General features: G+C 38.6%; 1 protein-coding gene across 1 annotated transcript; it reads left to right on the top strand.

Moving 5' to 3' along the window:
* The first annotated feature begins 44,475 nt into the window (after positions 1-44,475).
* On the top strand, positions 44,476-62,571 carry LOC145045860 (wall-associated receptor kinase 3-like). The gene is made up of 8 exons (XM_078994160.1): positions 44,476-44,558; positions 55,410-55,421; positions 55,563-55,638; positions 56,877-57,241; positions 57,295-57,374; positions 57,575-57,919; positions 60,280-60,453; positions 61,495-62,571. The coding sequence occupies exons 1-8, from the start codon at positions 44,476-44,478 to the stop codon at positions 62,163-62,165; spliced, it is 1,806 nt and encodes a 601-aa protein (XP_078850286.1). The 3' UTR covers positions 62,166-62,571.
* Positions 62,572-72,089: the final 9,518 nt, after the last annotated feature.

Below are 72,089 nucleotides of genomic sequence, written 5' to 3'. Positions count from 1 at the left end.
TGCGATTGCATGGGGTTCCGATGTCCACTATCTCCGATAGAGATAGTAGATTTACATCAAGGTTCTGGAAGTCACTACAAAGTTCCCTAGGGACAAGACTAGATATGAGTACAACCTACCATCCACAAACAGAAGGGAAAAGTTAGAGAACGATACAAAATTTGGAAGTTATGCTGAGATCATGTGTGATTGACTTTGGAAAGGCATCGGATATCCATTTACCTCTTGTCAAATTTTCATACAACAATAGTTATCATACGAGCATAAAGGCTGCTCCATTTGAATCCCTCTATGGCCGCAAGTGCAGATCCCCTCTGTGTTGGATCGAAGTTGGCGACACACAACTAGCTAAAGGACGAGATACTGAAAACACTCTCACCGGTCCGGAAATCATACGAGAAACAACAGAGAAGATTGTTCAGATTTATGAATGGTTGAAAGCATCTAGAGACCGACAGAAAAGCTATGCTGACCAACGGATAAAACCTTTTGTAACAGCCCAAAATCTCAAGTATTGTTAAATTGCATTTTGGGGTGTTTTAAAGGAGAGACTCGGCGAGTTGGAGCCAGACTCGCCGAGTAGGGTCGCAGACTTGGTCGCGGGTTCGCGACTAGACTCGACGAGTCCAGATATGGACTCGGCGAGTCGACGCTATTCAGCGGAAACCCTAGCCGTTCAGTTTTGGGTCGTATATAAGGGATCTTATGCCATCATTGCTCGTCTTTTGGTCGATTGAGAAGAACCCTAAGCGGCTGTGGCATCTAGAGCAAGCTTGAAGGCCATTGGTGACCTTGAAGGAATTGTTGTGCAAGAAGGAGAAGGGTTTTGGCTAAAGGAACTGCAAGGAATTCGATTTCTGAAGTTTGGGGACACAGAAGGTACATCATTCAGGTAATAGTTCGGATTACATTCTTCTGTGATTGATGTGTATATGGATTTACGGTTTTTGGAACCCATTTGATGATTAGATGGATTATTACCTTGTTACCCAAACGAATATAACCCTGTATTAGTACCCATAGAGGTCCAGAAGATCCCAGGTCTGTGCATTTCGGGAATTGGTGAAGGTTTTGGATTGAAATCCTTATGCCTTAGGTTAACATGGGAATTATGAGTCTTGGGGTGTAGCATGAGCACCTAAATGAAGGCCTTTTGTGATGGACCGGCTTAGGAGGACCAGACCTATGATTGGTCGGGACGATTCTGATCTTAGGAAGCAGTTTGATCGACTGCATGGCATGGACTCGCCGAGTCGGATGAGCAGACTCGGCGAGTAGCTTGAAGAATAGCTGGGACTCGCCGAGTTGTTCTTCAGACTCGGCAAGTGGAGTTAGGGTGGCCCCGCGATTCTTCCACGAGGAACTCGTCGAGTCAAGAGAGATACTCGACGAGTAGAAAGGGAACATCCAGGAATTTGTGAGGACGACTAGACTCGCCGAGTTGCCAGGGCACTCGCCGAGTCCAGTTGAGATGACCGTTGACCAGAGTTGACCTGTGTGTGATTTCTTAGGTTCAGTTAACGTGGAAGATAAAAGTATTAATAAGAGATATATTGTTATAAGGAGCTTGTAGCTCGGCGGATCAGGTGCAAGTGATTTCAGGAGTTGCTAACTTCCAGCATCCACGAGGTGAGTCTTCTCATTATACTGTACCCGGAAGGGTTTGATTGTGTGACCGGAAGGTCAAATATGTTATGTGTTATTTATGTATGCTATAAATGGAAAGTTAGTTGCTACGCATGATATGCATGTTTATATGGGCCGGAAGGCAACGGGTTATGTGACAGAAAGGTCAGGTATGATATATGATATATGTGCTTTATGTGTTAGAGTAAATGTATTATGTGCTGTATATGTTTTTGGGCCGGAAGGCAATATGTTATGGGCCGGAAGGCAATATGTTATGGGCCGGAAGGCAATATGTTATGGGCCGGAAGGCAATATGTTATGGGCCGGAAGGCAATATACTAAGGGCCGGAAGGCAACACGTTATGGGCCAGAAGGCGATTATCTCATGGGCCGGAAGGCATTGTGCAGCGGACCGGAAGGTCAAGGCCTGGAAAGGCGTATGTGCGTAAGGTGTATATTGTGGAACTCACTAAGCTTTGTGCTTACAGTGTTTTATGTATGTTGTTTCAGGTTCTTTCAGTAACGCGGGATGGCATCGGCTCGATTGTACACACCAAAGAAAGAGTTGTATACGGGAGGATCCTGGTTTTCTACTAAGTGAAAATGGAACTATGTTTTTTTTGTAATTCAAATGTGTATGAGATTTTAAACAAGTGATTTAATATTAATTTGATTAATTAAATGAAAATTTTGCCTTGAAAATCACGGTGTTACAAATTGGTATCAGAGCATTGGTTTGAGGGATTCGGATGCGCCTTCGGGTAAATCTGGACTCAAACTGAGGAAATAAGAAAAAGTTTTCAAATAAATAGTTTTCTAAAAGTGGATAAGAGTTCAAAGAGAAAGCAAGAAAGAGCAGTGTGTACAATCAGCCAGAGCCAAACGGTGATTTCCCAAAATACCCTTACTTTTGTGTTATGAAATATCTATTATGCACTTTATGAGATATTATTGCATGCTAGAGACAGGCTAGGTATTTCATATCTTAGGACTAGAGTGGCCTGATTTGTGATGCCTTAGCCTAGGGTATGTTGTTATATATGCGTTATGCTTTTGTGTATGTGATGAGCGAGAATATCCAATTAAGACGCACGAGGGGTAGAGCTACAGAGTTCAGTGGTACTTCCGAGGATGAGCCGAGAAGGTGGAACTATCACAGATAGGGAGTCCTATGTAATCTTCGATGCTTAAATGCTGCTTGCTTTGTGCTTTGTGGAATTCTCGATGATGGGGGTCAGCTATTAAGTGAGTATGACGATATTCAGGAGGTAGATGGCTGGCATCATTAGGAGCTCTTCAGCAGCTGATAGCAAAGAAGTGGGAGAACGGCAGAAGGGGCTAGGGAGTAAACCTAGCCAGATGAGTGCGCTGGTAGAGTAGAGGATTTCGCTGGGGAGCAAGCATGCACGATGAGATGGGTGAAAGAGCAGGTCGATCAGCTACTTATGAACTCTGGGATGGTCCGTGTGGAAAGTATGGGTAGATGTGGCAGGTAGTATGGGCCCGTACTACTGAAAGTAGAGGACCCATACTTGATACAGGGAGCATTCTGAAGGTCCTAAGGAACGGGATGAGGAGTGATGTTATGGTTCGAGTACCATACATCGGAGCGGAGTGCGGAGTGATGTTATGGTCAGGGTACCATACATCGAAACAGATTGAGGATAGATGTTGTGGTTCGAGTACCATACATCGGAGTGGAGTGCGGAGTGATGTTATGGTCAGGGTACCATACATCGGAACAGCTTGAGGATAGATGTTATGGTTCGGGTACCATGCATCGGAACAGATTGAGGATAGATACTGTGGTTCGAGTACCATACATCGGAGCGGAGTACGGAGTGATGTTATGGTCAGGGTACCATACATCGGAACAGCTTGAGGATAGATGTTATGGTTCGAGTATCATACATCGGAGCAGATTGAGGAGTGATGTTATGGTTCGGGTACCATACACCGGAACAGATTGAGAAGGGACGTCATGGGATGAGTACCAGGGTTCGTAGCGGATGATGCTTGTGACTATCTTGCTATCGGGTCATGATCGATGAGGTAGAGATCGGATGCTATGGGTTTTAGGCCTGTAGACCATGATTGAGTATGGGGAGGCGTTCCCCGAGAGGAAAGGCGAGTGCCCATCAGAGTATTTTGGTAAGGGGTTAAAGACAGAGGAAAATTTCGGTTGAGACAAACAATCAGGCGATAAGGGAGAGGCCATCTTCTAGGTGGGTGGTTCTATTTATGTTCGTGAGCACGACGCGAGAGGTCTGATGTTTCAGTTTTGGATTTGGGAGTACACCCTGCAGGTAGTTATCGATAGTGATTTCCCTCAGAGTATCAGGTAGCAGGTGTGCCACGAGGTAGTGACTTATCGAGAGCAGACAGTCAGTTGGGGATTGAGGTAGTCGAGCACCACACCACACCTAATTGGGAATAGTAGGTTGTGTTATTATGGTAGCAGCGGGGAGTTCGGTCGAGCTTTGCAGTGCAGAGAGTTTTCGTCTATGTTGGGAGTGGGTCCTTGTCCTTGGGACAATTCCGGTGTTGGGACATTGGTTGATGAGTCGAGGTGAGAGGAACGATAATTGCGGTGCAGTCTATGAGCCAGGGATGTTATTGAATAGTTTAGATGCTTAGTGCTAGATTGGCATGGGATTTGGATTGATTAGAGGCGGTTGTGATGAGAAGTTCTTGGAGAGTTAATCAGAGGTTCAGAGTATGGAAGGTTGATTGATTTCCTTAAGGGGGAATTACCGGGCGTTGCGTAGCACTTTCCTGGAGCAGGTGCGATTTCGCTGGTGAAAAATAGTTGTGGCTGGGTGTGTGCTAATCGGTGATGGTTCGAACCCTAGTGGGGGAGAACCGGGTGCAGTATGTAGGAAAGCAAGGATTTTCCAAGAGTGGTTATAAGTGAAGTATAGAGATATGCTATAAGAAATCATGAGACCAGAGGTGTCGGTGATTGAGGAAGAGGGTCAGAGTGAGTTAATGCGGGAAGTACTCGAGGAGGAGAACGAATGTATCCATGGCAGGTGTCTGGTGTCGTTACAAGTAGATAGAGAATGTTTGGGTCGGTATGCGCATTCTTGGTTGGATTTTGAGCGTCGGAAGAAGGATTTCGGAGAATTTTCAGCATATTTCGTAGCGTCAGCGTTTTCTCGTATTCCAATCGGGAAATTATATGCGTCAGAGTTGTAATGTGGGAAAATGTAGATCTATTTATGGGATTCCGAGGAGATGTATTATTATATCTACATGATACTTGGGGCAGGAGATCAGTGGTTGTGGCAGTATTCTGGGCTATTCGGGTATGATATCTCTATTTCGGAGTTACTCGTGAATCCTGAATTGAATCGACGTGTGGCATATCAAGTATCTGTGGATCTAGTGGGAGCCCTTCGGGTATGGGTATCCAGGGAGATTATTTGAGGGAGTGGATATTCGCAGAGATGGGCATTTGTTATGTTGATTGTCTCCATAATCTGTGGTGGATATTCGAGTCGCAATACTCACTATTCAGAAGATGTTGTGATACCGCGTGGAGTCGCAGTACTCATTAAATGGCAAGAGAATACGATGTTGGAATGTTTTCCGATCAGTTTATGGTGTGGAAGAGTTTTGGGTTTGAGTAATCCTATTATTGAGTTTTGGAGCCTAGATGTTGAGTCGGGGGCAAGACAGGGGTATCCGTCCCTGTCGGGAGATGCGGGGAGATACACGACGAGTATGCGCAGCAGAACCCAGAGATTAGAGTTGAGACGATCCTCGGTTGGATTGTATTGCTCGCACGAGGAAAAGAGAATTTTGTGACTTGCGTGTCACTGGGTCGGGATAGTAGTCACGGGGAGAAAGTTAGTGGAATATTTGGGTCATGAGGTGGGTGACAGTTGGGGGCTCAGATGTGGAGCCAAAAGCTGATCCAGTACTCAGTCTTGAGGAGGAATATGGGAAAGGAGCTTAGCATGATGATGTCTGAGGACACTTTAGAGAGAGTAAACGATCCAGACGCTCGAAGTCATGATTCGGGCATGTGCATTAGATTTCTGAGGAAGCCGCGGTACGTGTTGATCCTTGGTTGAGTTGTCCCATATCAACAGCCATCATTAGTGCATTAGTATGCCGCCCTTTGAGCTGTTGCATAGGAGGTGGTGTCGGATCCTCATTTGCTGAGGAAAGGTAACGCATGGACCCGAGAGTCTTTGCGAGCAGATCCAGAGCATGTGCGATACATGGAGTAGTGACAAGGTCGTCAAGCGGATTTCCCTAAGTAAGGGAAGAGGAAGGTTATGCAGACAGACGCCGTTACAAGCATGTGTTTCAGGTCGGCGAATTCGTACTTCTAACGGTCTCTCCTTGGGAAGGGGTGATTCGGTTCAGGAAGAGGGGCAAGTTGGGGCCCCGATATGTTGGGCCTTTTCGTGAGAATGCGAGGGTAGGACGGGTGGCCTACCGTTTGGAGCTGCCAACGGAATTGGGATGGATCCATGACACTTTTTATGTGTTGCAATTGAAGAAGTGTATAGCAGATGAGTCAGCAGTGGTTCCACTAGAGAACGATTAGGTGGATGCGAGCCTGTGTTACGCCGAGAGGCCAGTGGCCATCAGGGATCGGGAGATCAAGGTTCTGAGGAACAAGGAGGTACCTCTGGTATTGATTCAGTGGCAACCTCGGAAGAGATCGGAAGTGTCTAGGGAAGCCGAAACGTGAGATACGGGAGCAGTATTCAAAACTATTTTCAGAGTGAGACTTCGAGGGCGAAGTCTGATTCTAGTGGGGGAGAATTGTAACAGCCCAAAATCTCAAGTATTGTTAAATTGCATTTTGGGGTGTTTTAAAGGAGATACTCGGCGATTTGGAGCCAGACTCGCCGAGTAGGGTCGCAGACTTGGTCGCGGGTTCGCGACTGGACTCGGCGAGTCGACGCTGTTCAGCGGAAACCCTAGCCGTTCAGTTTTGGGTCGTATATAAGGGATCTTATGCCGTCATTGCTCGTCTTTTGGTCGATTGAGAAGAACCCTAAGCGGCTGTGGCATCTAGAGCAAGCTTGAAGGCCATTGGTGACCTTGAAGGAATTGTTGTGCAAGAAGGAGAAGGGTTTTGGCTAAAGGAACGGCAAGGAATTCGAGTTCTGAAGTTTGGGGACACAGAAGGTACATCATTCAGGTAATAGTTCGGATTACATTCTTCTGTGATTGATGTGTATATGGATTTAGGGTTTTTGGAACCCATTTGATGACCAGAGTTGACCTGTGTGTGATTTCTTAGGGTCAGCTAACGTGGAAGATAAAAGTATTAATAAGAGACATATTGTTATAAGGAGCTTGTAGCTCGGCGGATCAGGTGCAAGTGATTTCAGGAGTTGCTAACTTCCAGCATCCACGAGGTGAGTCTTCTCATTATACTGTACCCGGAAGGGTTTGATTGTGTGACCGGAAGGTCGAATATGTTATGTGTTATGTATGTATGCTATAAATGGAAAGTTAGTTGCTACGCGTGATATGCATGTTTATATGGGCCAGAAGGCAACGGGTTATGTGACAAAAAGGTCAGGTATGATATATGATATATGTGCTTTATGTGTTAGAGTAAATGTATTATGTGTTGTATATGTTTTTGGGCCGGAAGGCAATATGTTATGGGCCGGAAGGCAATATACTAAGGGCCGGAAGGCAACACGTTATGGGCCGGAAGGCGATTATCTCATGGGCCGGAAGGCATTGTGCAGCGGACCGGAAGGTCAGGGCCTGGAAAGGCGTATGTGCGTAAGGTGTATATTGGGGAACTCACTAAGCTTTGTGCTTACAGTGTTTTATGTATGTTGTTTCAGGTTCTTTCAGTAACACGGGATGGCATCGGCTCGATTGTACACACCAAAGAAAGAGTTGTATACGGGAGGATCCTGGTTTTCTACTAAGTGAAAATGGAACTATGTTTTTTTTGTAATTCAAATGTGTATGAGATTTTAAACAAGTGATTTAATATTAATTTGATTAATTAAATGAAAATTTTGCCTTGAAAGTCACGGTGTTACACCTTTAGAATCCCAAGTAAGAGACTGTGTTCTATTGAAAGTCTCACCGTGGAAAGGCTTAATACGCTTTGGAAAGCTAAATCCAAGGTACATAGGGCCTTTCGAGATTCTCGCCAGAATCGGCCATGTAGCTTACAAACTTAATCTACCACGGGAACTTAGTAACATACACCCAACCTTCCACGTATCGAATTTGAAAAATTGTCTGTCCGGTGAGACTCTTGTTATCCCACTCGAAGAGATCGAGATTAACGAGAGCCTCAACTTCATGGAATAACCTGTAGAAATCATGGACCGAGAGGTCAAACAAACGAAACAAAGTCGCATACCCATCGTGAAAGTCCGTTGGAATGCCAAGCGAGGACCTGAATTTACATAGGAACGTGAAGATCAGATGGAACATACGTACCCACATCTTTTTCTCTGATTCACTTGTATCTTTCTTACCTTAAATTTCGGGACGAAATTCCCTCTAACAGGGGATAATGTGACAACCCGATATTTCAACTATATGTAAACGACCTAAAAAGTCAAATATTGTAAACACGTTCGTTATAATGAAATCAACTTCGAAAATAAAATATCCAAAAATCACTAATTAAATTACCTATTATCTTAGATATCAATAAATCGTGATCGTACGTAAAAAGAACGCCCAAATCCGACTTCGTATAAGAAAGTTAGAAATTTTCCAAGTTCGGCTTAGCAACGGACAGCTAAAAACTCGAAACAGAGATTGAACAACTTTTGACCAGAATGACCTAAATGAGAATCGAAGGTCTCGACGATGGTTTTTCAATGATAAAAACTCTAGCAAAAACAGACGTCAGATAATGAAGTTGTGAATTTTTAAAGAAATTTTCTTACCGCGACCTTTTAAAATCAAATAATAAAAATAATTTCAAAATTTGCCGACGGAATCTAAACAAAAGTTGTAGATTATAGTCTCACCTACATGTGGATATAAAGAACGTCGAAAACGGAGTTCGTATGAAGAAGATATGAATTTTTGAAGTTTATTAAATATTATATATATATATATATATATATATATATATATATATATATATATATATATATATATATATATATATATTTTTTTATGAAAACTTCGGTATTATCCAAAGACTCAGTCACGCGAGTACGCCCAGCATACTCGAGACCTTGGCCTCGGATCATCCACGTCGCGCCCTATGCGAGGCTATGCCCCATCCCATATGGAGTCCGAAGCAATCGAGGATGCGCTCATGCGTGACGCACGGGTACGCCCAGCGTACACCCATACGCCGCGTACGAGGGCAATTCACACCCCCTATAAAAAGGATGCGAGGGTTCCGAAGAGAAGGGCCTTTCTCTCTCATTTCTTTTGTGTTTTTGCCTCGTTTTTCGTGCCCGTGCTATCCCGAAGTCCCGGTCACATTGCTCACATCCCGAGGGTCATTTGTGCTCCCGAGAATCCCGAGAAAATCCGCTTTCTCGAGTCGAAATTCTGTCCAGTTTTCATCCCGCCTCCTCCGATCTTTCAAGTGAGTTGATACCCCTATAATTCACACTTTTAAATGTTTTATGAGTACTTTTATATGATTTTAAAGGGGGGAATACAAGTAAAACACTCGATTATTATTGTGTGTTATATAAACTTTCACTACACATTTTATCAACGGAATCATATGTGATTTATAACTATTATTGGGAAACTCTCATATGTAAATTATACCACGAAAACATTTTATCTTTTGAAATAAGAAATTGATTTATGTATTTATACAAATCAGACACTTTGCTTATACTATATTTATGTGTGTCGGTTTTGGCACTAGAAAAACTACACCTTTCATAACAAGTGAGCATTTTCACTAAGGGTTTATTATACAAACGAAACACACTTTTAGGAAACTATAATAGGTATAGTTTTATGAGAATACTACGAAATTTTACATACATGGAAATACTATTTCAAGAAGCTACTTTCATATACAATAACAAACGAACATTTTCACATGTAAATCTGTTTTATACTAAGCTTTGTGAGACATCAACTTCACGTACGTTCTCGAGTACACATTTCAAGTCCTATATTATATACCAGAATCCCTTGGAGGGGGAGCATTGTGTTTGTGTATAGATCTATACAGGATTGACAACCCCGCACCCTGACTGTTAGCTACAGTACACCATTTGGGGTGACACACGTCAGAACATTCCAACGCCTGAAGAACGTTGTGTATAGGCATTCCTTGTCAAGAGCATGGTTATAAAACTCACATAGAGTATTAAAAACACATTGATTTACGGGGGTTTTCAGATATAATGGAGGTTTTATACATACATAAGTTCATTTATTTTATGCATGAAAAACCCAATTGTGATATAAGTTTGGAACTTCTAATCACTACTCATAGATGGAAAAACATCAACTTTTTAACAGATATTGTTCTTGATTTAAAGTTACGTATATACCAGTAGGAAATATGGCATTTTCTAGAGACTAACAAACAAAAACGAACCATTTCATTTTCATACAAATACTATCATTAAATTCTTATGAAACTCACCAGCTTAAATGTTGATCTACTCTTTCAAAACTACTTGTATATCCCAGGGACTCAGTAATTACAGGTACTAAATAGCGTTTGAAGAAGGAACGTTGCGGCACTATTTTAAATTCATATTTTGGCATCGTATTATAATTGGTTTTGAACATGTACTCTTTTAAACAATGTAAACTTATAATTATATATATGATGGTTGTATTACTTTCTTTACTATTTATTCATTTGTTACGTTACCACATGAAGTCATCTGCCCACGAACGTTTCCGCCGTTCCGGTTTGGGGGTGTGACATTCAGACTAGTCAATCGGCTCAACAGGAGTTTCCACCTCAGTTTGATTGCTGGTGTTTGAGGTTCCTTCACCGCTTGACTATTGAAGTTTTTCAAGGTCAATTTGTCTCCCACTGTCTCCTTTGCCTATGAGCTCTCTCGTGAAAGACTCCTCTCCTCACAAGGAAGACAACATTGTCACTTGGTCTGTAGAAGAGTTAACCAAAGGATTTTTGTGGGTAGCTGATGAAAATACACCGCTCTCTTAGAGGTTTGATCTTGTCACGAGTTTCGCATCTCACGAAAGCCTCGTAACCCTAAACCTTGATGTGGTCTAATGTGGGAACCTTCCTGGTCCACATCTCGTGAGGTCTTTTTCCAACCTTTTTAGTTGGGATTAGATTAAGGATATTGGCTATAGTCTCTAAGGCATACCCCCAAAATGAGATAGGTAACGAAGCTCGACTCAGCATGGAACGAACCATGTCCAACAAGGTTCGATTGTACCTTTCAGCCCCACCATTAAGCTCTGGTGTCTTGGGTGGCATCAACTATGAAACAATTCTAGATTTCTTAAGATAGTCTAGGAACTCGATAGTATGATACTCACCACCCCGATCGGATCGGAGCGTCTTTATGTTCTGGCCCAGCTAATTCTACACTTCTTATTTAAACTCTTTGAATTTCTCAAAGGTTTTTGACTTATGCTTGATTAAGTAGACATAGCCATATTTGTTGTAATCATCTGTAAAAGTCACATAGAAGCGGTTAGCATCCCTTGTGGTGATTCTGAAAGGCCCACACACATTGGTGTGTATGAGATCTAACAAACGTTCACCCCTTTCACAAGTAACATTGAAGGGTGACTTGGTCATCTTTCCAAGTAAGCAAGATTCACAAGTGTCATCCGACCTTAAGTCGAATGATTCCAAAACTCCAGCCTTTTGGAGTTGCCCTATGCGCTTCTTGCTGACATGTCCAAGACGATAATGCCACAAGCATGCCTTATCCTATTCATTGGAAGAATCAATGTGCAACACATTATTTCCTAAGTTGTCTACAACCATCACAGTTTCACATACACCATTACAAGGTAATGCTTTAAAATAAAAAACACCATTATACTAAGCATTAATAGCACCAAATTCATTATCAAATGAAAAACTAAACCCTTGCTTGTTCAAACCATGAAAGGAAATAATATTTCTTGCCATGTCAGGCGAGTAGCAACAGTTATTTAAATCTATTCCTAACCCACTACTAAGCAATAAAGAGTAAACTCCAATCTTGGTGATAGGTGCAACCTTCCTATTCCCCATGATCAAGTTTATCTTCCCGTGCTCCACATCCTTACTTACTTTTAGGCCCTACACATCAGGACAAATGTGAAATCCACAACCTGTGTTAAGAACCCAAGAGTTAGAATGTGATGATTTTTTTAGATAGAATGCTAAGTGTGGCCTCCTCCTAGTTCATATGATAGGTCATGCGGAACTGATCATAACATGGAGGTAAGGAGTGTAGAATGATATCTATAGCTAGCTCCTCAGGGAAATTCACATTCAACTTTAGCAACCGGTCCACAAACCTTTACATTTTCTACAAGTGGCCTATGATGGGTTCACCGTCCATCATTCTAGTTGTTATCATGGAAGAGATGATTTCATACCTCTCTTGACGAGCACTCTGATGATATCTTTCCATCAGGTCCTGGTGCATCTCAAAAGGGTAGAAGTCCTGATACGACTTTTGGATTTCACCTGTCATGGTGGCCAACATGATAGAAGACACCTTGGTGGCATCCTTCTCATGAGCCCTAAAGTCAGCAATCTCCTAAAGAGTAGCAGAAGACTCATCGATTTCCTTAAGCTCCTTGTCTATGATATATTCTTTTTCCTCATAATGAGTGATCATCCGGATGTTCCTAATCCAATCATTGAATTTGGAAGCATCAAAGATGACTCTCCCACACAAGTTCATGAGAGAGAAGGAGCCAGTAAGGTTTAATCCAGACGTAGTGTTGGAAGACATTTGAAAAGAAAGAAAGAAAAAGTTTAGATTAGTTGAAGAGTCCTTAATATAACACCCAATATGAGATATTAAGGCTAGGACCCAACACAATATTTTACAAATTGGAAGAAGGATGCCATAATCCAACTTGCAAAATATTTTAAGGTAGGTAATTGACGATTTCCCAATTTCCACCATGAAAAATGAAATTGTTATTAAGTTTTAATTTGATTGAAACTCCTAGATTCTTTCAAATTCATTAAACAGTTCAATGGCATGTTTAAATCTCGATTATGCCCTTTAGGTTTGTGACTGGGATACCAAGGATCACAAACGAGGTGGGAATAACCATGCAAAATGTGCTTGGTACTCTCGACTTTCTCACCCAATCAATGTGCCGGTTAACCATACACACTCCATTGATCTTATGATAAACATCAAGTCACCCTTTACCACCCTTACTAGTCCAAGTTAACTTGTCAGTTAACCACACACGCTCCATCAATGACTTGGTAAGGTGAAAAGTGCAATTTCCATGGATTAGCATCAATTTCACATTTTCCGAAAGTAACTAAGATTGGGAATTTTAATAGAGCATTTAGTTACTTTATTATTATCATTATACTTTTAATGAGAGTTACAGTCCTATCCTACTCGTTCGGCTAACGACTCTCCGCCAGTCAATGAAGCGGTGGGTGAAAGTGGACACCCATTCAACTGCTATTTTATAGGCAGTAACCTTATACCCCTCTTATAGACCGGCTTCGTGAATGAGGCCTACTAACGGTAAGATTATATTATTAAATGTATAATATATATATATATATATATATATATATATATATATATATATATATATATATATTAAACGTATAATACTATAAAGTATAAGGGTTGAATTTTAAACTTTTAAAATTCTAGGGTTTGGAATTAAAGTATTTTAAGTGACTTTACAAATTCAAAAACTTGAGGGAAAGTTTTGAAACTATTCAAAACCTTTCATTTCCATAACTAATGAGTTTTAATGACTTTTAATGAAAAGACTTTTGGTATTCCATAACATGAGGACAAGTTATAGAGTCCATTAAAAGGCATTTAGATCAACAATTAAACTAACAAGAAATGTAAAATAATATCTATGATCTAGCAAAATTCATAAGAAAAGATAATTCACATCAACGGTTTTCAAGAAATTATATAAACTAATATAAATCTTGAAACTTTGACAATTATCTTCTAATTAGACAAGCATGATCATTACCCAGTTGAAAACAGGTTTCATCGTTCAAAAAATAGTTTGGGGTAATGATCCTAATCTAATTTATGGCCAAAATTCAAAAGTCTACCCCCTGGTGCACCAACTCGGCGAGTACATGAATTGCACTCGTCGAGTTGGTCATTTAACTAAGGGACTTGACGAGTTACCCAGTGGACTCTGGGAGTTCACTGGGCAGAAGGCAGAAATTCGATTTTTTACACTTTGAAAATCAATATAACATCAAGTATAATAGAAAACAAGTCTGGGCTTTTATACCACTGAAGAGTTTTGAGCATCCTAACAACCTTCAGGTGCACATACAACCCTAAATGCTTTGGATCTATGTTTTCTCTAATTTTATGTAACACCTCGTTTATTAAATAAATAAATTAGCAAATTACTGTAACATCCCGAGTCCAGGTATACCTCGTAACCCTTGGTCTTTTGAGTAATAGGCCATTTTAGTCTCTTTATCAGAAAAGGTGGTGAATGAGTACTTGGGGCGTAAGCAAGTGTACGCTCAACGTACTCATATGCGTGCATTTGACGTGAAAGCCACCTAGTATGTTGGGCGTACCGGAGAGTACGTTGGGCGTACTAGGCTCAGAGCGAAAGCCCTAATTTAGTGTGAGACTCCTATTTAAAGGATATGATGGCCTCATTCCTGGCCACCATTCTCAGTCACCAACCCTCCTAAACCCTAGTTTTCGTTCTTAGAGCTTGTGAGTGCATGTGAGAGCCTTGGGAGCATTCTTGAGTTTTTTTGGAGTGAAGAAGGAGTGGGATTCCAAGCCTCATATCTGAGCTTATCTTAGTGTGGAGCTTCATTTTGAGGTATAAAGCTCAGAGCTTTCTCACTCTGATGGTTTTTGCATCTTAGTAGAGTATTCTAGGGTTTTGTCACAAAAGTTGGAGACTTTATGTGACATTGTACTCCAGAGATGATGATCCACCCCCCCTCCCCCCCCGCGCCCCCATTGAGTATATTCAGTGGTGTAGTTGTTTGATTAGTGTCTAAGTCCATAACTATAATTCGTATGTACTTGACCTGATTTGGGATGGTCCATTTGGGTTGCATGGCATCGGAACAATTGGATAGACAAAATGAGAAAAAGAATAATTATGATTTATATTAATATATTATAAGCTCTAATATATTAATATGTAATCATATTATTTAATTAGTATTGATCAATAATTAATATAGAATTAATTTAGTGATAAAAAAGGAACAAATCAAATATGGACTCTTATATATATATATATATATATATATATATATATATATATATATATATATATATATATATATATGATGGACTAAGTTCATTTAGGTTGGGCTAATCACTCATGGATAGTCCATGGAGTATTTAACCCATGCATCCTATGGAAATGAAAGGTCATGGGTATTAGGGTTTACATGAATGTAACCCTAATCATCCACACTATAAAGAGGTCTATGGTTCATGAAATGGCACTGGTGTATAGTACACAAGAGGGCAAATCCGATTTCATAAGAGTGAACTTAAGTATTCTTCTTCTCAAGTTATTTCAAGGGTTTTTGGTGTTGTGTGAACCATTTAAGTTGCAACACTTGGGGCATTAAGCTCTTAAAGGTTCAAGACTTCAAGCTCCATCAAAAGGTATGTCATTCTACTAGATTCCTATACTGTATATACTTCATATTATGCTAATTAGGATGAAACCTTGGAATATTGAATATTTGCATGCATAATAGAGAAAACATAGATCTAAGGTTAATAGGGTTGCATGTACACCATAGGATGTTAGAATGCTCAAAACCCTTTAGTGGTATCAGAGCCTAGGCTTGATTTTCAATTATACTTGATGTAACAGCTTAAAAATCGAAAATTATGGCTTTCTGGGCACTGGACTCGTCGAGTCCACTGATGGACTCGCCCAGTCCATGAAGAAATTCATCATACTCATCGAGTAGGTTCATACACTCGACGTGTATGAGCCCCTGATAGTATATTTTCGAGTTTTAAGGCCGGAATTGGACTAGAATCATTACCCTAAGCTGTTTTTGAACCTATAAACCTGTTTTTAATGTAGTGATATTCATTCTAATCCAATTCAATAGATAATTGTCAACAGATTCATGTTTGTATTAGTTAAATGATTAGGCTAATTTCATGAAAAATTGTTTGGTTTGAATTATCTTATTCTTATGAGTTAGTTTAGATTAATAGAAAATTATGTGATAATCAGTTTTTGATCCAAATTGATCTAAATCTTGTTCATAATATGTGTTTTTCTAACTTGTCCTCAAGTTATATGAAAAGTCACATTTATGACTTTTTAAACTAATAAGATTTCCATAAGTTATACAAACGAAGAGTCTTATTTTTTAATGCTTTAAAGTCTTCCTTAACTTGTTCTCAAGTTATGGAACTTGAAGAGTTTTTCAATAAAACTACTTTAAACTCATAAGTTATGGAATTGAAAAGTTTTTGAATAGTTCAAAACTTGCCCTCAAGTTTTGGAATTTGTAAAGTTTCCCTTCATGAATACTTTAATTCCAAGTTAAACCCTTAGAATTTTAAAAGTTAAAATTCAACCCTTATATTATTATAATATTAATAGTTAATAGTTATATATTTGTATAAGAAGAAATTCAGTCTTACCGTTCGTAGGCCTCATTCACGAAGCCGGTCTATAAGGGGGTATAAGGTTACTGCCTATAAAACGGCAGTTTAATGGGTGTCCACTCTTATCCACCGCTTCCTTGACTGGTGGAGGATCGTTAGCCAAACGGGTAGGACAAGACTATAATTCTCTATCATTAAAATTATAATGATAAATACTAACTAACTAAACACTTATAAATTCCTAATCTTAGTTACTTAGGAAAATGTGAATTTGGTGTTAACCCATGAATTACACTTTTCACGTTACTTAAGTCGTTAGTGGAGTGTGCGTTGTTAACCGGCACACTAACTTGGATTTAACAAGGTTGAAAAAGGGTGGCTTAAGGTTTATCAAAGATCGGTGGAGCTCGTATGATTAACTGGCACATCGATTAGCTGATAAAGTTTAAGAGTACTAAGTATATTTGCATGATTATTCACACCTTGTTTGTGATCCTCGGCATCCCACTCACAAACTTGAGAGGGAACAATCGAGATTTAAATGTGCCATTGGAAAGTTCAATGAATCTCAAAAGATCTAGGAATTTCAAATCCAGTTAGAACCTAATAATTTATTTCATTTTTCATGGTGGAAATTAATGAATTGTCATTCGCCTACCTTAAAATATTTTGTAGCTTAGATTACAGCATCCCTATTCCAAGTTATAAAATATTGTGTTGCGTCCTAGCCTTAATATTTCATATTGGGTGTTATACTAAGGAATTAAATCAACTAACTTGAATTTCTCCAATTATAGATGTCAGGTTCGAACAACTATGATCTTCCCAAATCTCTTGAAACAATCTTTCCTAATGAAGATGATGTTCCGTGGTTGGATCATGGAAATCAAACTTGTCTTCCTCCACCTCCTCCAATTATTCTCCCTAGCCAACAAGCTCAAAGACTTGAAAAGTTCAAGCTCATTCAAGCCCAGCTTTCAATGAAACATGAAGATAGAAGGAACGTGTTCTCACCACCTAGAGATGAAGTTACATATCGACAGGCTGAGAGTGTTAGGTGTCGGTGTCCCAAGGAAGCTGGCTATTGACTGGGTTCTTCAGTCACTTCCTGAATCATATAGTGAGTTCATTAAAGACTCCTATGTGACAGATCACGGCATGACCCTAATAGATCTTTCTTATTTTCTTGTTGTTGCTGAATCAACAATGATTTGGCACAATAGTCAATCAAATTTGATTGGAAGGTGTACCTCTGAAGATAACATTGGAAGTCCGGAAAAAATTTCTCTTCCCAATGGAAAGGGATTGGCCATGGTCAACCCGGTTGACCATATGGTAAAGAGAAAGGCTAAGTCTGTGACAGTCCCATGTACCATTCCCAAAGAATTTGTATGTCTTTACTGCCAAGAGAAGGGACATTGGAAGTGAAGCTTCCCTAACTACCTGAAAGATCTGAGGGAACGAAGAATCAAAAAGATTGACTCTGCTTCAGGTAAGTCCACTATCTAACTCTGTTAAGTTTATAGTTGTTGATTCTTAATACATGATGTGATTAGGTTACATTTTGATGTATAGCGGGATCACGCAAAGGGAAGGAAACTTAAAGGAAGAGTACGTTGAATATGATCGCGAAGATGGATTTCAATCGCATGATTTGAAGATCATATTTTTGAGCTGCTGCTTAGGAGTTACGATAGATTGCTAGGAAATATGTAATAGCATAGTTTTCATTTAAAGTTGCATTGTAGGGAATTTTTTTTCTGTATTTTATAAATAAATAAAATTTTGTTTTATTTTATTATATCTCCTTGCAATGGCATTTATGAAAAAATGTTGTTTGTATGTTTCTAGTAATATTGAAAATATGAATTTGATTCTTTCTTTTGTGGTAATGTCTAAATTTACCAAATAAGGAAAGATTCTCATCACTCAAGTTTCATTTGGATAGAAATTTGGAATCATGCAAGTTGTATTGTATGATGAATGAGATATTCCAGCTTCGGAAAATTAAGACTAATTCCTTGTTCACATGTATATGTGAGTCAAGTGAAAGAATAAGGGATTGAGTAAACATTATTGTGCACTGCTCAAGTCCACCATAAAAGATCGATAAGACTATTCGTCATGATTTACTAAAGTTTAGTAAATATGGTTACACTTACAAGTTTAAGTATAATTATAAAACATTGGAAAAGTATCGATGTATTGCATAACAAATGAGAATAATCAAATTAGGCAGAAAGATAAAAGCTTCTCAAATCTGAAAAGATGGGAGAGTACTTTAGTATCATGTTTTGTGATCATCTTAATGATTAAGAAACCATATCATAATTGGTCCTCTAAGGACATCTTAGTGCATTCCTATATCTAAGAAGAGTAATCATGAATTGTTGAAATGATTAAATCAAGAAGATGAGTCATACTTTGTTCCAAAACAATTCATAGAGTCATACTCCAAGATTGTAGCTTGAGTGACACGTCTTAAAAAAAGGTTTATAACACTTGTCAAATGTAAGAGTAAAATGTTTTCTACTCTTGTACATTTGAACTTGGTAAGTTGTGATGTTTTGGATAAAACAAAGACCAACTAACGCCAATTGTGTGAAGTGTTTGTCTTCATAAAGAATCTGCACTATCTCTTGAATATTTGTTTGTCAAGGAATGGTTCTCGGCAAAAGATTCTTATATTTCAAGAGGATAGAGGGAGTCTTAAAGATCATCAAAAAGTTCAAAGAACTAATCAAGGATAAAACATGTTGGTTATCACTAGCACACGACTTGAGGTTTGTAACCTATCATGTTGACATATTTCTATTTTTGTGCCTATTCCGGTTGAAGTTGACTATGCATCTGAGTTCTGCAAGTTATCAGTTGTTTGCATAACTACTTGGAAGCAATGTCAGGTTCTTGTGCTGCCAGGTGGAAAGAATTTAAGATCGCACAAGTTCAGTCCCTATGAGTTTGCATTTATCACTAACCTTGTCTTGTGATTATGGCATTGACAAATTCACATGGATAGGATCACACATTCCATAAAATCTAAGTGTCTTAAGGTTTCTCGCCGATTCATGAAAATTATGGCGAGGAAACGTTTCTATAAGTAGGATTTAAGTAGATAGCAATTGTCATATTTGCATTCTTAAAGTTGTTAGTAGAGCGTATGTGGTTAATCGACATACTAACATGGACTTCTGCAAAATGACAAAGGTCTAAACAATTGAGACTATGATTACGACACCCCTTTTCATAGCCCTAAGATTGTTTAGACACACATGTGAGCTATCTAAGGAAATATGTATGATTTTGATAAAGTTCTATCAAAGCATCTCGTATCAGAAATCTGAACTTTGGTAAGAAAGTCAATAAAGTATTGATTTCTAGAAGTCCAGCTGATTTCTGGATATATGTCAAAGCTAGTGGGAGCTTAAGTCTTATGCTAACAATTATCATGCTAGTGGGAGTATAATAATTATGATAAGTGTTGCATGTTAGCAATGTTAATTATAGAAAACAAAATTTTCACTTGGGAAAAGTTGTTTTGAATTAAGGGAGAGAAAATTGTACTTCATTTCAAATCTAAAAGCTTAGATCGTAAGATTTTAATCAAATTTATTCAAGTATATATATATATATATATATATATATATATATATATATATATATACATATGAATGTTATGTTGGAATGGTTCAACATAAGGAAATTATATATAGGAAAGTTATTTGCGTTTTAAAATTTGATTATGATTATGGCATCCCTTTTCATAATCTGAATTATGAGAACATGGCAAATAGAAATAGAAATATTGTAGTAAAACACTGGTCTGTTATCATGTCTTTATGTGAGACATCATGAATCGTGTCCCATATGCTTCGAATATAGGATTGATTGCACGTGCTATAATATTCATTTGTTCTAAATATTCCAAATGCCTTGGGAATTAAGAGGGAAAAAGTACTAGAACTGGATATGACTAAAGTGATTAACAAATTGTCGAGGATAATGTGAGGTTTAGTAAAGATTGGTTGATCATGGACAGTTGGAAGTATGGTGTAGATTTTTGGAAAGGACCGTATTGACATATTCTGAAAGGGGGAAACTCTTATTCAAAAGTGATAGTTAGAATGGGAATATGAAAATGTTTCATAGGTGGAAGTTATCCATTAAATCTGTGTAAGATTAGAAAAGTTAATGCAAGAAGGATGTTCAAAGCAATGTACTTTTGAACTTGAGACTTCGTTTCCATTGAATTGATCTCCATTGAAATACTATGTAATGTCTTTTGACAAGTCTTTGTGACTTTGTGCATAGTCATTACAAGACGATCAATGCATATAGGTTTAGAATCTAATAGATTTCAGTAAATGGATGGAATTTAGAATTCTTACATTTATGATAAGGATTTGGGATTATGAAATGAGAATCATTGGAATTATGTTCAAATGATCTATTCCACAAAGTAAGGATCATAGACAAACATAGTGTGCATACTTGGTGTATAGCATAACTATTGTTTGGATAAACATAGTGTGCATGCTTAGAGCATGGCATAACTATTGTTTTAATTCAAGTATTAAGTTGATTATTTGAAACATTATGCAATGAATAATGAGTAATCAATATTGTGGTAAATAAAAGGTGTTCTGTTTATATTCATAAGTTCTGACACCATATTGGATTCGATTACTCTTGTATTTCACTTTGCATGTTTTGACTTCCAGAATAACTAGGTCATTCGTCTCTAATGACTAACTTATTCAAACCATCCACATTCGATAATACGTTGGAAGTAGGTATTAAGGCAAGATTGTCATGAATTGGGTTTGTAGATGTCTAAGGTGTTGGACATAGCAAGAGTTGCTACAACATTCATGAGTGCTCCTGGAATGAGATTCGAGTATTGGATTAAACTCACACTCATTTGACTCACTTCATGAATTTTATCACAAGTAATCATGAGACGATAATATTTTCTATTCTTCAAACCTAGAGGTCTGAGTTGTTGACTATGAGTTAGTTATACATTGATTGTATGAAAATGCATTAGTAACTCGATGTGATAAAACGTGCCTTTATGTATGATTCAACAAGTAGTAGAACAAGCATACGAGTCGAAGTTTATTCATTACTTTTACCCATGGAGGGGTAAAAGCGATATATGTGGGCCCCTCGATGATTTAGTGATGACACCCTAAGAGCTTGGCCAAGCCTGGACTGATTTGATTTGTTCAATTAGTCGGTCGTCATAAATCGGAAATCAGGAAACAACAAATGAACAGAGAGAATGATTATAATCCATGTCTCAGTACTATGATATCTAGAATGGAGGAATATATGATCCCTTATCTAATGGAAAATTCATTGACTAGGTCATAGTTCAACAGTGGCTTTAAGAGCTACGATTGCTAGTCGGGTTTTGGAGTCATACGCAATAATAGTTTTAGACTTATTCAAGTGGGAGACTGTTGGATTAGTATTTAAGTCTATAACTATAATTGGTATGTACTTGACCCGATTTGGCATGGTCTATTTGGGTTGCATGGCATCAGAACAATTGGATAGACAAAATGAGAAAAAGGATAATTATGATTTATATTAATATATTATAAGTTCTAATATATTAATATGGAATCTTACAATTTAATTAGTATTGATCAGGAGTTAATTTAGAATTAATTTAGTGATAAAAAAGGAACTAATTAAATATGGACTCTTATTTATATAGGATAGGCCAAGTTCATTTAGGTTGGGCTAAGCGCTCATGGATATTCCATGGAGTGTTTAACCCATGGATCCTATGGAAATGAAAGGTCATGGGTACTAGGGTTTACATAAATGTAACTCTAATCCTCCACACTATATAAAGAGGTCTATGGTTCATGAAATAGCACTAGTGTATAGTACACAAGTGGGCAAATCTGATTTCATAAGAGTGAATTTAATTATTCTTCTTCTCAAGTTATGCCAAGGGTTTTTGGTGTTGTGTGAACCATTTGAGGTGCAACACTTGGGGCACTAAGCTCTTAAAGGATCAAGACTTCAAGCTTCATCAAAAGGTATTTCATTCTACTATTTTCTTGTATTGTATATACCTCATATTATGCTAGTTAGGATGAGACCTTAGAATGTTGAATATTTGCATGTATAATAGAGAAAACATAGATCCAAGGTTTATAGGGTTACATGTACACCATAGGAGTGTTAGAATGCTCTAAACCCTTCAGTAGTGTCATAAAAATCCTATCATGGACGTTGGGATCAATCCATGCATGAGATATGTACTTTCATAAGAGGATGAGTGTTTTGTGTCTTTGGGACCTTTACAGCCATGCAAAGGCTTAAAGTCCCCGACTTTATGGGATAAGAGCTATTAGAGAGTCTAGATCTAAGATGTGAGCCAAGATCTTAACTGTTTAAGACAAAACAAGTGAGAAGGGTGAAACTGGAGCGTACACTGGGCGTAATTTCAGTACGCGCATCATAGGGGTCGCACATCCCCAATGTCTGCACGGCAGCCGAGTACGCCAGCGTAAGGAGCTGGTACACGCGGCGTACTCCCTACCGTTGACTTTTGTTGACTTTTAGGGTTTGGTCAATTTATGGATATTTTGGGCCATTAAGGGGTAAAATGGCCTTTTTCCCTTCTGTGAGTTAGTGTAGCCTATTGATAGCCGTGATTAATTAGGGATAATTGTCTTGTATGATAGGCGGAGGCTAGCCAGTGATTTGAGTTCGAGTTTTGTTGACTTTTTGCAAGGTGAGTCTTCTAACTATCATTGCCTTGAGTGGTACCTTGTGATATTTAGATGTTTATTGTGATTAACTGTGTATTTGATATTCCTCATTATGTCTTTGTGATTTACGTTGAGTATTGTTATTATGAGCTTACTAAGTTGGGACCGGAGCATCCCACCGAGACACATTAACCAAAGGGTCTTATCGAGGTATAGCCTAGAGTGGCTAATGAGTTGTATGTGGTATTTTAGGGAACTCACTAAGCTTCGTTCTTACCGTGCTAAGTGTTATGTGTTTCAGGTAGTTTCGATGATCACGGGAAGGCCCCAACTTGATTGTACACACACTGGTATTGGAGATATGTCTTGGATGATCTTGGTTTATGTGATAAACAACTTTTGATAGATAAACTGTATTGATGTTGATACTTGAGATTTTCGGGAAATATGACATGTGATTTTTATCTTTGAAAATCAAAAATATGTTTTGAAAAATTTCGATGTTACAATTACTAAATTAATACTAGCCCTAAAATCTGTAATGATATAGCAAGGTATTGGTCTCGAGGGTTAATTGTTACAATTTTAGAAGTTGGGGGTTAAAAGAATAAGTTCTGGATTTAATTTGAAAAGGATTTCAGAAGTCAACGTGCATTTGGTAATTAATGGACTTGAATTTAAAAGATTTAAAGGCTTGGGGGATGGTTAGTAATTTTGGGACTTATTATGAAAGGAAATCATGAGATCAAGGGCTAAAGGGTAAATATGGATTAAATTTGAAAGAAAATGGAGAAGGATGGGCCAATTATGTCATTATGGGCTGAAGTTGTATGAATAGTATATAACCCATCGACTGATCCATAACCCTTACCCTAAGTGTCATTAACCAGCCGCCACCACCAAGTGTGTGTGTGTGTGTGTGCATTTCTATTAAGTGTGTGATTTTCTTAGTTTGAAAACTGAGAAAAGGCCACCACCACCATGAGGTGGTGGCTGCTACCACATACCACCGCCGGCCACCACTAGGGTGGCTATGTGTGTAGATTAGTATGTGTGTATGTGTGTTATTTGAGATTAAGCATTGTAATTGTAATTAACAAAAAAATAATGAAAAGAACCATAACCACCACCGTGAGGTGGTGGCCGCCGATGACCACCACTACCCAAGGTGGTAGTGGGTGGTGACCAGCTAGCAAAACCCTAATGGGCCTAAAGATTTAGTTTTCGGCCTAATGGACTATGATTGGGTGGAAACCCTAATTAGGGTTTAGAAAACCGTAATTTTGGAATCTTGGGCTTGGACTTATCGGGATCCCCATTTTGGGCCATTGGAATTGGACTATCTATTAAGCCTGATCACACCATATGATTTATCTAGTAGAGTAGCTAACTTAATTGATTAAGTCCTTAATAGGTTAAGTTATGAACACTTAACCCTAATCGTCATTTTATATGAAACACTAATTTCACTTGGGCCTTAAGTTGGGCCTTTATATTGGGATTTGGTGATTGGGCCAATATTGGGCCATTTAAGGACAATCGTATGGACTAGAATATTTATATGGGCTTTAGGGTAAGGCCCATATGAGGGTTTGGGCCTAATTTGGAAAATTGGGCCATAGATGGGCCATAGTTTAGGCCTTGATGGTTATATGATGTTATGCCATTAGAATGCCAAATGTTTGGACTGGACTAAATGGTCGGCCCTTACGGGAAGACCATGTGGAAGATTGGGACAAATTTGGAAAATCGGGTCATATGTTGGGCTTTGACTCATAGTTGACTTGTGGGCCTTTGGATTGCGCCTTGGGCTTGAATCAATCCAAGAGAGGGGTAAGCAGTCTTTTACCCCAAGCATGGACTTATGGGTATATGTGATGGAACCCAATTATTAATTAGGAGTTGTTTTGATGTTGATAGATTCGGGAATCTATCATCCAACAGCTAGGGTTTTGTCAACAGGACTTCAACAGTGTGAGGTGAGTCCTCTTCAATTAGGAACATGTCTAAGGCACCAAGGCCGGCACATATATGTGATAACTTAGTGGTTAAGTGTGGACGAGGCCCATATCTCACTATTATCTAAGTTTAGATATTAGTCAGGTTATTGTATTGCTACACTTGTTGTCTGTGTGATACCTGTATGTGTTGTTTGGAACATGAGTGTGGGCGGGGCCCATATCTCGTGGTAGCTGAGTGTGGGAGGGGCTCGTATCCGATAGATAGCTGATATGGTACATATTTATATGCTTAGTGATACTTGTTGTTTGTGTAGAACTTATATGATTTTTATGACTAGCTGAGTGTGGGCGGGGCCTGTATCTCATAGTAGTAGAGTTTGGGCGGGGCCCATATCTCATGATTGGTTGAGTGTGGACGGGGACTGTATCTTGTAGTCAGTTGAGTGTGGGCAGGGCCCACATCTCCTAGTCAGTGGAGTGTGGGAGGGGCCCGTATCTCTCTATAGCATGATTATGTGTATGGTATGCGGTAGTTTGGGGTGACTCACTAAGCTTCGTGCTAACGGTTTTTAGTTTTGGTTTCAGGTACTTCGGTTTTCAAAAGAGGATCTCGGGATGATTGCAGTGCACACATGCAAAACGATTTTCCAAATCATTTTCCCTAACTAGCATACAAACTTGGGTACTTGTATAACAAAAATCTAGTTAGAATACATACTTTTCTTGTAGCTTGATTCATTGGACCTTTAAGAGCCTAACATCCCATATGCGATGCCTCAAATGCTTCACACAACACCACCAACAATGGAGGACTTGAGAGAGGACTTCTTGCTTTACAAAAATTGGCTAGCACTCTTCTAAGCTCATTTAGGTGCCGATTTTGGTAGCCTTAGGGTCACTTATATATTTTTGAAAAACTAGGGTTACACCATGTAAAACCAAATGTGCATGTGCTTCCATATTCCTCATGATCCATGTGTTTAAACATTCATGGATCATCCATGGGTTGTCACATGGGTTTAGCCCAACATAAGGAATCATGGATCATTGGCCCACACCATAAGAATGAATGATTTACCAAATCAACCCCTTATATTTAACTAGTCTCTTTTGATCACAAAATTAATTCCAAATTAATTCTTGATCAATACTAATTAAATAATATGATTTCATATTAATATATTAGAACTTATAATATATTAATAAATCATGAATGTCCTCTTCTTAAAAGTCCATCCTTATAAATTGTTCCGATGCCATGCAACCCAAATAGACCATGCTACTCTCGGGTCAAGTACATACCAATTATAGTTATGGGCTTAGACACTAAATCCAACACCTTCTTCATCAAAACCCTTACCCAAAGGGTGAAGTGTTAGTATATATAAAGAAATGACAATCCTCAATCGTTATCAAAAGCATCCTTATGAACAACCGAACCAAATACCACACCTTGGTTGAAACTAAACAAATTCAACCAATACTAGCTCGAGAAAACTTATAATGTGACCTACAAATGTGGCCAAAACTTTATTCGGATTAATCCCCCTACAAATCCTACCACCATAATATCCCAAAAACTACATTGTACGTAGGTTAACGCTACACCTGGGAAACTGAACAATGCTGCCCCAACATCTGAACTTCCAATAACCAAGGTCAACTGCTAAACTTGAGTCTATTATGAACAAAAACTCCACACCACAATGGAGGGTGAATATACGCAAAAACCCAAAAAAATATAAAATATATGAAACTTAAGGATAGGTTGACGTATTCATTGAACTTCAATTGACACAACAGTAAACTTTCAAAGAACCTCCGCTTGATGATGAACGAAACAAACAATCTTAATCCAATGAACCAAAACTCGCATGGAGCTAAACATATCCATCTCTAAATCTGATTTAGTGATCGACAATTGTCTAATCTACGTTGTCAACAAATATCCATACAACAAGCTGAAAAGTGCTTCAACAATCGATACTCAACCTAAACGATACTAGCGCCTTCTTTCTATTTATTGGTATCCCAAGAAGGAACCAAGGACTATAAAGAGCTCTCTGACCAACTACTTCCTGCTACAAGACAACTCATGCATTTCCTGGATACATACATTTGATAGCCACTTACTCCACGCCCCTGACTTGACTTGACCAAGTCTTAAACCGAAATCCTGCATACCCGTACCGTGGATCCTTATGAACCATTCTTCCAACGCTAAAAAATCGAACAGATCGATGATCATCCAAGCATAATACCTAGTTCTCCCTTACTTTGGGTTCGATAAATCACCCACAGGTGTTGCAACCAAACCATATCTCAGACCGGCTTAACCAAGTTCAAACCATCCCTGACTCTTGGAATGTATAACACACGCATGATGATCTTCCAGATAAGGACTAAGCTAACCCTAAAGGATTCTAAATTTTAGATGAAGATCTCATAAAATTTTCCAATCATAACTACCTTTAACATTAAGGATTTCATGAAAATGCATAAGAGAACACCCACTTACGATCCAAAACATACACTCCTTGTCTGAAATCCTAACCATGAATCTGATACTTGAGTTGCCTATATCCAACGAAAACAGACCCTTGATCGCATCACTAAGAATTCATACCACATCAATCCTCATGCGTATTCTCACACTGTCATATTTCCGCCAAACGCCGCAACCAACTAGCCCCCATGTTAAGCTTGCATCCTAACTCTGAAAGTCACAAGCATGCTCACCCTCACTCGGAAATATGTCAAGACATAATCCTCACCTCATATAGGGACATTCTAATTCGTCTATCAACCACTCAGCTTCCAAATATAAGCCTCAAGCCGATCATAACAATAGTTTCCTTCTTGGGTCCTGCGACTTAAATACATGGCCTCGAGCAAGGCCCTCGAGACCTTAAAACCAACAAACTCATCTAGGTCTGCACCACAAAAACCCAAAATGACCTGGCCACTAAGGCCCAAAACAATTATCAAACCTATCCTCATGCTTGAACAACCATAACCAAATGATCAATAGATACAGAACCACTGCCACAAATCATGGTATCAAACCATGCTATCTTCCCCGACCAACCCTTAGAATCCCTGAAATGTTTCTCGATTAGAGTATGGATACCATGCTTCCAATAGTACTGTCCCAATACTGTAACAGCCGGATTTTTCAGGTATCTTAAATATTGTGTTTTTGGTGATTTGAGAGGGAACTCGGCGAGTTGGAGCTCAGACTCGCCGAGTAGGGACGCGGATCTGGACGCGGGATCGCGCCTGGACTCAGCGAGTCCAGGATATGGACTCGGCGAGTCAGCGCTGTGTAATGAAACCCTAATTTCTCTGGTTTGAGACCTATTTAAAGGGCCTAATGGTCGTCATTTGTGCTCACCAGTCCCTTGAGTGAAACCCTAATCGAGTGTGAGCATTTGGAGCTAAGTAGGAGGCCATTATTGATCTTGGAGGTGTCATTGTTGCAAGGAAGGAGAAGAACTAGCCAAGGGAAAGCAAGTGGAGCCACTTCTGAGGGTTTGGAGTCCAGAGCATCATTATTGTGGTAATAATTTCGAGTTATCTTCTTCCTTGTTGTTGTTTATCTAGATTTAGGGTTTGTTGAACCCTTTTGTGGCAAGATCTAGTGTCCTCTTGGTCCCTTATGAGGTTTGAATCATAGATCTGGACCCTTAGAGGTCCAGAGTGTCCCTTTACACAAGCTTTTTGGGAATCAATGGAGGCTTTCGATTGGAATCCTCATGCCTTAGGTCAAAACTCCATTTATGAGCCATGGGGTGTGTTATGGGCACCAAGATAGAAGCTTTACGTGATGAATCAGTCTAGGGAGGCCAGATCTATAGATTGTGGAAGCAGATCTGACCTTAGAAGCAAGTTGGAGTGGTTGCATGGCATGGACTCGCCGAGTCTGTTCATCAGACTCGGCGAGTAGTTTGAAGATTGCCTTGGGATTGCTCAGTGAGTGGTCCAATCGAGTCATGGGTAGACTCAGTGAGTCAGGGTGAGTTGGAGAGGGATGACGAGTGGACTGAGTCAAACTGGGACTCGCCGAGTTGTTCTTGAGACTCGGCGAGTTGAGTCGGGGTGGCCCCGCGATTCTTCCAGGTGAAACTCGTCGAGTAAAGGGGGAATACTCAATGTGTAGGAAGGGAATTTCAGAGGGTTGGTGAAAACATCTAGACTCGCCGAGTCCGGTCAAAGTTGACCGTTGACCGTTGACCGTTGACCAGAGTTGACCTGTGTTGACTTCTTAGGGATAGTCAACCTTAGAGATGTAAAGTGTTAATTAGATACATATAATGTTATAGGAGGATTAGAGCTCGGAGGATCGAGCACGAGGGATTTCCAGGATTCGTGAGATACCGAGATACGCGAGGTGAGTCTTCTCACTATACTTTAACTTGAGTAGGTAACCAGAGTTATGAGATACAGTATTTGTATGCTATGTATGTTATGTGTTGTACTACATTATTGCTATGTGATTTATGTGGTGCATGTTTATCAGAGTTAGAACCTGAGGGTTCACAGAGTTTGGGTGCACGGACCCACAGAGTTATAGGCTCGAGTGGCTATTATGTGTTAAACGTGGTATTTTGGGGGAACTCACTAAGCTTTGTGCTTACAGTGTTTGATGTTATTGTTTCAGGTACTAGTGACGACCGCGGGAAGGCGCCGGCTTGATTCGTACACACATTCGGAGTTTTTATATTGCGATCTTGGGATTTTGTATTAACTTATATTGGATAATTAATATGGTTGTTTGATGAATATAAATCGAATTCTGTTTTATAATAAAATTGAAAATAATTGTTTCGAAATTTACGGTGTTACAATTTGGTATCAGAGCCTTGGTTTGAGGGATTCGGGTACACCTTCGGGAGTATTTGAACTCAAACTGAGGAATTGGAAAGATACTTTCAAAAGAAAACCTAACTTTTCTAAGAGTAAAAGATTTTCTTGAAAAAGAAACAAATTCCAGGAAGAAACGTGCATACGATCAGTCAGCGCCCGAACGGTGAATTCCCAAAATACCTTTATATTATGTAATATTGATATTTGATATGATGTATCTGCATGCTAGAGTAGGCTAGGTATTGCTAATAGGACTAGTGTGGCCTGATTTGTGATGCCTTAGCCTAGGGAGGGGTGAGCTGCTATGAGATGCTGAGAGTGAGTAGGTAACAGTGAGGGGCTTATGAGAGATCTATTAGAGAGTGGTCTATGCATGATAGAGTACTTGGGAATTAGGATCTGAAGAGGAAGATTTGGGGCGTGTACTGAGACGGTGTGGACAGTAGTATTGGGCCCGTACTGCTGAAAGCACCCGGCATTGCACAGTCCAAATAAGAATCTTTGGGATACCAAGAATCAAGGAGGGGTCGATTGTCGAGTGTGAGAATGCTCGAGTGAATTCTAATTTATCACATGTTGTATTTCAGAGGTTGATCATGGTGAGGACACGTCATATGCCGGAGGGTGCTAGAGCTAGTGATGAGGAGATTCGACAGATCATTCATGAGGACGTGGCTGCGGTCATCAGGGCTGAGATACCAGAGATGTTCGGGTCTATTAAGACCGCGCTAATTGAGACATTTGACGAGCGTTACGCCGCTCTTTCTGAGGCTGCTGTTGCAGCGGCTACCGCAGCGATCGCTACGGCAAGACCCCAGGGAGGTGATGCGTCACTGTTTCGGGAGTTCAGCAACACCAAACCGCCAGATTTTGATGGTACACAGGATCCGGTGGCAGCTATGAGGTGGATATCTGATATGGAGGGGTGCTTCATCACTTGCTCATCTCCTGAGCATCTGAAGGTTCGGTTCGCGCTGAACCAGCTTCGCTTGGGAGCGAAGGACTGGTGGAAGTTTGTGACGGTGCATTTTACGCCTGCTGAGCTTTCGGCAGTGACCTGGGATAGGTTCACTACAATGTTCCGGGATGAGTACGTTCCCCAGGTGGAGAGGGAGAGTTTGGCACAGGAGTTTCTGACCCTCAAGCAAGGTACTGAGTTAGTTACAGCGATCACGAGGATGTTCCATGAGAGGGTGATGTTCTGCCCTAAGCACGTGTCCACTGAGCAGGCACGTGTCCACTGAGCAGGCACGTATGAGCCGCTATCTGAGCATTTTGAGACGGGATATTCGGGAGTTCGCCGCGAACTCCTCGTATCGGACATTTGCCGAGCTTCAGGAAAATGCCCGGAAGAGGGAGATTGAGCTTGAGACACAGGCCAGGGAGGAGGCGGAGTCTCTGGGGAGGGATCGGCGGCTGGCACAGCCCAGCCGGCAGCCAAGCGGGCCAAGCCCGCTGATCCCAAACCCGGGAGCTAGAAGGGCCGCACTTGCGGGAAGTGCGGCAAGGGTCATGATGGAGTCTGTCAAGCAGGATCTTGCTACAAATGTGGCAAGGAGGGGCATATGGCCAAGGAATGCCCTAAGGGGTTTGAAGTGTGTTTTCACTGCAACCAGACCGGACACCGGAAGGCGGAGTGTCCGCTGCTGCGCGGAGCATCTCAGGGATCTGCCCCTGCCGCCATCAGAGCTACAGAGAGTAGGCCCGTGAAGGCCGAGGCACCGAGAGCTCGAGGGAGAGCCTTTCAGCTGACTACGGAAGAGGTCCGCGCTGCACCCGATGTTGTGGCTGGTACGTTTCCTTCTATATATTTATTTTGGTGTTGAGATGTTATGTTTATATTATGTCATGCATAGGTACCTTCCTTGTGAACTCTGTGCCTGCTTTAGTGTTATTTGACTCGGGTGCAAGTTGGTCCTCTGTATCTTTGGCCTTTAGTTAGCATATCAATGTTAGTTGTGAGGCATTGAGTCGGCCTCTGCGGGTTTCCATAGCTGCCGACATAGTGATTTGTGCCACGGAGGTCCTCCGGGGATGTGTGTTAGAGATTTTTGGGGTTGAGTTTCCGATTGATCTGGTTCCTATTGCGATGGGTGATGTATGTGTCATAGTAGGCATGGACTGGTTGAGCCGATTCGGCGCGGTTATCGACTGCGAGCATCAGCTGGTGACCATACGAGATCCTAGTGGGGGACTTCTTTTGGTATACGGAGAGGGTACACGTTCTGGATCAGCCTTTTGTTCGGCCGCTAGGGCGAGGCAGTGTTTACAGCAGGGTTGTAAGGGCTTTGTGGCGTATGTGATGGATACGCGAGTGATCTCCGAGAGACCGAGTTCAGTGGATGAAGTTCCGGTGGTGCGTAAGTTTCTAGATGTTTTTCCAGAAGAGTTATCGGGTGTGCCTCCCATGAGGCAAGTGGAGTTCAGTATTGATTTGGTTCCGGGAGCCGCGCCTATCGCTAAGGTGCCTTATCGTCTTGCACCTCCAGAGATGCAAGAGTTATCCTTGCAGCTTCAGGAGCTGCTAGGGAAGGGGTTTATTCGGCCGAGTAGCTCGCCGTGGAGAGCACCCATTCTGTTTGAGAAGAAGAAGGACGGCTCGCATCGAATGTGTATTGATTACCGAGAATTGAATAAGTTGAAGGTCAAGAACCGTTACCCGTTGCCAAGGATCGACGATTTATTCGATCAGTTACAGGGAGCATCTTGGTTCTCCAAGATCGATTTGAGGTCGGGCTATCATCATGTGAGAGTACGGGATGAGGACGTCCAGAAGATAGCATTCAGGACGCGTTATGGGCATTATGAGTTTGCGGTGATGCCTTTCGGGCTCACCAATGCCCCGGCTGTGTTCATGGACCTCATGAACAGGGTATGCAGGCCGATGTTGGATCGGTCGGTGATTGTATTCATCGATGATATTCTGGTATATTCGAGATCTAGAGAGCAACATGAGGAGCATTTGAGGGAAGTTCTTGGAGCTTTAAGATCGGAGAAACTTTATGCAAACTTTTCCAAGTGCGATTTCTGGTTGCGGGAGGTCCAGTTTCTGGGGCACCTCGTTAATCAGAAAGGGATATTGGTCGATCCAGCCAAGGTTGATGCGGTGATGAGTTGGGAGGTGCCAAAGTCACCCTATGAGATCAGGAGCTTCCTTGGGTTGGCAGGGTACTATCGGAGGTTTATCAAGGATTTCTCCAAGATCGCAGTGCCACTCACCAGATTGACCCGGAAGGGTGTTACATTTTTATGGGGTCCCGAGCAGCAGACCTCCTTTGAGACGCTTCACCGAAGGTTGTGCGAAGCTCCGGTATTAGCTCTTCCGGAAGGGATGGAAGATTTTGTGGTATTTTGTGATGCATCGATTTTAGGGCTGGGAGCGGTGCTGATGCAGAAGGGGCATGTGATAGCATATGCATCGAGGCAGTTGAAGCCTCATGAGACGAGATATCCCACACATGATCTAGAGTTGGGGGCAATGGTGTTCGCCCTCATGATTTGGCGTCACTACTTGTATGGGGTTCGCTGTACGATATACACGGACCATAAGAGCTTGAAGTACTTGATGGATCAGTCTAACCTAAATATGCGGCAGAGGAGGTGGTTAGATGTGGTCAAGGATTATGATTGTGAGATCCTCTACCACCTGGGCAAGGCTAATGTGGTAGCTGACGCGTTGAGCCGCTGAGCGGAAAGTACTCCACTGCAAAATGTATGTTTGAAATTAACCGTGATAGCTCCAGTTCTGGATGCCATTTATGGGGCACAGGCCGAGGTTGTGCATCCGGAGATGCAGAAGAGAGAACGGGTCCTTGGTTTGGTTTCAGAGTTCGTTTCGGATAGTCAAGGGCTTATGACTTTTCCGGGCCGGATTTGGGTACCGTTTGTCGGCGGTACGCGTACTACACTGATGGAGGAAGCTCATAGATCAAAATTTTCGATCCATCCCGGGGCTACAAAAAGGTATTTGGATTTGAGGAAAGAGTATTGGTGGCCTTGTATGAAGAGGGACGTCGCATGGTTTGTCGAGAGGTGTTTGACCTGTCGAAGGGTTAAGGCCGAGCACCAGAGACCGCATGGCAAGTTGCAGCCATTGGAGGTTCCCAAGTGGAAGTGGGAACAGATCACTATGGATTTCATCACCAAATTGCCGAGGACCACCAGCGGAGTTGATGCAATTTGGGTGATTGTGGATAGGTTGACGAAGAGCGCTCACTTTCTTGCCATCAGTGAGAGTTCTTCGGTAGAGAAGTTAGTGGAGGTTTATGTGAGAGAAGTGGTATCTCGGCATGGGGTGCCGATCTCGATTCTTTCGGACCGTGATGTGAGTTTCACTTCCCGATTCTGGAAGAAATTTCAAGAGGAGTTGGGTACTAAACTGCATTTTAGTACCGCATATCATCCCCAGACAGACGGCCAGAGTGAGCGGACGATTCAGATGCTTGAGGACATGCTTCGAGCATGTGTATTGGATTTTGGGGGTAGCTGGGATACGTATTTACCCTTGGCGGAGTTTTCCTACAATAACAGCCATCATTCGAGCATCGGTATGCTGCCCTTTGAGCTGTTGTATGGTAGGAGGTGTCGGACTCCCATTTGTTGGGGTGAGGTTGGGCAGAGAGTGATGGGCAGTAGATCGTGATTCAGACGACAGAGCAGATACAGTGGGTCAGACAGAGGTTATTCACCGCCCAGAGCCGACAAAATAGTTATGCGGACAGGCGCCGGTCCGAGCTTGAATTTCAGGTCGGCGACTTCGTTCTCCTGAAGGTTTCTCCTTGGAAAGGAGTGATTCGATTCAGGAAGAGGGGCAAGTTGGGGCCCCGGTTTATAGGTCCATTTCGTGTGATTGTGACGGTAGGTCGGGTAGCCTATCGGTTGGAGTTGCCAGCAGAGTTGGGACAGATTCACGACACTTTTCATGTGTCGCGGTTGAGGAAGTGTATAGTCGATGAATCGGCAGTGGTTCTGTTAGAGGATATTCAGGTGGATGCAAGCCTAAATTATGCCGAGAGACCAGTGGCCATCAAGGATCGGAAGATCAAGGTTCTGAGAAATAAGGAGGTACCTCTGGTGTTGGTTCAGTGGCAACACCGGAGGGGATCGGAGATGACCTAGGAGCCGAAGCGTATGATGCACGAGCAGCATCCGGAACTGTTTTTAGAGCGAGACTTCGAGGCCGAAGTCTAGTCCTAGTGGGGGAGAGTTGTAACAGCCAGATTTTTCAGGTATCTTATATATTGTGTTTTTGGTGATTTGAGAGGGGACTCGGCGAGTTGGAGCTCAGACTCGCCGAGTAGGGACGCGGATCTGGACGCGGGATTGCGCCTGGACTCGGCGAGTCCAAGATATGGACTCGGCGAGTCAGCGCTGTGTAATGAAACCCTAATTTCTCGGGTTTGAGACCTATTTAAAGGGCCTAATGGCCGTCATTTGTGCTCACCAGTCCCTTCAGTGAAACCCTAATCGAGTGTGAGCATTTGGAGCTAAGTAGGATGCCATTATTGATCTTGGAGGTGTCATTGTTGCAAGGAAGGAGAAGAACTAGCCAAGGGAAAGCAAGTGGAGCCACTTCTGAGGGTTTGGAGTCCAAAGCATCACTATTATGGTAATAATTTCGAGTTATCTTCTTCCTTGTTGTTGTTTATCTAGATTTAGGGTTTGTTGAACCCTTTTGTGGCAAGATCTAGTGTCCTCTTGGTCCCTTATGAGGTTTGAATCATAGATCTGGACCCTTAGAGGTCCAGAGTGTCCCTTTACACAAGCTTTTTGGGAATCAATGGAGGCTTTCGATTGGAATCCTCATGCCTTAGGTCAAAACTCCATTTATGAGCCATGGGGTGTGTTATGGGCACCAAGATAGAAGCTTTACGTGATGAATCAGTGTAGGGAGGCCAGATCTATAGATTGTGGAAGCAGATCTGACCTTAGAAGCAAGTTGGAGTGGTTGCATGGCATAGACTCGCTGAGTCTGTTCATCAGACTCGGCGAGTAGTATGAAGATTTCCTTGGGATTGCTCAGTGAGTGGTCCAATCGAGTCATGGGTAGACTCAGTGAGTCAGGGTGAGTTGGAGAGGGATAACGAGTGGACTGAGTCAAACTGGGACTCACCGAGTTGTTCTTGAGACTCGGCGAGTTGAGTCGGGGTGGCCCCGCGATTCTTCCAGGTGAAACTCGTCGAGTAAAGGGGAGAATACTCGACGTGTAGGAAGGGAATATCAGAGGGTTGATTAAAACATCTAGACTCGCCGAGTCACCGTAGCACTTGCCGAGTCCGGTCAAAGTTGACTGTTGACCATTGACCGTTGACCAGAGTTGACCTGTGTTGACTTCTTAGCGATACTCAACCTTAGAGATGTAAAGTGTTAATTAGATACATATAATGTTATAGGAGGATTAGAGCTCGGAGGATCGAGCACGAGGGATTTCCAGGATTCGTGAGATACCGAGATACGCGAGGTGAGTCTTCTCACTATACTTTAACTTGAGTAGGTAACCAGAGTTATGTGATAGAGTATTTGTATGCTATGTATGTTATGTGTTGTACTGCATTATTTCTATGTAATTTATGTGGTGCATGTTTATCAGAGTTAGAAACTGAGGTTTCACAGAGTTTGGGTGCACGGACCCACAGAGTTATAGCCTCGAGTGGCTATTATGTGTTAAACGTGGTATTTTGGGGGAACTCACTAAGCTTTGTGCTTACAGTGTTTGATGTTATTGTTTCAAGTACTAGTGACGACCGCGGGAAGGCATCGGCTTGATCCGTACACACATTCGGAGTTTTTATATTGCGATCTTGGGATTTTGTATTAACGTATATTGGATAATCAATATGGTTGTTTGATGAATATTAATCGAATTATGTTTCATAATAAAATTGAAAAAATTTGTTTCGAAATTTACGGTGTTACAATTTGGTATCAGAGCCTTGGTTTGAGGGATTCGGGTACACCTTCGGGAGTATTTGAACTCAAACTGAGGAATTGGAAAGATATTTTCAAAAGAAAACCTAACTTTTCTAAGAGTAAAAGATTTTCTTGAAAAAGAAACAAATTCCAGGAAGAAACGTGTGTACGATCAATCAGCGCCCGAACGGTGAATTCCCCAAATACCTTTATATTATGTAATATTGATATTTGATATGATGTATCTGCATGCTAGAGTAGGCTAGGTATTGCTAATAGGACTAGACTGGCCTAATTTGTGATGCCTTAGCCTAGGGAGGGGTGAGCTGCTTTGTGATGCTGAGAGTGAGTAGGTAGCAGCAAGGGGCTTATGAGAGATCTATTAGAGAGTGGTCTACGCATGATAGAGTACTTGGTAATTGGGATCCGAAGAGGAAGATTTGGGGTGTGTACTGAGACGGTGTAGACAGTAGTATTGGGTCCGTACTACTGAAAGCACCGGGCAGTGCACAGTCCAAATAAGAATCTTTGGGATACCAAGAATCAAGGAGGGGTGGATTGTCGAGTGTGAGAATGCTCGAGTGAATTCTAATTTATCGCATGTTGTATTTCAGAGGTTGATCATGGTGAGGACACGTCATATACCGGAGGGTGCCGGAGCTAGTGATGAGGAGATTCGACAGATCATTCATGAGGAGGTGGCTGCAGTCATCAGGGCTGAGATACCAGAGATGTTCGGGTCTATCAAGACCGCGCTGATTGAGACATTTGACGAGCGTTACGCCGCTCTTTCTGAGGATGTTGTTGCAGCGGCTACCGCATCGATCGCTGCGGCGAGACCCCAGGGAGGTGATGCGTCACTGTTTCGGGAGTTCAGCAACACCAAACCGCCAGAGTTTGATGGTACACAGGATCCAGTGGCAGCTATGAGGTGGATATCTGATATGGAGGGGTGCTTCTTCACTTGCTCATCTCCTGAGTATCTGAAGGTTCGGTTCGCACAGAACCAGCTTCACTTGGGAGCGAAGGACTGGTGGAAGTTTGTGACGGCGCATTTTACGCCTGTTGAGCTTTCGGTAGTGACCTGGGAGAGGCTCACTACCATGTTCCGGTATGAGTACGTTCCCCAGGTGAAGAGAGAGCGTTTGGCACAGGAGTTTCTGACCCTCAAGCAGGGTACTGAGTCAGTTATAGCGATCACGATGATGTTCCATGAGAGGGTGATGTTCTGCCTTGAGCACGTGTCCACTGAGCAGGCACGTATGAGCCGCTATCTGAGCATTTTGAGACGGGATATTCGGGAGTTCGCCGCAAACTCCTCGTATCGGACGTTTGTCGAGCTTCAGGAAAATGCCTGGAAGAGGGAGATTGAGCTTGAGACACAGGCCAGGGAGGAGGCGGAGTCTTTGGGGAGGGATCGGCGGCTGGCACAGTCCCAGCCGGCAGCCAAGCGGGCCAAGCCCGCTGATCCCAAACCCGGGAGCCAGAAGGGCCGCACTTGCGGCAAGTGCGGCAAGGATCATGATGGAGTCTGTCAAGCAGGATCTTGCTATAAATGTGGCAAGGAGGGGCATATGGCCAAGGACTGCCCTAAGGGGTTTGCAGGGTGTTTTCACTGCAACCAGACCGGACACCGAAAGGCGGAGTGTCCGCCGCTGCGCGGAGCATCTCAGAGATTTGCCCCTGCCACCATCAGAGCCACAGAGAGTCGGCCCGTGAAGGCCAAGGCACCGAGAGCTCGAGGGAGAGCCTTTCAGCTGACTACGGAAGAGGTCCGCGCGGCACCCGATGTTGTGGCTGGTACGTTTCCTTCTATATATTTATTTTGGTGTTGAGATGTTATGCTTATATTATGTCATGCATAGGTACCTTCCTTGTGAACTCTGTGCCTGCTTTAGTGTTATTTGACTCGGGTGCAAGTCGGTCTTCTGTATCTTTGGCCTTTAGTCAGCATATCAGTGTTAGTCGTGAGGCATTGAGTCGGCCTCTGCGGGTTTCCATAGCTGCCGACAGAGTGATTTGTGCCACGGAGGTCCTCCGGGGATGTGTGTTAGAGATTTTTGGGGTTGAGTTTCCGATTGATCTGGTTCCTATTGCGATGGGTGATGTCTGTGTCATAGTGGGCATGGACTGGTTGAGCCGATTCGGCGCGGTTATCGACTGCGAGCGTCAGCTAGTGACCATACGAGATCCTAGTGGGGGAGTTCTTTCGGTATACGGCGAGGGTACACATTCTGGATCAGCCTTTTGTTCGGCCGATAGGGCGAGGCAGTGTTTACAGCAGGACTGTAAGGGCTTTGTGGCGTATGTGATGGATACGCGAGTGATCTCCGAGAGACCGAGTTCAGTGGATGAAGTTCCGGTGGTGCGTGAGTTTCCAGATGTCTTTCCCGAAGAGTTACCGGGTGTGCCTCCCGTGAGGCAAGTGGAGTTCAGTATTGATTTGGTTCCGGGAGCCGCGCCTATCGCTAAGGTGCCTTATCGTCTTGCACCTCCAGAGATGCAAGAGTTATCCTTGCAGCTTCAGGAGCTGCTGGGGAAGGGGTTTATTCGGCCGAGTAGCTCGCCGTGGGGAGCACCCATTCTGTTTGAGAAGAAGAAGGACGGCTCGCATCGAATGTGTATTGATTACCGAGAATTGAATAAGTTGACGGTCAAGAACCGTTACCCGTTGCCAAGGATCGACAATTTATTCGATCAGTTACAGGGAGCATCTTGGTTCTCCAAGATCGATTTGAGGTCGGGCTATCATCATGTGAGAGTACGGGATGAGGACGTCCAGAAGATAGCATTCAGGACACGTTATGGGCATTATGAGTTTGCGGTGATGCCTTTCGGGCTCACCAATGCCCCGGCTGTGTTCATGGACCTCATGAATAGGGTATGCAGGCCGATGTTGGATCGGTCGGTGATTGTATTCATCGATGATATTCTGGTATATTCGAGATCTAGAGAGCAGCATGAGGAGCATTTGAGGGAAGTTCTTGGAGTTTTAAGATTGGAGAAACTTTATGCAAAGTTTTCCAAGTGCGATTTCTGGTTGCGGGAGGTCCAGGTTCTGGGGCACCTCGTTAATCAGAAAGGGATATTGGTCGATCCGGCCAAGGTTGATGCCGTGATGAGTTGGGAGGTGCCAAAGTGACCCTATGAGATTAGGAGCTTCCTTGGGTTGGCAGGGTACTATCGGAGGTTTATCAAGGATTTCTCCAAGATCGCAGTGCCACTCACCAGATTGACCCGGAAGGGTGTTACATTTTTATGGGGTCCCGAGCGGCAGACCTCCTTTGAGACGCTTCACCAAAGGTTGTGCGAAGCTCTGGTATTAGCTCTTCCGGATGGGATGGAAGATTTTGTGGTATTTTGTGATGCATCGATTTTAGGGTTGGGAGCGGTGCTGATGCAGAAGGGGCATGTGATAGCATATGAATCGAGGCAGTTGAAGCCTCATGAGACGAGATATCCCACACATGATCTAGAGTTGGGGGCAGTGGTGTTCGCCCTCACGATTTGGCGTCACTACTTGTATGGGGTTTGCTGTACGATATACACGGACCATAAGAGCTTGAAGTACTTGATGGATCAGCCTAACCTAAATATGCGGCAAAGGAGGTGGTTAGATGTGGTCAAGGATTATGATTGTGAGATCCTGTACCACCTGGGCAAGGCTAATGTGGTAGCTGACGCGTTGAGCCGCAGGGCGGAAAGTACTCCACTGTGAAATGTATGTTTGAGATTAACCGTGATAGCTCCAGTTCTGGACGCCATTTGTGGGGCACAGGCCGAGGCTGTGCATCCGGAGATGCAGAAGAGAGAACGGGTCGTTGTTTTGGTTTCAGAGTTCGTTTCGGATAGTCGAGGGCTTATGACTTTTCAGGGCCGGATTTGGGTACCGTTTATGGGCGGTACGCGTACTACATTGATGGAGGAAGCTCATAGATCGAAATTTTCGATCCATCCCGGGGCTACAAAAATGTATTTGGATTTGAGGAAAGAGTATTGGTGGCCTTGTAGGAAGAGGGATGTCGCATGGTTTGTCGAGAGGTGTTTGACCTGTCGAACGGCTAAGGCCGAGCACCAGAGACCGCATGGCAAGTTGCAGCCATTGGAGGTTCCCGAGTGGAAGTGGGAACATATCACTATCGATTTCATCACCAAATTGCCGAGGACCGCCAGAGGAGTTGATGCAATTTGGGTGATTGTGGATAGGTTGATGAAGAGCGCTCACTTTCTTGCCATCGGTGAGAGTTCTTCGGCGGAGAAGTTGGCGGAGGTTTATGTGAGAGAAGTGGTATCTCGGCATGGGGTGCCGATCTCGATTGTTTCGGACCGTGATGTGCGTTTCACTTCCCAATTCTGGAAGAAATTTCAAGAGGAGTTGGGTACTAAACTGCATTTTAGTACCGCATATCATCCCCAGACAGACGGCCAGAGTGAGCGGACGATTCAGATGCTTGAGGACATGCTTCGAGCATGTGTATTGGATTTTGGGGGTAGCTGGGATACGTATTTACCCTTGGCGGAGTTTTCCTAAAATAACAGCCATCATTCGAGCATCGGTATGCCACCCTTTGAGCTGTTGTATGGTAGGAGGTGTCGGACTCCCATTTGTTGGGGTGAGGTTGGGCAGAGAGTGATGGGCAGTACAGAGATCGTGATTCAGACGACAGAGCAGATACAGCGGGTCAGACAGAGGTTATTCACCGCCCAGAGCCGACAAAAGAGTTATGCGGATAGGCGCCGGTCCGAGCTTGAATTTCAGGTCGGCGACTTCGTTCTCCTGAAGGTTTCTCCTTGGAAAGGAGTGATTCGGTTCAGGAAGAGGGGCAAGTTGGGGCCCCGGTTTATAGGTCCATTTCGTGTGATTGCGAGGGTAGGTCGGGTAGCCTATCGGTTGGAGTTGCCAGCAGAGTTGGGACAGATTCACGACACTTTTCATGTGTCGCGGTTGAGGAAGTGTATAGTCGATGAATCGGCAGTGGTTCCGTTAGAGGATATTCAGGTGGATGCAAGCCTGAATTATGCCGAGAGACCAGTGGCCATCAAGGATCGGAAGATCAAGGTTCTGAGAAATAAGGAGGTACCTCTGGTGTTGGTTCAGTGGCAACACCGGAGGGGATCAGAGATGACCTAGGAGCCGGAGCGTATGATGCAGGAGCAGCATCCGGAACTATTTTTAGAGCGAGACTTCAAGGCCGAAGTCTAGTCCTAGTGGGAGAGAGTTGTAACAGCCGGATTTTTCAGGTATCTTATATATTGTTTTTTTGGTGATTTGAGAGAGGACTCGGCGAGTTGGAGCTCAGACTCGCCAAGTAGGGACGCGGATCTGGACGCGGGATCGCGCCTGGACTCGGCGAGTCAGCGTTGTGTAATGAAACCCTAATTTATCGGGTTTGAGACCTATTTAAAGGGCCTAATGGCCGTCATTTGTGCTCACCAGTCCCTTCAGTGAAACCCTAATCGAATGTGAGCATTTGGAGCTAAGTAGGAGGCCATTATTGATCTTGGAGGTGTCATTGTTGGAAGGAAGGAGAAGAACTAGCCAAGGGAAAGCAAGTGGAGCCACTTCTGAGGGTTTGGAGTTCAAAGCATCACTATTGTGGTAATAATTTCGAGTTATCTTCTTCCTTGTTGTTGTTTATATAGATTTAGGGTTTGTTGAACCCTTTTGTGGCAAGATCTAATGTCCTCTTGGTCCCTTATGAGGTTTGAATCATAGATCTGGACCCTTAGAGGTCCAGAGTGTCCCTTTACACAAGCTTTTTGGGAATCAATGGAGGCTTTCGATTGGAATCCTCATGCCTTAGGTCAAAACTCCATTTATGAGCCATGGGGTGTGTTATGGGCACCAAGATAGAAGCTTTACGTGATGAATCAGTCTAGGGAGGCCAGATCTATAGATTATGGAAGCAGATCTGACCTTAGAAGCAAGTTGGAGTGGTTGCATGGCATGGACTCGCCGAGTCTGTTCATCAGACTCGGCGAGTAGTTTGAAGATTGCCTTGGGATTGCTCAGTGAGTGGTCCAATCGAGTCATGGGTAGACTCAGTGAGTCAGGGTGAGTTGGAGAGGGATGACGAGTGGACTGAGTCAAACTGGGACTCGCTGAGTTGTTCTTGAGACTCGGCGAGTTGAGTCGGTGTGGCCCCGCGATTCTTCCAGGTGAAACTCATCGAGTAAAGGGGGGAATACTCGACGTGTAGGAAGGGAATTTCAGAGGGTTGGTGAAAACGTCTAGACTCGCCGAGTCGCCGTAGCACTCGTCGAGTCCGGTCAAAGTTGACCGTTGACCAGAGTTGACATGTGTTGACTTCTTAAGGATAGTAAACCTGAGAGTTGTAAAGTGTTAATTAGAGACATATAATGTTATAGGAGGATTAGAGCTCGGAGGATCGAGCACGAGGGATTTCCAGGATTCATGAGATACCGAGATACGCGAGGTGAGTCTTCTCACTATACTTTAACTTGAGTAGGTAACCAGAGTTATGTGATAGAGTATTTGTATGCTATGTATGTTATGTATTGTACTGCATTATTTCTATCTGATTTATGTAGTGCATGTTTATCAGAGTTAGAACCTGAGGATTCACAGAGTTTGGGTGCACGGACCCACAGAGTTATAGCTTCGAGTGGCTATTATGTGTTAAACATGGTATTTTGGGGGAACTCACTAAGCTTTGTGCTTACAGTGTTTCATGTTATTGTTTCAGGTACTAGTGACGACCGCGGGAAGGCGCCGGCTTGATTCGTACACACATTCGGAGTTTTTATATTGCGATCTTGGTATTTTGTATTAACGTATATTGGATAATTAATATGGTTGTTTGATGAATATTAATCGAATTATGTTTTATAAGAAAATTGAAAAAAATTGTTTCGAAATTTACGGTGTTACAAATACTACCTTCCACACCTATCCATACTTTCCTCAAGAATCATCTCGGGTCCTCTTAGTCACCTACTCATAATAATACTCCCAATACCTACTCAACAGCATAGCAACCACACTAAAATACTTCCTACGCTCCCATAGGATTCCACCACCTCCCCTACCATCAGTAGTTGAAGAACCCCTACTAATTTTAGCTAATCACTTCATGAATATGATTACATGCAACAAATATTAAATAATATTTCGACTAAAGGACTCAACCCTACAATGGTTAGACTCAAACAAGAGTTGCGCAATAGGACCAAATCCTTCACTCTAAGATAATTTAACCTTCATATAAAGTAATTTATTGTATTCATTTGGTAGTTAACTCACATCAATATGAGTCCCAAAAAGCAAAAAGCAAGCAACATTCGAGTAGTGGAGTCGACTAGGACTAAGACACACTAAAATCAAGCAGATCCCCATACGAAATCCCCGACCTCTAGGCCCAAGCATCTAGGATACACGTTTATCCTATCCTCACATTATCAAGAGTGGCTAATCTTTCTCATGTTGATCTGCAATGAACTGCACCTGCTCATCAAACTTCCACCAACCCTGCACCCTCTCGTGCATGCTAATCATACATAACGTTGGATCCCATATAAATTCGAATACTTGACACTAACCTAAGCCCTTAATCAGACAAGAACAGTAAATAAAGCTAAATCAAACATTCTTAGGCTATAGAATCTCTATTATGTACAACGATGATGCACACATTAAGCAACTACATTAATAATGTCAATTTCATCCAAGAAGCAACCCTAGTCTATCAAGCATCATACATCAGGTAAGTTTATCATGCAATTCCTGAAGATCCCTAGCCTATCATTAATATACAATTATATCATATCATAACAAACAACCATGTGGTAACTTCGGGTAAGCTTTCTTCCTCCTGCTAATCGTACACATCACATCCTTCCTTGGTTATTTTGAAAATAAATTGGAAGATAATTTGGAACTATGCGAAAATAATTTGAAAACTTTTCATAGATCCTTAGTTTGAGTCGGGATTCAAACGAATGTTCATCCAATTCACTAAAACCAGGGATCTTATACCAACTTGTAACATTCTAAAAATCAAGAAATTTTAAAATTTTCAAAATCAACCATTTAACATCATTATTTACAAAAGATTAATTCCAAAACATTGTTCAAAACCAAAGTACCTGAAACCATAAACTAAAACTATAAGAACAAAGTATAGTGCGTTTCCCGCAAAGTACCACCACACAAACATATAATATATGCAAATAAGAATGTCGGGTCCAACCAACCATCGGGTTCGAATACCCCATGCCCAGTCAACCTTCGGTCCAGTTATCCTCGGCATTGAATACCCTAGGTTGGAATGCTAATACAACGCGCCCAGTCATCCTTGGAATGGAATACCCTTGGGCCCATACTACCATTGGGTTGGAATGCCAATACACAACGGGTCTAGTCATCCTCTGGATGGACTACTCTCGGGCCCAATCAACCATCGGGTTGGAATGCTAATATACAACGGGTCCAGTCATCCTCGGGATGGAATACCCTCGGGCCCAATTGTAACGCCCGCAAATCCGGGCTAGTCAATTAGAGGCAATAGGGGTCGAAAACGACTTTTTGACAAAAGATTATTTAGAACAAATAATCTTAAACAAGTTGTATAAAATGTCACAAGGTTTCCGTACCTATAAAGTACACCAAAATCCGAGTTATAACGAAGAAGTTATGACCTGTTGAAGTTTCTCGATGGAACCGACACGATACTGGGAAGCGTAAATAGTGAATTTACGATAGAGAAAGATTTATCCTTAGCGATCTAAACAAAAGACGTAGAATATGTTAAACTAAGAACATCGATAAAAAAAAACGCTCAAATCTGACTTCGTATGAAGAAGTTATGATTTTTCGAAGTTTCGGAATAGCGGTGTACAGCCCGAAATTCGAATATTGGATCGAGTGATTTTTAGCCGACACGACCTAAATGATAATCGAAGATCTCGTTGAGAGTAGCGTAACGAGAAAAATATGGGCAAAAACGGATGTCGGATGAAGAATTTATGAGGATTTAACGGACCAATCCTGTCCCGGCCCATTGATAATATAAAATTTAATATCGAGCCAAAATTAGCCGATGAAGTCTAAACGAAAGTTGTAGAGTACATTCCCACCTTCGTGTGGATATAAAGAACGTCGAAAACGGAGCTCGTATGCGAAAGTTACGAATTTTTAAAGTTGAAGCATGAAATTACGAAACCTGTTGCGAAGCTGATGACGTGGCACGATCCCAGCCGTGTCCTGTCCGAGTGCGAGCCAGTTGTGCGAAGCTGGCAACCTTATCCGGGACTACGCCCAGCGTAGCTGCTGAACGCGCAGCGTAGTCCGAAGCCCCCAACCCCTATAAATAGATGTGAAGATGGCCTGCTTTCCACACCATTTTTCACTTCTCGCTCTAACTTCTTTCTCTCTCTAGGGTTCCAAACCCCTCCTAAAGTCTAGGTGAACCCCTAGCACCCTAAGGAAGCCTCGAGGCTCCCGGAGTCCCGAGAAAAAGGAGTCTTTCGGTTTCGAAACGCTGCTCCAATTAAGTCCCGGTTTTCGATAAAATTCGTTGTAAGTGTGCTACGCTTACGCAATTTTTAATATAGCTTTCAAATAATTATAGGAATGTTATTAGGCCCTTAAAATAATTATTTGGGCTATAATTATGAGTTATATTAAGTGTTATTAACGCATAATAATAGTCAGACTAATTAATTTGTCGCAGTTAACGTTAGACTAAACTCTAGTGGTAATGATACTAGGTTTTGTCCGAGGGAAATTGTTTTAACAGTAACGAAGTGTTGTCCAAGTACCAAGTCATCACCTTATCAGGTGAGTGCATAGTTCCCTTTCATCTTACACATAGATATGAAGTATTTTATATAAATTACGTGCTATGTGTGCATATTATCTGAGTACTTGTTGTTTATGCTAAATGAACGATTTTATACATGTTTTAAATGATTTAAACTGTACATGTATTTTATATCTACGATAATGTTGGGGTAAACATGGGTAGATATAATAGATGGAATATGAGTTGAATGATGAGTTGAGAGGTGTTATAGAACACGAGGTGAGGGTGAGAGGTGGATAATGTGAGAAGCCTTTTTCCCAAATGATGGCCCCGTCATTCAGCAGAGTATGGATGACAACCACAGACTATTCTAGACAGTCAGTGGAGCACTAGCAGGCTCGCAACCTGTAGGTGTTGTGAACGATGTGTTCACTCAGTGTACTCTAAACCTTGGTGATCATGCAGACTTGATGCCTAAACCCTGGTGATCATGCAGACTTGATGCCTAAACCCTGGTGATCATGCAGACTTGATGCCTAAACCTTGGTGATCATGCAGACTTGATGCCTAAACCCTGGCGACTATGCAGACTTAGTGCCCGTTGTGTAAACCGTGGCTAGGATGTACTTTGTGTCGATTCCTTAGGATAATCCTTAGGAATGAATGAACGAGAAATAGCTGATTCTTAGGGTAGATCCTTAAGAGTAAAGAAGATAATGGGGATGGGTAATTGGGTTTAATTGCTTGATTGATTAAACATAATAATTATATTATTGTGGGTTGAAAACCCTATGTACTCACCAGGTTTCCCAACCTGACCCACTCAGTTTATTTATATCACAGGTGTTGATACGAAGTCACTTTACACTGAGAGATTTAAAGAGATGTAGATCACTAGTGTAAATAAATGTAACTTCTGTTTATGCTTATGTTTCTGTATTAATGATGACATCCCAATGTTTTGAAATGAATAAAATATGTTTCTTCGAAAATGTTTTAATAACGTATTTATCATGTTTTTCTGGGAACAAATTCCGCAACATTTTTATTAAAAGAAATACTCTGATTTTTATAAAGCATAAACAAAATCGGTCTTTTCTGGCCGTGAAAATGGGGATGTCACACCAATCAACCATCGGGTTGGAATCCCCCAGTCTGTTGGCTCATGTACAAAGTAGTAAAGCCTAAACCACAACTCAAAAACTTATCGATATATACATAACACATAAACATATAATCAGCTAATAAACAAACCTGTAGATCTATAGATCACTACAACATATCAACATCCTATAAAATAGGATACATATCTAACAGATCACTACAACATAGCAACATACAGTAAACCAACATATCAATCCAATGGGTAGGCCTTGGTGCCTTCGACCCAAAAGTACAGTGAGGAAACAACTCACCTAACACTATGACGAATATTTGAACAATACATTCCTCCGAATACCAGGTCTACATCCCACCTATTCAGCAGATAGAGACTATGGATTAACTATAGCTAACAATACCCTTAAGTCAAAAAGTGTTAACCCTGGTTAAAGTCAAACTCAACGGTTAAGGTCGCAAAAGTCAATATTTCTTCCCAACATATATGCCCTACATACCAAGAGATTATGCCCAACTTACTCTGATGTTGACCCAAAAGCGGGGCTCTGACCGCATACACATAGCCTACGCAGCCCAATCCCAAAAACTCCATTAAGAGCTTACTCCATTAGGCCCTTACGTCCAAAACTCAGATCCAAGATGATATCCTAATTCATAAAGCTTCCAACTTTATGACTTTACATGGCAATAAAGTATTTAATGATCAAAACCCTAAGTCCTTAACCCGATAAGACATCACAACTCTTGTATGGAAGAGGTGAAAGGGACAATATCACATTTTTATGGTTCATAATAGTTCCATAATGTTTAAAGTTTCCAACTTTATCCATTAGAATGGTCCTAACAAACAAGATTTAGTTTTGAAGTCTTAAAGGGGTCGAAAAGTGCATCTTTTTCAACTTAATCCATTAAGTCCAAGTATCTACCCTTCAGATCTAAATCAAAATGATGTTTAGATGGATAAGGTTTCCAACTTTATCCATAACGAGGTAACTTAAAGCGACCAAAATCTCATAACACTCAAAACTAGCTAGATCTGAAAATTTCATCATCAAGATTCAAACTTTATACCTCTAGGAGAAAGATCACGGAGAACAAAGTCTGGGTATACAAGCTCTAATGCAACCAAATCCTTTTCAATGAGTTCCTTCTTCTCTAAGGTGCACCAAAAACACTCCAAAGAACTTAAAAACACATTCTTTTTGCTCACAAGCTTCAATACAGGGTTAGGGTTTCAAGAGAGGGTGTTGGAGAGGTGGAGGCTGAGAATGGAATGAGTTTATGGAAGTTAAGGAGCTTAAATAGGGCTCAAACGAAGAAAATAAGGTTTGGGCACTGATTACGTATGTCCAACATACTCAAATTATACCCATCGTACTTAGGCATCCTCAATTTACGCCCAACATACGTGGCTGACCCAAAAATCGTCCTAACTTCAAATGGCTGTAACTTCTTCGTTCCAACTCCGTTTTCGACGTTCTATATATCCACGGAAAGGTATTGAAGAGATTTACAATATCATCTAAATATCCTAGACTATAAAATTCTCAAAGAAAATCCAGATTTCATACAAGAACACAGCCTACGACTTTTCCTTTCTACCCTTCGGTTTTAACACAATTCTAGGGTTAAATCTATTAACCAACATTACCTCCTTCCACAAGGACTAAATTTTTCTCCTTAAGGCTCAAAACCTTACACAATCAACTTTCGGTCCATGGCTCTGAAATGACAGGAAACAAGATGCTACCGTTTATTTCATTGCACTAATTGAAAGATCCACAAAAAGAAAAATATCAACGACGGACGATCTTCATCAAAATGCATTTAAATAATATTATTCAACCTAGCCCCTTCGTGAATGTCGGGTGAACTTACTTAGGATTCATATGTTAGGAAAAAGTAGATTACCACATGATCAAAGATATGCAATAAGACATAAATATTTTATTAGAGGATACTGTAAACTACATGCTCATGACTTTCCAACAAGAATCATAAAGCGGGGCAAGAAGTTTTAGTCCAATTTCGTTACCAATCTAAAGGTTTAGATTGTATAGTTTAACTTAGTCAAATGCATGTATGAATAGCATGTTGAAATGTTTCAGCATTAGAGATTCTATATCTGGAAATATTATAGCAAGGAATTGAAAAAATATTGGACCCTTGTAATAATGAGTAGTGTCCCATATGCTTCAGATATATGATCGATTACAAATGCTATAATATTATATTATACTATTTCCAAATGCTTTTAATATTGCATGAAAAATATTAGAATTGCATGTGACTGAAGTAGTCAAATAACTGTCAAGAATGTTTTAAGATTTTACCAAAGAATTGGTTGCTTGTGGATGGTAGGAGTATGTTATAGGACGGACCATTGTGACACGTTCTAGATTGAGGTGATTCTTGGTCAGAATGTTGTTCATATAGGAATATGGAAATGTTTCCAAAATAGGATATGTTTGCAAAATCTACATGTGAGTTGGAACCTTTAATGTAAGAGAAGTGTTCAAGGAGTGTATCTTGAATTTGAGACTTCATAACCATGGACTTGCTCTATGTAAAAAGTTCTAGTGGAACATTCTATAATATAGAAGGGTCAATCTATGTGACTTTAGAACCTCGACATACCAGAAAGATAATGCATGTATAGATGCAATTCCACTATATCTTAGACAATTATAAGAATTTGGAATTGTGAAATGTGAATCACTGGAATAGTGTCAAGTAGATCTATTCACAAAGGAAGCACCAGAAAGAGGCATAGTATGCATGTTCATAACATAGGATTGATTGATGTTATCTAATTCAAGTAGTTAGTTGATTACTCGAAACATTATACAATGAATAAATTTGTAATTGTTATGATGATTAAATAATATAAATTATTTATATTCAGTAAGTTTGAAAACATAGTTAATTAATTTATTATTGAGTTTCGCTTTGCATATTTACTTCCCTGAGTAGTTTTAATATTGTTTACAATTCCACAGTTGCTCGTAATTTTGGAAGTAAGTAGTGAATTAAGGTTGTCGTGAATTGATTGTAGATTGTCGATTAAGGTTAAGACATTGCAATTGGAATTACTATAATATTCATGAGTACATTGAAAAAAAGGAATTTTCAGTATTGGATAAACCCACGCTTAGAGATTACTTCATGGATTTTATTACCAGTAATTCTAAAACGACAATATCTATTTTTCTTAAGAAGATATATAATTCGTAGTTTACGAATCAGCTGTGCATTGGTTTACCCAAATGCATCTCGTAACTGGATGTTATAAAGAGTAATTACATGCATGATTTGGTTAGTGAAATGTATGACTATATAGTCAAATTAATTCGTTCCTTTTGCCTTAACGGGAAAAGCGTTATCTTTGGGCCCTTAGATGATTTATTTCCAACATCCGAAGTGTTTGGCCGAGCCTTGACTAAATTGATGTTTCCAATTAGTAGTCTGAATTTAGTCGTCAAAAATAAGGAAATCAAGAAACAGAATCTTGGACTATGAGATTGATTCTAATCCATATCTCATGTCGATATGATATCTTGTAAAATGAAGGAATAGTTGATCACTTATCTTAGGGCCAACGTTTTATGCGAATCGGAGTTTGGTAGTGGCTTTGGAAAGCACTATTTGTTGGTTAGTTCAAGGTCTATACTTGCAATTGTAGTTACAAACTTCCAAGTGGGAATGACATTTGGTAGATTCTTGTAATTAGACGTAAAGTCTTTTTTTGGGTTGCTCTCATAACTAGAACATTGTTGGAATGACATTTGTAGAGAGAAGATAATTTATTAGATTATTATATGATGAATAAACAAATTGGAAATGATGAGGAAAATAATTGTTAATATTTTATGTGATTGATATATTAATTGGAAATCGAAAATTGATTTATTAATTTATTATGATTAATAAATTAATATGAAATAAATCAGAATGAACTAATTATCAATAAGAATTAATTTGAAATTAATTCAGAATTGATTGGAACTAATTAAAGGTCCAAGGGTTGAATTGTAAGTGTTCATAATTGAGCAATGAATGAAAAATACACTGCTATTTTATGGGTGGCAAATTTTACGTTCTTTGGTTGTTTATAAAAAGTACGTCGCTATTTGTTCTTTCTAATAAAAAGATTTGCTATTCCTCTGAACATTCAGTGGGTTTAAAGTATTTTTAGTTTAATTTTTTAAGTTTATTCTTTTCTTTCTGCACGTATTTGCTGAAGGAATGGAGAAAGTAAGATGTTGTCGTAAACTTAACAACAAAAGTACAGTGTTATTTCATGCATTTAACCTATTTTTCTTGCTTTGTTTTTTGATGTAGTTTACTTCCATCTACTTCGTAGAGATATTTAGCACCACAAAATACGACAAGCATTGAGTGGAGCAAGTAGGCTGCGTCTCGACTAATCTTTTTGTTTATGTGTATATATGTAAACCAACAGAAAAAGTTACCCGTGAGTCATCACAGGCTACCTTCTGGCTCCCGCAACGCGGGGGATCTTTTCTAGTTAGTATGTATAATTGTGACACTTCTGAGTATTAGAGAAGGAGTTGACTATTGATTGGTCCTATGTTTGACTTCATAGTTGACCTCCTTAAGTGCTATATAATATGAAAGATATTATATATGTATGATAAAGGGATGACCACTTGACACAAACGTTGTCTCCATTGAAGATCATTTTGGAACTGTGACTCTTATTTGGGAATGTACATACTAGTCAACATTTTCTAAGCAAAAAAAGATCTCATTTTGTATACAAGTCAAAGTATGTTTCTGTTTTTGATGAAAGAGCATTATAATGGAATTGAAAACAGTATTGGTGAAATAAAATGGCTTTATGGCTATGAGTGTTATATCTCGAACCCTGTTTTTTATTACAGAAATTCAAAACATAAGAAACTAAGAAAAGAAAGCTCATAGGCCTGCTACTATCCTTATGAGGTTCCATTTCCCCATTATCTCTCATTTCATCTAATAATAGGTGTGAGATCCATGTATTATATGAAGTTATTTTAAAAAAAATATTTGAAATTTTAACAATTTTAAAAGTTTAATTTATAAGAAAAATGAGAATTTTTGAATTATTAAAATTAATGAGGCTTTAATGTCTTGAATACATTATATATATAAACTCTTTCTAATAAATATCTTTTATATATATATATATATATATATATATATATATATATATATATATATATATATATATTACCTTATTAACTTACATATTAAATGTGGAATTTTAATTTAATAAAATAAAAAATACAATAAAATGACAAATGGAAAATAAAAAATTCAAAAATTCTAGAAAATATCATGTGTCCAAATGAAGGAGAAGAAGACATGTGGCAAAAATTTCTTTATTTATTAAGAAAAATTACAGATTCAAATTTATTAGTATTTTTTTACGGTAGTCAATGTGAACCTTCATGTAATGACCTTTCATTTCAATCCAAAGAAGACCTCATGCTAGCAAAAATGGTAAGAGGCATTTCACGGATCTTTAAGCGAATCATGTATCGACACCCAAAAAAAACTAGATTTCACCCAAAAAGATGTCATTCCAATTTTGATGGAATTAAGGAGACCTAATACACAATAATCCACACCACTAAGAGCATCTCCAACCCAACATTAAAACATATACTTAATCACATTTGACACTATAATGCTTTAACATTACACTAAACTTAACACTATATCTAGTGTTGGTGAATGGTGTAACACCAAATATAATGTTATACAATTTATCAATATTATATTTAGTGTTAAATTTTGGATAATACATATTAGTCAATGAAGTTTGAACTTACATACATTTAGTTTTTTTTTAATTATATAATTATAGTTTATATTTAATATTTTTTTTATCTATGTTATTATATTTAATAATTTAAAATGCAATATAAGATTATATACAACATATAATGAATTAACCATATATAGTATAATCCTAGTAGTATAAAAAATATAAATGATCGAGTTTGTAAAATCCTAATAAATATATGGGCTGTTTTTGTAAAATTATAAAAACTAGATAGATAGGAATATACTTAGAATACTATTATTAGTATTAATTATAGTTTAATGGGTTTGAAAGGTTTAGTGTTAAAGCTATCTTTTACACTATAATTATAGGTTTTAGTGTAAAAGATAGTGTTAATGGTTGGTTGAACCATCATAAAATTTAAGATTAAGTTCTTATATTAATAAAGTAAATAAATGATTATTTATATAATTAAATCATTATAGGTTAATCATAACATTAATTGATATGATTTTTAAAAGTTAAAAGTGGAAAATAATAACATTTTGAAAGTTAAAGGACCAAACGTGTCTAGTTGGCAAAGTGAGTTTGACCAAAGGGTTGATTCAATTAATGGGATGGACTAGAAAAGTTATATAATGGATGAAGGAGGACTTATTATGTCAAAACTTAAGTTAAAATCACAAAATATGAGTTTAGGGTTGAAATTGAAAAAATAAGCAAAGTTGAGGGACTAAATGGTAAACTTTTTGAAAATAAGGTGTATTCACCTTCCCCTCGTTCTAATTGTTTTTCAAGCTAAGAAGGAGCTCCAATAGCTTTTCCATCTTCTTCAACCTCTATGTTTTGATTCAAGAGGTGATTTAAGCATTCATGCAAAGGAAAGAAGAATCAAAAGCTTGCTAGGTATAATGTCTTCTCTTCTACGCCTATACTTTGAATTAAAGGTTTAGGAAAACCCCAATTTCTAAATTAGTGTAATTTATTGATTAGAGTTTTGTTTTCTAACCTCCCTTGAGTTGTTTTCATGATCCCAACCTCAATCCAATCATCTTATTGATGGATTTGAGGATTTGGGTGAAAATCCTCATAAACCCTAAAAATTCAAATTGGGGATTTCATGTTTGTATGTTAGATTGAAATGGATTCAATGACCTAGGTCACCAATCCTTTTAAGCAATGCAACAAAGTTGATAATTTATTTTGTCAAAATATATTATTTTTTCAAAATTACTTTTTTCAAGTGGTAGAAACTAACATATTTTATGATTTTTTTTCTTCATACAGTTAACATTTTTTCATGAATTTTGCAGAAACTAACATGTTTTATGATAATACTTGATGCAAAATATATGAATGAATTGTATTTCAAATGTTTTTTCATTGTTATAAGTTTTATCAAGTAATATATAAAACAAATAAAAATATTTAAGGTCAAAGTTAAAGAAAAAAGACTTAAAAAGTCAAAAGTGGACTATCAATTTGGGACGGAGGAAGTAAAAATTTTGCGAAATTTGCCTTATATTTTCTTTCAAATGTATAGAAAATTAGGTTCAGAAATTGGTTGGTCAAGATGTCCGATTTAATTAGACTATAAACAGATCACAAAATATCACTATATAACGTTTTTTTTAAATAAGAAAGTAAGAATTCGTTGACTTGCTAATGTATATAAAAGAATTGGGTTTAATTGGACAAATTCGTTGGTTGCTAATGTGTATAGAAACTAATTTTTTATAAATATTTTATTTAAGTTTGATTGTAAATGAAGATAAGTTTATATAGGTTCTATGTTCTACTATATCCAAGACTAGACTACTTTTTCCGAGTAAAACTCTGCGTTTGAACCCATCCGTGACTATTTTTATGTGTAAAAATTTCTAATATTCATTTACATTTAGATGTGTTAAAAGGTAATGTGTGTTTCTCTTCAAAAAGGCAAACAGCTTAACTAAAAATTTATTGTACCTACTTTTGTTTTCAATCCAAAAAATACTTATTTCTTTTTATTATTTTGCAAAACGAATTACTTTTTTTTTTCTTTTTTTATGAAGTATCATTTTCAAGAAGACATGGAGAATGGGCAAGATAAGCTGTAAGAATTTTGTGGTATACGTGATTGCTGGAAAGGTGGCTTTATTGCAAATGACGTTCCCATGTTTAGTATTCATCCGGTTAACCGATCATTTTCGTTATATTTTTCCATGTAGCTTTGATTGGGGTTATGTTGACATTAGCTTGGATCATTGGGATATTCTTTAGCATCAAGAAGAGCAAACTTATGAAGCTACGAGATAAGTTTTTTTGAGCAAAATGGTGGTGTGTTGCTCAAACAAAAACTGAATTAACAAGAGGTTGCTTACACTGTGACTATATATAGCACCGAACAGCTTCGAAAAGCAACCAATAACTATTAAAATGAGCGAATTGTGGGGCGAGGAGGTTTTGGGATTGTTTGTAAAGGAGTATTGTCGGATAAACACGTTGTTGCAATAAAGAAGTCTCTTTCAGTGGGTAAGATCGAAAAGGAACAATTCATCAATGAGGTATTGGTAATAACGAAAATCATCCAAGGAAATGTCGTTAAACTATTGGGCTGTTGTTTGGAAGAGGAGGTACCGGTATTAGTGTATGAGTTCATTCCCAATAACACACTTTTCCATCACATTCATAATAAAGAAGGTGGAACGAGTTGGTTATCATGAGAGAATCGATTGAGGGTTGCTGCAGAAGCTGCATCTGCACCATAGTCACATAGTTTGCGGTACGGGAACGAGGATCGAGAACGAGCGTAAGGACGTATCGGATACGGCGGGGGTGGGTTCATTTCGGTACATCCTGATACGGTGTATCGTGTATTTCGGTACGATGTACCCATGGTTAATACAAAAGTTCCAGCCATATTTTACTTCAAAAAACATTAACAGGAAAACAAAAAGCAGAATTCTAATATTTCTCAACAAAATTACTTTAAAAACCAGTTAAGTAATAAATTAAAACTTCAATATATCAAAACAATTTTCCAGCACCACATCAAAACAGATTCCAAGTTTCCAACACTAAAAACCAAAAACTAGAATTCCCAAAAAAACAATTTAACAGAAAAGTTTTCTTCAATCTACGCGTTGTCTTTTTCCTTGCCCATTCTCCATGTCTTCATCTAAATTCTCCCAAAGCATTTTTCTAATCGTAAACTTGAGCCTTCAATGTAAGTGTTTTCGGGATTCATGTCCCACTTTTTGTATGGGCCCGCTCTATATAAATCCGAGAAACCAGATAAGAGTCGAATATTGGAGTGAATGAAAACCAATTTGTCGGCTCTTTTGCAATTTAACCTATTTCTTTTCACATTGTGAATGTAAGAATAGGTACTCCAATTTCTTTCCGCCAAAGAGCTACTAATCGGTTGGGAAAGTACCTTCTTTGCTATCACGGCTAATTCCGGGGTTTCGGCTCCATATGTTGACCGCCAATCTATTGCATCCATTGTCACGGCATCCGTTTGTGTTGCCACCATGGAACAGATTCCTTTTTTCATATGGAATGTTGCGAATTGTTCTCGTTCCTCCTCTTCATTTTCGTACATTCTATGGAATGCTTTCATGACACCAATCACAATCTCTTTATCTAGATTTGGAGTTTTCCTTGGAATACCTCCGGTGCTAACTTTTGAAGATATTGTCTATCATAAAATCTTGGAGTTAATGCAAACCCCAAACAATGTAACGGGATTGTTATTTTCTCCCATCTAGCTAACACTATCTTGTCAACTTCTGGGTAATTCAGCATTTTCAAGATCAGCATTTTCAATTCTGTTGCTGGCTCTTGCTACAACAAATCTGTGAACGATACTAGTGGTAATTCAGGTATGGCATTCAATGAGGTGGGCCCTTTCTCTTTTTCGTCTAAAAACAAGTTTACTATCGTTGGATGCAATAACTATGCTTGGATCAGAGGACCGCATGGACCCAACTACGCTAGTGGCTGTATGGGCATATGTACTAACGTAAGTAATGTGCCTAACATTAATGGTAACTGCTCTGGAATTGGGTTGACGTGTTGACAGACATCAATACAAAAGGGTCTCTCAAGGGTTTCAATGTAAATATTGGCTCCTTTAACCGTATGAATGTATGGTCGTTCAATCCTTGTGGTTTTGCATTTCTTGCTGAGGAAAACCACTTTCGCTTTGGTGGTGCACGTGATTTGTATAGTGATTCAAAGCTTTCTTTAGATTCACATGTCCACATCCTGGTGGATTGGGTAATTGGAGGAGGCAAGCGGAATTGCTCACAGGCTACAGAATGCAAGGCAAATAGGTTCTGCATGGACGATGAAGATCTTGGTGGATATCGCCGCAGCTGCAATAAAGGTTACCAGGGCAATCCTTATCTTCATAATGGCTGCCAAGGTAAGTTTCGTATTTAGAACGAAATCATTTCCGATAAAAATTATATTTGACACAAACTGGTCCCAAAACCCTGAGTAGATAGATGCTCTCATTGTATTAGTCCAAAGTTAGCTTTTAAAACTTATTTTTCTACAAAGATGATAGATATAAAATACTTATTAATAAAACACCTAAGGAGAGAAGTAGAGTATAATTTAATTTATGGCCCATCCCACATCAAAAGTGTTGAGAGTAGAGTTTGTAGATTATGGACCCTCAAAACTTACACTAAGAATAACACTTGTGTTTGTTTATTACTCGATGTGATGACATTAAGGAGAAAAAAAGTTTTTGCACAAATGAATTAAGTATAGGAGAAAAAAAGTTTTTGCACAAATGAATTAAGTATGGATTGTATAGAAAAGTAATGACAAAAGAAACTCTCCTTTTTTCATATTTAAGAATTATGAAGGGCTATATATAGGCTTTTAAAACACCTACGTGATGCATGAAAATAGCCATACTAACTACTCTACCTAAGACTAGTACAACTAATCACCCATTCTTTCAACTCTAAACAATTTGGTCAAAGTAGCGTACCATTTCTAGATAATAAATTAAAGCATAAAATGTAAAGACCATAAATACTTATTTATTCAAATTTCCACATCAAGATTATACCCAATAAAGTTATGCTTATTAAAAGCAAGATGGGGAGACCTTCTTAGGTTATATTTAGGCTTTGGTCCATTAATTATAAACTTAGGCTGTCTTTTGCATTAAAGATCCAATTCAAAATAAGGTTTTATTTGTTTTTGGATATTTTGTTTTATTAAGTTTGGTTTACAACATTCCACTTGGCTGATTTGAATATGTTTTCGAGTGAAATGGCTTATTTTAACTTAATTATAAACCATTGGGTTTTAAGTTGAAGGATAGACCCATATCGATTGAAAACAGTTGAACTCTATTAACTCTATTAGTCTAGTCTTATTTTCAAAACATCAGTGCTTGTACCGTACTAATAATTTACAATTATTTTTCAATTAAAAAGCAATCTCATTTCCACTTTATTTATAAAAAATTTCAATATTTTATGTTAAAGAAAAATATGAAATATATATATATATATATATATATATATATATATATATATATATATATATATATATATATATATATATATATATATATATATATATATAATTGTTCTTCGATTCCACTTTATTTTTTACATCGAATATAATATTAACACAACTAAACTTTATATTTGAAAGAACATAATTTATAAATCTATAAATTAAGCTTAACTTTTACTTGTCATATTTGTTTGTTCAAGTTTAAGTTTATTTATATCTAGTTTATTTAACATGTTTAAAATTTGAGTTATTAATTTAGTATTTGTTTAATTTTATTATTATATTTTTAATATGAAAAATTGTTTCAAATATATTTTAAATTTAAACATTTTTTAATATTTCTTTGTTAAATTTTTCTAAACGTATGTGTCATATTTCTTTAAATATATGTATAACTTTTTACAAATGCGTTTTAATATTTTTTGTGATGGCTTATGAATGAAATTATTTATTTAATAAAATACTTGTTATATTAATATCAAAATTAATTTAAATTATTTGTTTTGTTATATTTATTTATTAACAAAAAATTTAGGGTTATTAAAACCAAATGATTTTAGACAAACTATAAAAGTCGTTTAAATTGAAAAGTATTAGTGAATATATAAAAATCTGAAGAAAAAGAATATAGTTGGGATATATTTTTAGATCTAAAAAATTAGTGAAAATTAAGGTGAAAGATATAGATAAATCACTTAGCATTATTATTTTTACTCTAGTGGTCTAAATGAGATATGTAAATATAAATGAGTAAACCCTTTTTGTCTTAGTCAATTAATTTTGAAATTAGATACAAAACACACACAGAGCCGACTCTATGTAGATGTTTTTTAAGCTAGGGTTTAGGTCCCTCAATTTTAAGGGGCCCCATGTTTTTTCAAAATCTAAAAATTTAGTCCATTAAAAAATTCAATCCGGTAACCATAGAATAAATGAAGCGGAAGAATAAATTAACTGTCGCTGTATTTATAAAACTGAAACGACATTGCATTCTTCTACTGATTCTATTTTCTGCGATATATTCATCTCATTTGTTTTTTATTTTCAAGTCTAGTAAAAGCCAAAAGATCCCAAATTTTTGGGTGACTTAGAGCTCCTAAAATGATTGAGCCGTTCATGAACACACATACAACAAATACATTAACGTGACAATATGACTAGCATGTGCATTCATTTTAAAACCATGTGTATGCCACATTTCGTACCTATTTGTTTTAATACTTGAATAACTCTGTTTGCTAGATATCAACAAGTGCGAGGATAATAGCATCTACCCTTGTTATGGAAGATGCATTAATAGTCCCGGGAATTACAGTTGTACATGTTTGCAAGAATATGAAGACGAAGTCAATAAAAAATACGGCTGTCGACCGGTTGCTAATCAATCAAAATTTCCAGTGGTGGTATTCTCTGTTGGTATACTTCACACAAGTATTATTATTAATGATTTGTTAAATACTTAAATCTAACATCATATAATTAGGCACAATAAATTAAGCATTGCAAGTCAAAATGTGTACGGTCACAAATCCTTTTGACCAATGCATCAAAGTTGATAATTTATTTTGTCAAAATATATTATTTTTTCGAAATTACTTTTTTAAAGTGGCCCAAAGTAACATATTTTATGATTTTTTCTTCATACAATTAACATTTTTTTCATGAATTTTGCTTCTTCAGTGTACATGTTTCCCAAAATATATAAAAATTTTGCGAAATTGGCCTTACATTTTCTTTCAAATGTATAGAAAATTAGGTTCAGAAAAATTGTTTGGTAACGTTGTCAAATTTAATTAGTCTATATGCAGATCACCAAAGATCACTATATAATGTTTTATATTCAAATAAAAAAAGTAAGAATTCATTGGCTTGCTAATGTATATAAAAGATTTGGGTTTAATCGGACAAATCCATTGGTTGATAATGTGTATAGAAACTAATTTTTTCTAAATATTTGATTTGAGATAAGCTTATATAGGTTATATGTTCTACTCTATCAAAGACTAAGCTTTATATAGGTTCTATGTTATACTCTATCCAAGACTACTTTTTCCATGTAAAAATATGGGCTTGAATCCATTTTTTACTATTTTTATGTGTAAAAATTGAAGATATTCATTTACATTTAAATGTGTAATAGGTAATATGTGTTTCTCCACAAAAAGTCAAACATCTTAACCACAAATTTATTATACATACTTTTGTTTTCAATCCAAAAAATACTTGTTTCAAGATTTTTTTTTTCGTAAAATAAATTGTTTTTTCTTTTTTACTTTTACCAAGTATCATTTACAAGAAAAAACATATATTTCATGGATTAACAACCAATATTTGCAAGATAAGTTGTAATAATTCCGTGGTATACGTAATTGTTGGAAATGTGGCATTATTACAAGCATTCCCATGTTTAGTATTCATCTGGTTAACTGATCATTTTCCTTATATTTTTTCATGTAGATTTGGTTGGGATTATTTTGTCATTAGCTGGGATCACTGGGATATTCTTTAGCATCAAGAAGAGGAAACTTATGAAGCAACGAGAGAAGTTTTTTGAGAAAAACGATGGTGTGTTGCTCAAACAAAAACTGAATTCACAAAAGGTTGCTTACACCGTGACTGTATATATCACCAAACAGCTTCCAAAAGCAATCAATACCTATTCAAATGAGCAAACTGTTGGTCGAGGAGGTTTTGAGGTTGTTTATAAAGGAGTATTGTCGGATAAACGCGTTGTTGCAATAAAGAAGTCTGTTTCAGTGGGTAAGACTAAAAATGAACAATTTATCAATGAGGTATTGGTAATAATGAAAATCGTCCATGGAAATGTCGTAAAACTGTTGGGATGTTGTTTAGAAGTGGAGGTACCGGTATTGGTGTATGAGTTCATTCCCAATAACACACTTTTCCATCACATTCATAATGAAGAGGGTGGAACGAGTTGGTTATCATGGGAGAATCGATTGAGGGTTGTTGTAGAAGCTGCATCTGCACTTGCATACCTTCAATCTCATGCCACCACCCCCATCATCAACAGAGATGTAAAGTCCGTAAATATATTATTAGATAATGACTTCAGTGCAAAATTGTCTGATTTTGGTATTTCCAAGTTGTTTTCTATAAAAAAATAAATAAATAAATAAACATCAACACTGTTGTTCAGGACACACTTGGGTACTTGGATCCTTGAGCTTGAGGACCGTTGAACTTGAGCTTGAAGCTTTAAGGAGGCATAGTACAACACATCCCGCTGTTCTGCCTGAACAGGTAGCCCATGAAGAAATTAATGGAACCATGATTCTAGAAATTCAGCCAGCAGATTGATAAACCCCCAATGATCTTTGAGAATTGAGATTGATCCAATTCTTATCTGTTTTTAGAGTCTATCTTTAATTATGCAGTTTTTGTGTAATGTTAGTGCTCCTTCCATTCTTTTGCTCTCTTATGGGCAGTAGCAGAGCTAGATGGAGCGTTAGCGGTATTACAATAATCCCAAAAAATTGTTTTATATATATACAAAAATATTATTTGCAAACATATTTTATGTTATTGTACCCCCAACTAAAAAGATTATAACTAAATATAATATATTGACAATGTTTTTACCCCCATATCGATTCTCCCATGATAACCAACTCAATAAACAACTTAAAAGAGTAGCCATTCATCATTTACCTCATCTTTCATCATGTTTTGTCTCCTTTGCACCTAATCAAACTTTTGTAATCGTCAAAAAGAATGTTCAATCCAATCAATTTTTTCCAGCCAAATTATTAATCTTCCTACAATCCGCATCAATAGAAGGAGAATTCATGATATCTTGAAACTTCAATTCTAAATCATTGTTGTAAATTGTTACAACAATGGTCCATATGGCAGTAAATTGATACAGAAATTATCCATGTTATAGTAAACTGTTACATAATTAGTTTTTGTAATAGTAAACTATCACATGGACATTTTATTTAAGAATTTAATCTCATAGGGACTTTTTTTAACATTTAACTGCGATAGGACCAATTACGTAATTGTTTCTTACATTAGGACCTGATATGTAATTAACAAATGCATATTTTTTTTATGTTGTCTATTCTACAACAGGGACCATTTCTGCCAACTATCATGCTAACATAAAAAAAGAAATGTAAATTGTCTTTGACTATTTAAAGAGCAAATGATACATATGGTTGGTGTTTAAATAACACAAACTAAAAAAATCTCAGAAATAACATAACACACATGGTAAACCAACCAATTTATCATAAAATAATGCATAAATGAGAATATACTTGTGTTAGTTTGATATGTTTAGGATGTAGAACACTTTTTCTATGAACCGAACAACATTTTACTGTCATACTGTTTGGATATATATTGTTTTATTTTTTTCAAACCGATGCAATGTACAGTGCTATAAAGCATACTTTCATGCTAACATAAAAAAGAAATACAATACAAATAACAAAACTTACATTTTACTTACTAAACTTTTGAAAATTAAATCATAATTATGAGATGATCTATATCAGTCCCTGACTAGCTTGTTGGATTCCATAATAGTTATCTTTTGAAGGTGCCATCAAGTTAAGTTGAACCTAAACTAACCACAAAAAAAATTACTGAATCAACTAAAAAACTAAAAGATTCTACAAATATGGTTTACTACCTATATAATCAAAAGTCAAAACCCGGTATAAAAATGTCTTAAAAATGCCAAGGTGTAAATCCTAATCCATCAATGTTCTATATATTTTCTGTAAAACACTAATTAAATTGCAATACCTCTTTCTTATGAAAAATGCCTGCATCAGGCATTGAGGCATTTTTCTTTTGAAAAACATGTGAGAAATGTTGAGCAATTCCTGCACCAATACTTGCGATCACCGGTATGCTCATAGCATCTGAGAATAGTTTTATTAGATTAATATCACACTTTTTCAAAAAAAAAAAATAATAAAGAAAGAATGAAGGAAACTGAAAAATGTGTGTGTCCTTTGATTATTGATTAGATACCATCACAGTTGAGCAAAATTTTCATGGATTTTATACAAACAATCATATGTGAGCATGCAACCCTAGATTTGGATCTATGTTTTCACTATTAGATATACAACTTTATGAGCACATGAATAAAACCCTAAAGTATGTTGCTATTTTCGAAATTCATATATAAGGATAGATCACATACCTCTTGTTGTTATATTGTAATAACAACTTAAATCTTCAAACCCAAAGTCTTGAAAGAAAGCACCACAAGTGTAGTGCCTCTAATGGCTCACAAACACCACAAGCAATTGGAGAGGCTATAGAGAAAAGATGAGAGGTAGAAATCGGCCTAGGGATCTCTTAAAAGCAAGTGGGATGATTTCTTAAGGCCTAGGGGTCTTTATATAGGGTTAGGATTAGGGTTTCAGTCCTTATCCTTATCTAGTTACTTGCCCACCAAGCAACCCTAAGATAAGCCTTAAAACCCCTTATCTCTTGGACCATATGGACGATTTCAAGGATATCCATGTTGGATTAATGTCTAAGTCCATAACTATAATTGGTAAGACTTGACCCGACCCGGCATGGTCCATTTGGGTTGCATGGCATCATGCACTTGGATAGACTATAATGAGAGAAATAAGACACTTATGGTTATTAATATATTATAAGTTCTAGTATATTAATAATAAGAATAATAAGATTATTTAATTAGTATTGAATATATGGGTTGATTGTGTAAATCATCCATACTTATATAGTGGGCTAATGCTCCATGGATTATCTAGTTGGGCCAAAACCCATATGATGCTCCATGGATGCTCCATGGTGTATTTGAACCCATGGATCCAAGGAAATGGAAAGTCATGACAATTAGAGTTTACCCTAATTGTATAACTATATAAGCATCCTATTCTTGACCAAAATCGGCCACTAGATTATTCTAGAGAGGGCTAGCCGATTTCATGAAGTGTAGAATTCTCTCTAAGTTATTCCAAGTGTTTATGGTGTTGTGTGAACCATTTGAGGTGTCACACTTGGGGCACTAGGCACTCAAGCTTCATGAAGACATTCTACATCAAAGAGGTATGTATTCTATCTTGCTTTATTGACTGTTTTGTATGCTAGATTAGGATAATACCTTGGATGCTCATATTTGCATGTATAATAGAGAAAACATAGATCCAAGGTATTTAGGGTTGCATGTACACTTAGGAGTGTTAGAATGCTCATAACCCAACAGTGGTATCAGAGCCTAGGCTTGTTTTCTTGTTATACTTGCAATAGAAGCTGAAAAATCGAGTTTTGTTGCTGTCTACCCAGCAGACTCGCCGAGTCCATGAAGGGACTCGACGAGTCCAAGGCAAAATGCATCCAACTCGCCGAGTTTTGTTCATGCACTCGACGAGTTGGACCCCAGACAGCATATCTTCGAGGTTTTTGGCTAGAAATGGACTAGGAACATTACCCTAAGTTGTTTTTGAACTTATAAACTTGTTTTTAATGTGGTAATGTTCATGCTAATCCATTTTCAAAGATAATTGTCAATAGATTCATGTTTTGTATTAGTTTAAAGGTTAGACTAATTACATGAAAAAGTTTGATTTGAATTATTTTGTTCTTATGAGTTTCTTAGATTAATAGAAAAGTTGAATGAAGTAGTTGTTTTCAATCCATTTTAATCTAAGAGTTGATTCTAAAATGTGTTTTTGTAACTTGTCCTCAAGTTATATGAAAAGTCACATTTAAGTCTCATAAAACTCATAAAATTGGCAAAGGTTACAAAAATGAAGAGTCTAGTTTTAATTAATTGGAGTTATGACTCCATAATTTGTTCTCAAGTTATGGAGGACCAAGAGTCTCTTCATTAAATAAAAAAAATAAAAAAAAAAGTGTAACCTTAATTAATTCCATAAGTTATAAAAATAAAGAAAAGTTAATTCTTTTATTAGTTTAAAGTCTTCCATAAGTTATGGAACTTGAAGAGTTTTTGGATTAAAACTACTTTAAACACATAAGTTATGGAATTAATTAGTTTTGAATAGTTTCAAAACTTGCCCTCAAGTTTTGGAATTTGTAAAATTTTCTCTTATGAATACTTTAATTCCAAGTTAGCCCTTAGAATTTTAAAAGTTAAAATTCAACCCTTATACTTTATAATATTAAAAGTTAATAATATATATATGTATAAGAGTAAAGTCGGTCTTACCGCTAGTACGCCTCATTCACGAAGCCGGTCTATAAGGTGGGTATAAGGTTGTTGCCTATAAAATGGCAACTTAATGGGTGTCCACTCTTACCCACCGCTTGCTTGACCGGTGGAGGGTCGTTAGCCGAACGGGTTTGACATGACTATAATTCTCCCTTCATTAAAAGTATTAATGATAAATACTAAGTAACTAAACTCTTAATAATTCCCAATCTTAGTTACTTAGGAAAATGTGAATAAGGTGCTAATCCATGAAATTACACTTTGCACTTTGTTTAAGTCGGTTAGTGGAGCGTGTGTGGTTAACCGGCACACTAACTCGTATTTAACAAGGTAGGCAAAGGGTGACTTAATGTTTATCATAGTATCGATGGAGCGTGTGTGGTTAACCGGCACATCGATTGAGGGGTAAACACTTAAGGGTACCAAGTAATTTGCATGGTTACTTCACACCTTGTTTTGTGATCCTCGGCATCCCAGTCACAAAACCTGAAGGGCACACTCGAGATTAAAACATGCCATTGAACAGTTCAATGAATCTCAAAAGATCTAGGAGTTTCAAAAACCAATTAAAACCTAATAATACATTTCGTTTATCTTGGTGGAAATTGGTGAATCGTCATTCACCTACCTTCAAATTGTTTTATAGCTTGGATTACGGCATACCTCTTCTAAGTTATAAAATAGTTTGTTGGGTCCTAGCCTTAATATTTCATATTGGGTGTCATATTAAGGACTTTAAGATCAACTATCTTGAATATCTCCCAAAACATGTCTGGTTTAGACATTTATGATCTTCCCAAATCTCTTGAAACAAGCTTTCCTAAATGAAGATGATATCCCATGGAAATCATACTTCTTTCACCTCCTCCAATTATTCTCCCTACCCCACAAGTTCTTAAAAAAAGTTTAAAGTCACTCGAGCCCTATTGGCAAGTAAAGGTCTTGGTGTGATCACATCTTGGAGATGTAGTCACATATTGACAAGCCGGGAGAGTTGGGTGTCAAAGTCTTGAGAAAGTTGGTGGTTCAATCACCTTCTAAGTCACATAGTGAGTTCTTTTGGAACACCTATGAAATAGACTATGACAAGACCCTTAATGATCTTATCTATTGTTAAGATCAACTTCCTGAAACTTTATGGACATTGACAATGGTGACACTGGAAATACAGAAAAAGCATTCTCTTCCCAATGGAAAGGGATCGGCCATAGTCAACTCGGTTGAACAAATGGTAAAGAGAAAAGCTAAGTTTGTGATAGTCCCGTGTACCATTATCAAAGGGTCCATATGTTTATATTGCCAAAGAAAGGGTTATTATTTGCGAAGCTACCAAATTTACCTAAGGATGTTAAAGTCAATAAGGTTGACTCTACTTCAGGTAAAATCCACTACTCTAACTTTGTTAAGTTTCTATTCTGAGATTCCTTATACATGATGTGACTGGGTCACATGGTGATGTTTTAAGAATCAAAGAAAAGTAAAGGAACTTAACGAAAGAATATGCTGAATCTGATCGCATAGATGGATTTCTATCGCGTAGTTTGAAGATCGGATTCTTGAGCTACTTCTTAGGAGTTATGAGGTATTGCTTAGGAATAGATAGCAACAAGTTTTCATATGGATTGTAAGGATAAGTTTTCCGCATAGTTTTAAAATAAAAGAAAATTTTTGATTTTATTTATTTTAAAATATCCTTACAATGGCATTTGAGGAAAAATTGTTGCTTATATGATTCCATTAATAGCAAGAGTGGAAGTATGAAACTGATTCTTTCATTTGTGGTAATGTCTAAATTTATCAAATAAAGGAAACATTCTCATCACCCAAGTCTCAATTGGACCGGGACTTGGAATCATGCAAGTTGTATAGCATGATGAATGAGAACTTTCAAGTATTGGAAAAATTAAGACTAATTACTTGTTCACATGGATGTGTGAGTCAAGTAATGGACTAAGGGATCGAGTAAATAGTCATGTGCACTGATTAAGTCCACCACAAAATATGTAAGGCTATTCGTCATAGTTTACTAAAGCTCAGTAAATATGATTATACTTACAAGCTTAAGTGTAACTCTGAGACATTGGAAAAGGTTCCAATGCATGGCAGAGCGGATAAGAAGAATCAAGTTAGGCAGAAGGATAAAACTTTCTCAAATCTGAAAAGATGGGAGAGTACTTTAGTATCAGTTTTGTGATCATCTTAATGATTAAGAAACCATATCAAAATTAGTTCTCTAAGGAAGTCTTAGTGCATTCTTATGACTAAGAAGAAGGGATCTTGAATTGTTGAAATGGTTAAATCAAGAAGATGAGTCATACTTCGTTTCAATACAAGTCTTAGAGTCATACTCCAAGATTGTAATTTGAGTGACATGTCTTAAAGAAGGTTTAAAACACTTGACAAATGTAAGAGTAAAAGTTTTCTACTCTTGTACATTTGAAATTGGTAAGTTGTGATGTTTTGGATAAAACAAAGACCAACTTCGGCCAATTGTGTGAAGTGTTTGTCTTGATTAGAATACACACTATCTCTTGGATGTTTGACAAGGGAGTCTTATAGGTCAAGAGGACAGTGGGAGTCTTAAAGGTCTTGAAATTCTCAAGAACTAATCAAGAATGAAACCTAAAGTTCTTCACTAGCACACGACTTAAGGTTTATAACCTATCGTGTTGATATATTCTGTGCCCATTCCAGTTAAAGTTGGCTTTGCATATGAGTTCTTAGAGTTCTCAATGTGTTGCACAACAACTTGGAAGCAATGGTAGGCCCTTGAGCTACCAGGTGGCAAGAAATTAAGATTGAGTTCAGTCCATATGAGTTTGGATTTGTCATTATCCTTGTCTTGTGACTATGGTTTTGACAATTCACATGGATAAGAACACATACACCATTAAATCTAAGTGTCATAAAGTTTCTCTCCGATTCATGAAAATGATGGTGAGGAAACACTTTCACTAAGTAGAATTTAGCTAGATAGCAAATGTGATATTTTGCATTCTCAAAGTCGTTAGTGGAGCATGTGTGGTTTACCGGCACACTAACCTAGACTTGTGAGAAGTAGCAAAAAGGTCTAACCATTATGATTACGGCATCCCTCTTCATAATTGTTTAGACACACAAGTGTGCTATCTAAGGGAAGGTGTATGTTTTTTGATAAAGTCTTATCAAAACAATCTAGTATCAGAAATCTGAACTTTGGTAAGAAAGTCAATAAAGTATTGATTTCTAGAAGTCCAGCTGATTTCTGAGTACATGTCAAAGCTAGTGGGAGCATAAGTGTTATGCTAATAATCATCATGTTAGTGGGAGCATGATAATTACAATAAGTATTGCAAGCTAGCAATGTTAATTATAGAAAACAAAATGTTTCAATTGGGAAAAGTTGTTTTGCTATAATTAAGGGAGAGGAAATTATACTTCATCTCAAATCTATAAGCTTAGATCGTGAGGTTTTAATCATTTAGTCAAGGATATATATGAATTTCATGTTGGAATGGCTCAACATAAGGAAATTCTGTATATGGGTCCATTATTTGCGTTCTTAAATTCGATTATGATTACGGCATCCCTTTTCATAATCTGAATTATGAGAACTTGGCAAATAGAAATGGAAATGTTATAGCAAAAGACTGGTTTAGTCTTTATGTGAGACATCATGAATCGTGTCCCATATGCTTCGGATATAGGACCGATTACATGTGCTATATTCATCCTTTCTAAAATTTTCCAAATGTCTAGGGCATTAAGAAGGGAAAAGGTTTAGAACTGGATATGACTAAAAGGATTAAACAATTGTCAAGGACAATCTAAGGTTTACCAAAGACTGGTTTCTCAAGGACAATTGGAAGTATAGTGATAATTCTGGAAGGACCATATTGACATAATCTGTAAGGAGGCAACTCTTGTTCAGAAGTGATAGTCAAAATGGAATCTGGAAATGTTTCAAAGTTAGAATTTTCAATCTGTGTAAGATTAAGGAAATTTAATGCAAGAAGGATGTTTCCAAGGAGTTGATCTCCTTTGGAATACTCTGTAATGATTGTTTCCAAGTCTTTGTGAATTTGTGCATAATCGTTACAAGAGGATCAATGCATATAAGTTTAGAATCTAACAGATTTCAGTAAATGACATGAATTTGGAATTCTTGCATTTGCAGTAAGGATTTGGGAGTGTGAAAAGAGAATCATTGAAGTTATGTTCAATTGATCTAGTTCACAAAATAAAGATCATAGACAAACATATTATGCATACTTGGTGTATGGCATGACTAGTGTTTAGAAAACATAGTGTACATGCTTGGAGCATGGGATAACTATTGTTTTAAATTCAAGAATAAAAGTTGATAGCTGAAACAGTATACAATGAATAATGTGTAATCATATGGTGATAAATAAAAAGTGTTTTATTTATATTCATAAGCTCTGAGACCATATTGGATTCAATTATTATTGTGTTTGACTTTGCATGTTTTGACTTCCCGAATAAACTAGGTTATTCTTCCGGAATGACTAAGTTATTCAAACCATCCACAGTCGGTCATATGTTGGAAGTAGATATGAATTAAGACTGTCATGGGTTGGCTTGTAGAGGTCTAAGATGTTGGACAAAGGGCTACAACACTCATGAGTGCTCATAAGTTCTGAGTATTGGATTCAACCCGCGCTCATTAGAATCACTTCATGGGTTTTATCACGAGTGATCATGAGATGATAATATCTTATATTCTTCAAACCTAGAGATATGAGTTGTTACTATGAGTTGATAGTACATTGATTACACGAAACGCATTGGTAACTCGATGTTATAAAACGTGTCTTTGTGTATGATTCAACAAGTAGTAGAACAAGCCATATGAGTCGAAGTTTATCCATTCCTTTTACCTTCGGGATAAAAGCGATATCTGTGGGCCCCTCGATGATTTGATGATGACAAATGGAAGTGCTCGGCCGGGCCAGGACTGATTTGATTTGTTCAATTAGTCAGTCGTCATAAATCGGAAATCGGGAAACAACAAATGGACAGAGAGAATGATTATAATCCATGTCTCAGTCTATATGATATCTAGAATGGAGGAATATATGATCCTTTATCTAATGGACAAGTCATTGACAAGATCAGAGTTCATCTACAAGGTCAGAGTTCGACAAACGCTTTTGAGAGCTACGATTGCCAGTTGGTTCCTGAAGTCATACGCAATAATAGTTTTAGACTTATCCAAGTGGGAGACTGTTGGATTAATGTCTATGTCCATAACTATAATTGGTAAGACTTGACCCGACCCGGCATGGTCCATTTGGGTTGCATGGCATCATGCACTTGGATAGACTATAATGAGAGAAATAAGACACTTATGGTTATTAATATATTATAAGTTCTAGTATATTAATAATAAGAATAATAAGATTATTTAATTAGTATTGATCAAGAATTAATCTAGGATTAATTAAGTGATCAAAAGAAGACTAATTAAATATATGGGTTGATTGTGTAAATCATCCATACTTATATAGTGGGCTAATGCTCCATGGATTATCTAGTTGGGCCAAAACCCATATGATGCTCCATGGATGCTCCATGGTGTATTTGAACCCATGGATCCAATGAAATGGAAAGTCATGACAATTAGAGTTTACCCTAATTGTATAACTATATAAGCATCCTATTCTTGACCAAAATCGGCCACTAGATTATTCTAGAGAGGGCTAGCCGATTTCATGAAGTGTAGAATTCTCTCTAAGTTATTACAAGTGTTTATGGTGTTGTGTGAACCATTTGAGGTGTCACACTTGGGGCACTAGGCACTCAAGCTTCATTAAGACATTCTACATCAAAGAGGTATGTATTCTATCTTGCTTTA

The sequence above is a fragment of the Lactuca saligna genome, chromosome 5 (assembly GCF_052625555.1).
Source record: "Lactuca saligna cultivar CGN05327 chromosome 5, ASM5262555v1, whole genome shotgun sequence".
In the NCBI taxonomy this organism is placed as follows: domain Eukaryota; kingdom Viridiplantae; phylum Streptophyta; class Magnoliopsida; order Asterales; family Asteraceae; genus Lactuca; species Lactuca saligna.
Note: the sequence above shows the minus strand (reverse complement) of the source record. Positions and strands in the feature narration are given on the sequence as shown.

Coding starts and splice junctions, on each gene's coding strand:
- LOC145045860 (XM_078994160.1), top strand. CDS start 44,476: ATGATGCACACATTAAGCAACTACATTAATAATGTCAATTTCATCCAA. Junction 57,242..57,294: donor CCAAACAATGTAACGGGATT/GTTATTTTCTCC, acceptor TGGGTAATTCAG/CATTTTCAAGATCAGCATTT. Junction 57,375..57,574: donor CGATACTAGTGGTAATTCAG/GTATGGCATTCA, acceptor ACGTGTTGACAG/ACATCAATACAAAAGGGTCT.